The following is a 72089-nucleotide window of genomic DNA, read 5'->3' on the forward strand; positions in this document are numbered from 1 at the left end:
TACGCATACAGGGTTAAAAAATCCAAAGTATGTAAGAATAAATTACAGAAATAGACCGAGATTCAAACTAGTCCAAAAATTATACATAGAATATATGAGAATCCAAAACTTTTTAAAGGGAACAATTTAACAGGACACAATAACATCTACTGTCTAAGAACACATGGATTGATTTGAGTGTCTGACGTTAGAAAAATTATATACGTCACATAAATTTGATGTTCAATGTGCATACAAACAATTTTAAAAATTGTTCATAGGCAATGTACGCATACAGAGTTAAAAAATCAAAAGTATGTAAGAATAAATTACAGAAATAGACCGAGATTCAAACTAGTTCAAAAGTTATACATAGAATTTATGAGAATCCAAAAATTGTCAATTCCACTACGCCATTGATTGATTTTGACGTTTGTGGTTCAACGTATAAAGTAATTCATAATAGAAATATATCATAATGACATATTATAGACAAATATCATACTGACGGGATCTTTTAAAGTACAGAGTCACGTTATAAGCACAAAAGAAATACAAAGAGTCACATATACAAAACAAATCACCAAAAAATGAAAGCCAATACAAACACATTGACGAGATGTATAAGTACCGAGCCACGTCAAACGGATATCACATAAAACCATTCAACAGTAAAAGTAATCTTAATAATAGAACAAAAACAAATAAAAGAACAATAAAACATGTTGTTAAGATGATACACAACATCAGTACGCAGAATCTATACATCAAGACCATCGTGTATTATTTGAGAAGTTGATACGGAATATTTATCAACAAGGTCTTGGTACCTTCCGATGAACTTTTTTAGAAAAAAGGACGAGACGTTCTTTGACATACCCCTGGTTTATCAACTTTCTACTCAGACACTGATGACGTTTTACAAAGTCTGAGTAGGAGCTGCAAGCTCTTGAATATCGAATAAGTTGGGAAATATATATCCCATATGCAGGTGAAGTTGGTATATTGCTACTAAGGTGGGGGAAATTTATAATTTCGAAATTAAAATCGTCTCGTTTGTCATAGATTCTGGTACTGAGATGACTGTGTAAGTCAAATTCGAGAAATAAGTCTAAAAATGAGGCGGAGGAAGCCGTGTCTGTTGTTTCTTTAATCTCGAGTTCTGGGGGATATATTAATGGAACCCAATCAGAAAAGTTCGGATTGTTTAAGGAAAGAACATCATCAATATATCTGAAAGTGAAATTAAATAATCTGGCTTCTTTGATCCTCTTGTTTTTGACAAGTGTCTGGAGGAACTCCGATTCATATGAAAATAAGAAGAGGTCGACAAGAAGAGGCGCACAGTTTGTTCCCATAGGAATGCCGACAATTTGTTGGAAAAGTCTACCTCCAAACTCAACAAATATGTTGTCGATAAGAAACTCCAGCATACTGACTACTTGTTCTTCTGTGTAGCATGATTTACCTTTTTGTTTGTCACTATTAACGAAATATGCTTTATGAAATCCCAAAGTAATAAATTTATAGCGTATGCTACCATTTTTATGTTGAAAGGCATTGTGGATAATTTCTTTTAGGCGATTTTTCAATTTTACATGGGGAATGGTGGTTTACAGGGTTGAAAAATCAAAAGTTTTGATGGAACTTATTTCAGAAAGAGACCGAGATTTGAAATTGTCTAGAAGTTCTTTAGAATTTTTAAGAATCCACATATGGTTAATACCACTACTCGAGTAAACAGTTTCACAGTATTTATGAAGACCCTCTTTCACTGCGGACAGAATTTTAGTCAATCTAATAGACAATTCTTTAGTGGAACATGAAGATGAGCCAGCAATATACCGTTGTTTGTACGGAATTTTATGAAGCTTTGGTATCCAATACAAACAAGGTAAGTCCTCCGATTTGGTGTTCAATGTAATGTTTATTGAAGCCATGAAGGACTTATGATTTGGTAAAATCTCATCCTTGTCAAATGATATGTCTTTGTATGTGGGATTACCTCAGTGCTCCGTTATATCCAATTCTTTTACAAGACATTCGTAGTAATACGATTTACATACAAAGACAATATTATTTGAAGCTTTGTCCGCAGGAACAACAACATACTTATCATGAAGAGTTGATAGACATTTCATGACCTCTTTGTCTCTGAAAACGGACTTTGGTCGATCGTTCACACAGTTTTTCAACTTGTGAATGCGACGTTTTATCAGAGACCTGATAGTTTTAACTCATTCTGACAAAGTGTCCAGTTCAACTTCTTCTCGCTTAGCCCATGCTCTGGCGTAGTCCTCAATAGAATCCATAATTATTTTGAAGTTATGGTTCCAATTGATGTGTTGGGGTTCTCTAAACTTAGGACCATGAGAAATCACCTTTCGGAGATTTTCATGTTGAATTATATTTAGATCCCCAGTTATAACATGACCAGAGGGGCTGTAATTATAAGGCGAGTGGGAACAGTCACATGTCTGAGGGTTTTTAAGGTATTGTTCTAAGTCAAGGTCCTGCAATGCCTGTTTATAGTTAAATATTTTAGGTGCAATGGTTTTGGTGTAACTGTAGGATACAATAGGAACAGACTGATTTTGAAAATAAATAGGAATTTTAGATGTTACCTCCTTGTGATGTAGAACGTTGCAGATATTGATTGCATCGATTCCTCTATTGGCAAAATCAACAGGAAGGAATCTCCTCTTTTCTTCATGTAAAGGTTCAGATCTTACTGGTTTGAAAAGACGGAAATGAGCTACATCACAAATAATACTGACTAGTCTGTATATTGCAGAAAATGTATTGGTGCCTCCTTTGTCAAGTGCATAATCTCTCAAACGTTTAAGAAAATTAACTGGCAGTGAAAAGAGAATAGTTCTTATGTAATGTAACCCTAGTGGATGATGAAGATGTGAAAGAAGGTCATCAAAGCTCCCAGATGGTGATCTAGATTTGGAAGACTTTTTTACATTAGGCCGATGGTAATGTTTTTGCCCATGACTACGTTGTTGTCGTAAGGTAGTATTAAATAAACCCATTACATTAACATCACTGCAGGCAGGACTTGACAAATTTCCTACTCCTTTAATATTGTCATTGCAACCATATGGCATTGCAGTCCCTAACTCCCTTATCCAATAATTTTCTCTATCTTTGCGGAAGGGAGTACTTAGTACAGGGCTATTTGTGTGGTGATAAATTTTCTCAATGATGCGTACTTTCATAGATAAAGAAGGATCATGGTCCGGTTGATTAAAATGGTTATAAAGAACCCTAAATTGAGGATCTTTATTATCAGACCGGTGTTGATTCATTCTTTTACGCAAAGTTTGACGAGTTTCACCAACATAAAGAAGTCCACACAAAGTACATTCGATTCCGTACACGACATTGTCCGTGGAACAGTCCAGAGGCTCGAAAGATTTAGTATAATATGTTTTAGATGTTAAATTACTAGTAAAATCAGGAGTCGTGATTAACATATCACAAGTCTTACACGTACTCCTTTTTCCTTTTTTATGTTTACAAGAAGAAATGATAGGTGTTGATTCACTTGTAGCAGGTGTATTTAAACAGTCGACATTGACGCAGCATGGCTTTAATTTATGAAATGAATGCATAACAACTGAACGAATGCATAACAACTGTGACATTCCTGACTGTAGTTGTTGCATGGTAAATAACCAAGAATATATCATTTCAAAGATTGGCTTTGGATCTTAAAATCATGCATGTTTCAGGGTTCGTTCTCGCAGATTATTAATCTCGTTAGCTATAGACATAGGTTGGATTGAAATTAAAGGCAATAAGCTGCAAAAAGGTGTATTAAACAATCAGGAATATCATATATTATTACATATCTTAAGTTATCCAATATCACACTCTCAGTACCTCGATACTATGATGAATCATAGATAACTGAAATGTACTTCTGATTAATCCATGTTTTGTTTGAACTGTTATAAAAAATATAATATCTGCCTTCTCTCAAAATGTGTTGATTACATTTCATTAATATCGCGCGTTATTATTTATTACACAGGATGTAGTCGTTTCATACATTTGTATAAACAAAAACTATTGTTTTAAAAATATGGTCAGATGCTTTTCTCAAAAGTCATATTTCAAGGGATATTTGGCAATTTATTATGACTTTTTTTTACAATGTATTTTAAGGAAGATTGATGGTATACCGCCATCTCGGATTGTATTTACAAGTTCATGACAACTCGCAGATAGGCTATTGTTTACCTGATTAAATCAAATATGTTATAAAAAATATACCTTCATGTGCTACTTTTTGAGTCAAATGAGATAGACATTTTGTATATTTACTCAAAATTCAGATTTGTGGCCGTTATTTATTTTTCGAAAGAAAGACATATTTTTTTTGTTATAAAAGATAAACACAAATTGTTTTTTTGTTGAATAATCGGTAGTTTCTGTATTTTATAAATATCCTAAAAAATTATGCAATTTTTTATTCAGAAATAACTCATATTAATCAAATGTTCATGAATTGAGGAAAAAAACGTCAATTTTTACTGCATGTTCATCAAAATTAAAAAAAATCCTCTATTTACAGTTTTATAAAATTTGGGTCACATAATCTCCCTGCAAAATGAAAAAAATGCCGTTTTGAAAAAAAAGGGGTCCATGAACTCGTTTTCAAATTAAATCAGTTTGAATGATATGTCACAGTTTGACGTCGCGAAAATAACAAATAACGTTAGCAACGTCATAACCTTCTCTGTAACTGTATCGTATGCCCGTAATCTGCAAATTTGGAGAAAGATTTGCAATTCAATGGTCAGATTGATCGTCTTTATTAAGAAACTTTTTTAATTAATTGTTTTAAACAAAATATTTTAACAAATATCAATTTTTGGGGTTCTAAAATCAATCTTCTCACAATTTATTTTAATATTCTATCTCATAGAATTTTTGTTATGCACACTGATGTATTTTGTCGTGAACAAACTAACCAAATTTTGGCAATTTTCAACGACTCATAGCTTGAAAAATAGCACGGTGACCTATACCGTTTATTACATTTTTGAAAACAGCATAGTAAAATCTTCATTTTGGCAAATTAAAACAAAATCTGTCTCAGAAAATATATACTTGTGATCTACCGTAAGTGAGTTCATAGTAGTTCATTTATGAAAGGCGATGACGCTTGATCATTTATAATGAGTGCAAAATATTGCATGTGTAAATGGGAATGTTTTAAGATAACATATGCTGGTCTAATAGTTATGCATATGTAAATCGTCATGAAAAATGATTTTATTCGTATTATCATCCTTATACCAGATTTAATCTCCAGTGAATAGGCTTTTTCATATAACCGACTTTTGAACAATGTTACGGACACCATCACGAGTTGGTTGACCGTTATAATAACTGTTTCACAAATGATATCGGATATGTTCCTTGCGTCGTAACTACAATCCCCTTCCCTTTCATGAATTTGACCTACCGAATTAGACTATTTACCGGATTTGTAATCACATAAGCAACACGACGAGTGCCGCATGTGTAGCAGGATCTGCTTACCCGTCCGGAGCACATGAGATCACCCCTAGTTTTTGGTGGGGTTCGTGTTGTTTATTCTTTAGTTTTCTATGTTGTGTCATGTGTACTATTGTTTTTCGGTTTGTCATTTTTAGCAATGGCGTTGTCAGTTTATTTTAGATTTATGAGTTTGACTGTCCCTTTGGTATCTTTCGTCCCTCTTTGACTTTGGGTTATACAATTTGTGGACAGGATACTTCCTGTATGGTAGGATATCCTGGTACTCAGTAAAGGCAAACCAACCAAAATAGTTAAATCTAACATATGATCATGATGATTGACGTTATTCAGGGGGAAATTTTTTTATGATGTTGTCGTCTTTAAAAACATTAAAAAAACAAATTTCCCCAAAAACGTATTCTAAATGTTAGCTTGATTTTTAATTCATTCAGCTGCTATTACTCCAGCAAGTGCCAGAATGTCCTACACAGATTAAGTCAAGTGTCGAAAAAAGTATGAAGCCAAATGTCGTAAAAACACTCAGTGTATTAGAAAATAAATAAGTATTACAAATATATGTGTGCATGCAAAATATTTCAGATACTTTTGTAAGTTGAGGTTATATCGTAACGTGTTTTCTATTATATAAGCAATTCTAGCTGTTGTCAATTGCCACATTGTGTATATTCCGTCCCGTTCATCTACATGATTTATGTTAACGAAGAACCCGTTGACTTAGTTTTAATAGACGCATTCCATACAATAAGGGAATTGCAGTCACACGTTTAGCCTGCATATTTGTGGTGCTTTGGACTCAAGAAATATGTTTAAAAAACAAGCCTATCAAAAATGATCATCCACAAATTCACGTTTATTGCACAAGAACTGTGGATTTCTAATGGCCTATTAATCATCTGTTTATATTATCTGCACAGTAATTCTTTCAAAATAAATATAGAGCTTAACTCGGATAATAGGTGTGATGGTCGGCTAGCCTGATCCTGTATGGCTTAAAGATAAATAGGTTTACCGATTGATTGTATGGAATGAACGATGACTTATAGTTGTTAATTTTGTACAAGTTAAGTCATCGTTCAGCAATGGCGTTGTCAGTTTATTTTAGATTTATGAGTTTGACTGTCCCTTTGGTATCTTTCGTCCCTCTTTGACTTTGGGTTATACAATTTGTGGACAGGATACTTCCTGTATGGTAGGATATCCTGGTACTCAGTAAAGGCAGACCAACCAAAATAGTTAAATCTAACATATGATCATGATGATTGACGTTATTCAGGGGGAAATTTTTTTATGATGTTGTCGTCTTTAAAAACATTAAAAAAACAAATTTCCCCAAAAACGTATTCTAAATGTTAGCTTGATTTTTAATTCATTCAGCTGCTATTACTCCAGCAAGTGCCAGAATGTCCTACACAGATTAAGTCAAGTGTCGAAAAAAGTATGAAGCCAAATGTCGTAAAAACACTCAGTGTATTAGAAAATAAATAAGTATTACACATATATGTGTGCATGCAAAATATTTCAGATACTTTTGTAAGTTGAGGTTATATCGTAACGTGTTTTCTATTATATAAGCAATTCTAGCAGTTGTCAATTGCCACATTGTGTATATTCCGTCCCGTTCATCTACATGATTTATGTTAACGAAGAACCCGTTGACTTAGTTTTAATAGACGCATTCCATACAATAAGGGAATTGCAGTCACACGTTTAGCCTGCATATTTGTGGTGCTTTGGACTCAAGAAATATGTTTAAAAAACAAGCCTATCAAAAATGATCATCCACAAATTCACGTTTATTGCACAAGAACTGTGGATTTCTAATGGCCTATTAATCATCTGTTTATATTATCTGCACAGTAATTCTTTCAAAATAAATATAGAGCTTAACTCGGATAATAGGTGTGATGGTCGGCTAGACTGATCCTGTATGGCTTAAAGATAAATAGGTTTACCGATTGATTGTATGGAATGAACGATGACTTATAGTTGTTAATTTTGTACAAGTTAAGTCATCGTTCAGCAATATTTTGTACAGGTTATAACATGTATAAGATACTTTTGTACATGTTATAACCTGTACAAAATCGCAACTTGTACACGACATATATATAAACATTAACGGTTAATTAATAGGGACAATTTATACGATAGATGCTGCATGAACAAACCCGTCCCATTGGAATATACATGGTGTTTTGGAAGGGCAGTTTATCACTACTTCAAATGATTTACAATTTGTATTAGTTGCAGTCAAAACTAACTCACCTTCTTCCCAGTTGCCATACTTAAGACATGTTACAGAGCATACCATACGAATGTACTGTTTATATTCGTCTTTTTTTACGCCTGTACTATTCAGATATAATAAACAAAAAAAGTAACCAAAACATTCGCCCGTAGTAAATAGTGTTACGACACACATGCTCTTTATTGGTACACATGTTTCAAGTTTCACCTCTTGTAAAGTTGACCTCATGTATGGTGTTGCAATTGCCGTTCGTAATCGCTTGATTTGATCTTAACTTTTGCAAACATAAAATTGCACAGAGAAACGAAACACGTACACGTACTCAGTAACATTGTTCTAATAACATTGATGTACATTTGTTTTACAAATCAATCAAAGGAATGCCGGGGAGGAAATGATATGAAACACACAAACTACGAAATGTTTGTGACGGAAGAAGCATGATGCACAGGATATTGGGTAATTGGGTGAGATGCTCCAATTGTAGAGATTCTGTCTTTGCTTGAACAATTCTGTCTAAGGCTAAGTGATCATCAACTGTATCAAAGAGTTTACAAACTGCTTTATCTACTATAACATGTATAATGCATCGGAAATCCTAATTAAAAAAATACCATACTGAAACTGTGTGAAGCATATTGATGGGATTAACATTATAGAAAACTAAGTTTACAAATAGACAATTGTATCAGGATTTTGTAAACAATTTTCTTAACTGAAGTCTAAATTTGTTTGCGATAACGTTTCTGAATAATTACATTAACGTCAAAATAATTGGTGTAAATATATGGCACAATGGATAGGATAACGCCCGGACAGGATTTATTTGTATATCTATTGGACAATTATTTTTATTCAGTGTATACCTGTTCCAAATAATTGTTCTACTGATTTTCGTGTTGTTAAAAGTGACTATTGAAAATAGTTTTGCAACAGCACACCATAGAAGGTGCTGTCTTACTATAAGTTGCAAGACCAATCAATTATTTGACCCTATCTCATATTCGTTTCTATGATTGTTGATTTATCCTCGTCATCATTTTGTCTCTGGACGTTAAAAGACAACAACCACAACTAATGAATGTTAGAAAATGTAGCTATGTCTTATAATAACTTTGATTGAAAGATTATTGCGAGCACTATTATATGATGCCATTCAATAAACATAGAAACAGACTGTTTGAAAGCAACTGACATATCAAACCTTACACATGTGAATGACAAAAATGATAGTCTTAGAATAATAGTTATCTGAGAGCAGAGCGTGACATCAAAGTATAATGCTAGCTTTGTATATTCTTACTATGGAGTTCATGCATATGTTTACACATTTCACTGTTTATTGAACAACTCCCGACAGAGTTAATAAATTAAAATGTATAAAACCAACGCAAAAATTACCGCTGAATACAATAATCAATTTATAGTTGGCCTGAAAAGATCAAAACACGGCGATTTATACTGAGCTGACTTGTATTTCTCAAAGCAAAAGTGTTATCTCGCCTTTTTATCGTGGTTAAAACGAAAACAAGTGTCTGTATTCATTCAAATTGCCATGTGCTTTATCAGTATGTTATGTTAATAACTGCTGTATTTACTGTATTTTTATCTATTTAGTTATTGAAATAGGCCTTCATACTAAATGTATATTTCTACTTGACCAGCATGCATTACATTTATAATAATAGCAAATGTGTCAGCATCAACGTTAATGTTAGATTTTACCTGTTCGTTTGGGGATAATTTAATTGTTGGCCGGCTAGATAAACGATAACCACGATTAACCCGATTCACTTATGTATGATGTATTCTGAATAAACTTGATGTACTGTGTGTTATTCATTTAGTTTTTTTAAATAAACATCGTCTGATTATTTAAAAAAAAGGCTTGTAAGACATCGATTATTATTTATCACATTATTATGTCGACACGTCCTTTGTGGTATTATTTACTCTTTTGATTTTATTTACTAAGATATTATATATATTTCCAGTTTGAATGGGTGACCACGTTTTTTTTTCTGGAAAATAAAAACAATTAATAGTAATGTACAGATGTGAGAGTCACTCCATCCACTCAAGCAATACACAAAACGATAATTAACATTCTAGAAAACTGTCTAATTACCTTTATAGTTCAAAACATAACGTTGTTCTATTTTGCAACAATGAGTGAAAATTCGGTCAGTGACAAAATGGCACTTAAACACAACAACAACAATAATAAAGATGATGCAGAACAGGACGGTGAATTATTCAAGCCTGTGTTCATTTTAGAATCAAATATTTTTGGTAGCTCAAAACCTGATAAAAACAATTACCTCACGCAAACAGAATTATTCAAAAGCATTGATCTTACAATATCCTCCAACCACATGAACTTCAAAGATTCATTAGAGGTGTATGGCGTATATACACAGACAGTGAGGAAGACCTAGACACTCGGGTTAATTCCATCACAGTTATGAAAAAACGCATTGAGGTCTTACCAAAAAATCCAAAATATGAAGAAAAGAAAGCCTAACCGCAGTAAGAATACGAATAAAGTTGTTATCAAATGTACCAGAATTATAATTTAGTACGCCAGACGCGCGTTTCGTATAGATAAGACTCATCAGTGACGCTCATATCAAAAGATTGATAAAACCAAACAAAAACAAAGTTTAAGAGCATTGAGGATCCAAAATTCCAAAAAGTTGTGCCAAATACGGGTAATGTAATCTATGCCTGGGATAAGAAAATCCGTAGTTTTTCGAAAAGTCAAAGTTTTGTAAACAGGAAATTCATAAAAATGATAACATTATTCAAGAATACTCCATTATCCACTGATGATGGACAATTGGTAAGATAACTACAAAATTGGCACCTTGCAATTCTAAACTGCCACACAGAGAGATTATGAATTGATGGGTTTTTGAAAAACTGTCAAATAGGTGACCGTATTTTTCATTGCGAACCCTTTCTTATCACATTTTATAGAAATGTCAAAATAGGCAAATAACGTGGTCTCATTTTCTAAAAGGGTCAAATAAACCAAAACACAGAAATTGAATGTACAAAATGCCTGCAAGAAAGTCATAAAAGACAGACTGCAACAATGACTGGAAAGTCAAGACATTCGGTACAAATGGGCACATCTCTAATGATTGCACAGCTGAGTTTGATAAAAAAAAAACAGTCAAACTGACTGAAAAGGGCAGATTAATCAATTGAAGATGAATCTGAGAAAGGTGAGGAGATTATTTAAATACAATCTACCGAAAACCTGCCAGAACACCACATAATGATGAAACCAGTACAAATGCTGGATTTCCCAAAGATACAAAAAAACATACACTGTCAGGTACCAGACGAAAACGTCTCTGAATCGAACTCAGACAAACCAGCATATCCATCTCCTAAACAAAATTTGCCAAAAAAGGAAAAAAAATCACCAGAAACAACGCATGGTCCACTCGATAAATACCTAGAAAGTAGAAATCAGCAAAACGATCTGCCACCACACCAACTGACACACTGCATGACCGTGATACTGGCTTGACAAAACCAAGGACATCTGATCATAATACATAACGATCCGAAAACACATAATTGTCCAAATATAAAATACAACTATGAATCATTGTAAATACTGTATTATATTTTTTATTTGTTTGTCTATATATCTTTTTAGCAAAGAAAAAAACATTAAAAAAGTATGTCAGAGTGTGATATTACATGTAGTTCAGATTATATACACCTTGGAAATAGTATTACAATAAATATGAATGAAAATGTATATATAGATAAATGTAAAAAAGTGTGTATAATACTGTATATTTAAAAAAAGCTGAATTTTAAATGACCCCATTGCAGAATATCAAAAAATCGCTATTATAATATAAAAGTCTTTATTCTGAACGTGCTATTCAACAAATAAACGATAGGAACAAGTCAAGCTGTAACAAAAAAAATAAAAAATAACATATATATACGGAAAACTGTATTGATAATAATATTTATTATTTTACGCATATAAAGAATCATAATACAATGAACATAATAATTATACACATACTTGAACTGTTAAAAAAATACACTTGCAAGTGTAAATGAAGATAAAATGAATAAGAGATATCCAACAAAAAATAAAGTTTATATAGAAAATATCCTTGAAGAAAAACAATTACTTAATCCAAATAAGTTTTAAATTATTTTTTCCAATTTTATCTCCATAGTTAATAGCTATAAACTCTCCATGCTATAAAAGAGGGACGAAAGATACCAAAGGGACAGTCAAACTCATCAATCTAAAACAAACTGACAACGCCATGGCTAAAAATGAAAAAGAAAACTTGCTCAATAACACAATATTTATCAGTTTTAATTCACATAATTATTATAATTCATACTTTGCCCATTCCCATTTCACATTATAAAGATTTGATATCCTATCTAATCCACACATTAGGAATATTTCAAAGGTCCAATTTAACATGTTTAATCCACGTGGTCCGTCTAACCTCTGCAAGACCCGTAGTATTAGTCAATATGTTCCTCCATAGAAATACACAAGTACTGATTTTGCAAACTATAAACATTTCGATTGTTTCTAACTGTATCGTAATTTCCTACACCATGTACATTGACCAACAATTTCATATTTCTGTCAGAACATCATGTCTAAAAATAAATACCCATGCAATTAGAATGTGTGATATAAATCAAATATATCTGTGTGTTAAATGTATATATATATATATACTGTTGCAAAATATGTTAAAAAGGTAACAGCAACATCTATTATACATGAACAAATTAACAAAACTATGTGTTTCATTACATGTTCGCATGCTTATATTTGTGTTGATATATTTTATTTATGTTTATGTGCATTGTCAAGTTTGCTGTATTACCAATGTTTTTACATAGTAACCATCAAATAAAACGACTATTGAAAATATGTCGTGAATATGAGGTGAAACAATACTATCTTTTTGCATTGATGTCAACAACTCATTTACATTCTAGTTCAATGGGTGAAAATCTCAAGATCATATCACAAAACTGTCCAGGTTTAGGTTAAGAAGGGAAAGAGAATGATTACGATTCAGGATCAAAAATAAAAATAAATAACATTCTTTTTATGCTAGAGTTACATGATAAAAAAAATAATATCCCAAGAGTTTACTAACCAGTCAATAGTTTAATTTTTTTTTATTAAAAAACAATAATTTAACAGATCTATGGAGAGAACTTAATTAAAATACAAGTCAATCACATAGAGAAGGAAACAAGATACAAAATTAGCCAGTATAATTGACTTGTTTCGACCAGCAATGATCTCATATACTGATCACCAAGTCATTTCTCTACCAGTTAGACAAAATTCGGAAGAAAGAGGCAGGGGATTCTTTAAAATAAATAATAAAATTGAGAATGGAAATGGGGAATGTGTCAAAGAGCCAACAACCCGACCATAGAAAAAACAACAGCAGAAGGTCACCAACAGGTCTTCAACGAAGCAAGAAGTTCCCGCACCCGGAGGCGTCAGTAAGCTGGCCCCTAAATAATAGTATACTTAAAGAGCAAAATTATATTGACCTCATAAATAAATAAATCTAAAACTATTAAAAAAAAATACTCACCAAAAATTTGAAAACACTCTTTGATATGTTTAAATCAGAGGTAAGAACCGCAACCCTTACTTACTTAAAACAAAAGTCATCTGAAAATAAAAATTATATAAAAAATTTAGAAATAAAATTAAGAAAATGAAAAAACAAATGCAACCCCAATTATGGAAAAAGAAATTAAAACTATTGAAAATTAACGTGAACACCTAAATTCAAATAAAGTTGAAGGTGCACAAATAAGATCTCGAACACAATGGCTAGAAGAAGGAGAGAACAATACTAAATTAGTGCTGGGCCTTGAAAAATCTAGACAAACAAAAAAGAGTATAACATCGCTTAAAGATAAAGATGGGAAAACAGTTACAGAACACGCAGAAGTTCTAAACATAGAAAGATCGTACAATGAAAATCTATATAAAATTACCTTTTCAAATTTTAAATATATTAAATATAAATCATATAAATGAGACCAACATTGATCACAAACTATGTGGAGTAGAAAGTGATTCCTTGGGCGGCACTAACAGGAGAGGAATGCAATAAAGCAATATTTCAAATGAAATGAAATAAATCTCCAGCAATAGATGCTAAGTTTAAACTTAAAAGAATTTACTGTTTAAGTTCTAAATAAATGCTATGAAGAGGGAGAACTAACAACAATACAAAACATATGTATAATATCTTTAATTTTCTAAAAATAAAACCTTTTGTCACTGGATAACTTTTGATCAATTACACTTTTAAATGTAGATACAAAACTCATTGCACATGCAATAGCTCAACGCTTAAATACACTCATCATATATACTAGGACTAAATTTAGTATACGCCAGACGCGCGTTTCGTCTGCAAAAGACTCATCAGTGACTCTCGAATCCAAAATAGTTTGAAAGGAAAAATAAAGTACTAAGTTGAAGAGCATAAAACCAGTACTGTTGAACATAATTTATGGCGATCAAAATGGTTATATTAAAAAAAAGATATATTAGTTTTAATATACGCCAAATCCAAGACATTATAGATTATGCGCATGCTGAAACCTTTCATATTAATGGTGCGGTTTTTTTTTATTGACTTTGCAAAAGCTTTCATTCATTAAAATGAAACATTATGTATGCAACACTTACAAAATTTGGCCTTCCAAACTCATTTATTAAATAGATTCAAACGTTATATAAAAATATTAAAGGCTGTATGCTAAATAACGGTTGGATTTCAAAAACTTATAATGTATCTCGTCGGATACGACAATGGTGTCCATGCAGTTCTCTAATTTTCACAATAGCAGTAGAAATTATCGCTTGCATAATAAGGCAAAATACTGACCAGTATTAATGAGACTTAATCAACTAACTGAATAAATCGAAAAAAAAGCCAATGCTCCGTGATAATGGTCGTTCTTTGACCTATAATGGTCTACCGTTACAAAATGTGACTTGGATGGAAAGTTGTCTCATTGGCTCTAATGTCACATCTTCCTATATAAAGATTAAACATTATATACCGTTAAAAACGAATCTATATATGACAATCATATTCCTGACTTAAAACAAGTGACGAAGACTATGATTGCTGTTCAATCACAACACAAGACATAGAAACCGTGGGTATATGTACATGATGTAACTGATGACAATTATGAACAAACTTTTTAACTTAGACTACTATATTTATCCCTCAATACATGTTTAAAAAAAAAAACATGTTTAACCTTTGTAACTGCCTGTGTAAACTCTTTCGAGTGAGTCGATACTATACCTAAATGGAATTACATTGACTACTAAACCGATTGTTGAAGGGAAATGAAATTGCGAACGACTGGCAACGAGAAACACACCATCAAAGTTATCGACAATCACCGTACTATGAATAAATTTTACCAACCATAGAGAACGAGTTCTAGTATGTTAAATGTCATCTTGCTGCGTTTGGCTTTCTTTATCTACATACACACTGCTAGTGTCAAGGAGTGAAGTGTTCACGTTTTCATCTGGTGAGAGGAGAAACCCCGTATTCGATGTTTTCATTGTATCAAGTTCAAATTTAGGTTTGTGTCGATCATTTCTTTTCTCTCCATGTTTTTGTGAAGATTTCGGATACACACTGTTACATGTTTCTCCGGCTGTTGTTTTTCTATCTAGTTCTATTGCTGCTACGCATTTAAAAGCTTTAGCAAAACTTCTCCTGAAATTGTCACTTAGAAAGGCATACAATAACGGATTGAGCATGCTATTTGCAAATGTTAAAACTGTAAAAACATTAAACAAATATATTTCCCAGTCCTCTAGTCGTTGGTAAATAGGCAGAAATGTCAGATTTATCTGAAATACCCAATGCGGCAACCAGCAACAAACAAATGGGCACATCTCTAATGATTGCACAGCTGAGTTTGATAAAAAAAAACCCAGTCAAACTGACTGAAAAGGGCAGATTAATCAATTGAAGATGAATCTGAGAAAGGTGAGGAGATTATTTAAATACAATCTACCGAAAACCTGCCAGAACACCACATAATGATGAAACCAGTACAAATGCTGGATTTCCCAAAGATACAAAAAAACATACACTGTCAGGTACCAGACGAAAACGTCTCTGAATCGAACTCAGACAAACCAGCATATCCATCTCCTAAACAAAATTTGCCAAAAAAGAAAAAAAAATCACCAGAAACAACGCATGGTCCACTCGATAAATACCTAGAAAGTAGAAATCAGCAAAACGATCTGCCACCACACCAACTGACACACTGCATGACCGTGATATTGGCTTGACAAAACCAAGGACATCTGATCATAATACATAACGATCCGAAAACACATAATTGTCCAAATATAAAATACAACTATGAATCATTGTAAATACTGTATTATATTTTTTATTTGTTTGTCTATATATCTTTTTAGCAAAGAAAAAAACATTAAAAAAGTATGTCAGAGTGTGATATTACATGTAGTTCAGATTATATACACCTTGGAAATAGTATTACAATAAATATGAATGAAAATGTATATATAGATAAATGTAAAAAAGTGTGTATAATACTGTATATTTAAAAAAGCTGAATTTTAAATGACCCCATTGCAGAATATCAAAAAATCGCTATTATAATATAAAAGTCTTTATTCTGAACGTGCTATTCAACAAATAAACGATAGGAACAAGTCAAGCTGTAACAAAAAAAATAAAAAATAACATATATATACGGAAAACTGTATTGATAATAATATTTATTATTTTACGCATATAAAGAATCATAATACAATGAACATAATAATTATACACATACTTGAACTGTTAAAAAAATACACTTGCAAGTGTAAATGAAGATAAAATGAATAAGAGATATCCAACAAAAAATAAAGTTTATATAGAAAATATCCTTGAAGAAAAACAATTACTTAATCCAAATAAGTTTTAAATTATTTTTTCCAATTTTATCTCCATAGTTAATAGCTATAAACTCTCCATGCTATAAAAGAGGGACGAAAGATACCAAAGGGACAGTCAAACTCATCAATCTAAAACAAACTGACAACGCCATGGCTAAAAATGAAAAAGAAAACTTGCTCAATAACACAATATTTATCAGTTTTAATTCACATAATTATTATAATTCATACTTTGCCCATTCCCATTTCACATTATAAAGATTTGATATCCTATCTAATCCACACATTAGGAATATTTCAAAGGTCCAATTTAACATGTTTAATCCACGTGGTCCGTCTAACCTCTGCAAGACCCGTAGTATTAGTCAATATGTTCCTCCATAGAAATACACAAGTACTGATTTTGCAAACTATAAACATTTCGATTGTTTCTAACTGTATCGTAATTTCCTACACCATGTACATTGACCAACAATTTCATATTTCTGTCAGAACATCATGTCTAAAAATAAATACCCATGCAATTAGAATGTGTGATATAAATCAAATATATCTGTGTGTTAAATGTATATATATATATATACTGTTGCAAAATATGTTAAAAAAGTAACAGCAACATCTATTATACATGAACAAATTAACAAAACTATGTGTTTCATTACATGTTCGCATGCTTATATTTGTGTTGATATATTTTATTTATGTTTATGTGCATTGTCAAGTTTGCTGTATTACCAATGTTTTTACATAGTAACCATCAAATAAAACGACTATTGAAAATATGTCGTGAATATGAGGTGAAACAATACTATCTTTTTGCATTGATGTCAACAACTCATTTACATTCTAGTTCAATGGGTGAAAATCTCAAGATCATATCACAAAACTGTCCAGGTTTAGGTTAAGAAGGGAAAGAGAATGATTACGATTCAGGATCAAAAATAAAAATAAATAACATTCTTTTTATGCTAGAGTTACATGATAAAAAAAATAATATCCCAAGAGTTTACTAACCAGTCAATAGTTTAATTTTTTTTTATTAAAAAACAATAATTTAACAGATCTATGGAGAGAACTTAATTAAAATACAAGTCAATCACATAGAGAAGGAAACAAGATACAAAATTAGCCAGTATAATTGACTTGTTTCGACCAGCAATGATCTCATATACTGATCACCAAGTCATTTCTCTACCAGTTAGACAAAATTCGGAAGAAAGAGGCAGGGGATTCTTTAAAATAAATAATAAAATTGAGAATGGAAATGGGGAATGTGTCAAAGAGCCAACAACCCGACCATAGAAAAAACAACAGCAGAAGGTCACCAACAGGTCTTCAACGAAGCAAGAAGTTCCCGCACCCGGAGGCGTCAGTAAGCTGGCCCCTAAATAATAGTATACTTAAAGAGCAAAATTATATTGACCTCATAAATAAATAAATCTAAAACTATTAAAAAAAAATACTCACCAAAAATTTGAAAACACTCTTTGATATGTTTAAATCAGAGGTAAGAACCGCAACTCTTACTTACTTAAAACAAAAGTCATCTGAAAATAAAAATTATATAAAAAATTTAGAAATAAAATTAAGAAAATGAAAAAACAAATGCAACCCCAATTATGGAAAAAGAAATTAAAACTATTGAAAATTAACGTGAACACCTAAATTCAAATAAAGTTGAAGGTGCACAAATAAGATCTCGAACACAATGGCTAGAAGAAGGAGAGAACAATACTAAATTAGTGCTGGGCCTTGAAAAATCTAGACAAACAAAAAAGAGTATAACATCGCTTAAAGATAAAGATGGGAAAACAGTTACAGAACACGCAGAAGTTCTAAACATAGAAAGATCGTACAATGAAAATCTATATAAAATTACCTTTTCAAATTTTAAATATATTAAATATAAATCATATAAATGAGACCAACATTGATCACAAACTATGTGGAGTAGAAAGTGATTCCTTGGGGGGCACTAACAGGAGAGGAATGCAATAAAGCAATATTTCAAATAAAATGAAATAAATCTCCAGCAATAGATGCTAAGTTTAAACTTAAAAGAATTTACTGTTTAAGTTCTAAATAAATGCTATGAAGAGGGAGAACTAACAACAATACAAAACATATGTATAATATCTTTAATTTTCTAAAAATAAAACCTTTTGTCACTGGATAACTTTTGATCAATTACACTTTTAAATGTAGATACAAAACTCATTGCACATGCAATAGCTCAACGCTTAAATACACTCATCATATATACTAGGACTAAATTTAGTATACGCCAGACGCCCGTTTCGTCTGCAAAAGACTCATCAGTGACTCTCGAATCCAAAATAGTTTGAAAGGAAAAATAAAGTACTAAGTTGAAGAGCATAAAACCAGTACTGTTGAACATAATTTATGGCGATCAAAATGGTTATATTAAAAAAAAGATATATTAGTTTTAATATACGCCAAATCCAAGACATTATAGATTATGCGCATGCTGAAACCTTTCATATTAATGGTGCGTTTTTTTTTTATTGACTTTGCAAAAGCTTTCATTCATTAAAATGAAGCATTATGTATGCAACACTTACAAAATTTGGCCTTCCAAACTCATTTATTAAATAGATTCAAACGTTATATAAAAATATTAAAGGCTGTATGCTAAATAACGGTTGGATTTCAAAAACTTATAATGTATATCGTCGGATACGACAATGGTGTCCATGCAGTTCTCTAATTTTCACAATAGCAGTAGAAATTATCGCTTGCATAATAAGGCAAAATACTGACCAGTATTAATGAGACTTAATCAACTAACTGAATAAATCGAAAAAAAAGCCAATGCTCCGTGATAATGGTCGTTCTTTGACCTATAATGGTCTACCGTTACAAAATGTGACTTGGATGGAAAGTTGTCTCATTGGCTCTAATGTCACATCTTCCTATATAAAGATTAAACATTATATACCGTTAAAAACGAATCTATATATGACAATCATATTCCTGACTTAAAACAAGTGACGAAGACTATGATTGCTGTTCAATCACAACACAAGACATAGAAACCGTGGGTATATGTACATGATGTAACTGATGACAATTATGAACAAACTTTTTAACTTAGACTACTATATTTATCCCTCAATACATGTTTAAAAAAAAACATGTTTAACCTTTGTAACTGCCTGTGTAAACTCTTTCGAGTGAGTCGATACTATACCTATATGGAATTACATTGACTACTAAACCGATTGTTGAAGGGAAATGAAATTGCGAACGACTGGCAACGAGAAACACACCATCAAAGTTATCGACAATCACCGTACTATGAATAAATTTTACCAACCATAGAGAACGAGTTCTAGTATGTTAAATGTCATCTTGCTGCGTTTGGCTTTCTTTATCTACATACACACTGCTAGTGTCAAGGAGTGAAGTGTTCACGTTTTCATCTGGTGAGAGGAGAAACCCCGTATTCGATGTTTTCATTGTATCAAGTTCAAATTTAGGTTTGTGTCGATCATTTCTTTTCTCTCCATGTTTTTGTGAAGATTTCGGATACACACTGTTACATGTTTCTCCGGCTGTTGTTTTTCTATCTAGTTCTATTGCTGCTACGCATTTAAAAGCTTTAGCAAAACTTCTCCTGAAATTGTCACTTAGAAAGGCATACAATAACGGATTGAGCATGCTATTTGCAAATGTTAAAACTGTAAAAACATTAAACAAATATATTTCCCAGTCCTCTAGTCGTTGGTAAATAGGCAGAAATGTCAGATTTATCTGAAATACCCAATGCGGCAACCAGCAACAAACATACACTAAAATAACTGCAAGAACAAGCTTGGTCACTTTTCTATGCGATTTACGTTTTCCCTTCGATTTTATCATCTGACCAACACATGTAAGTCTAACAATAACCGAAGAGTAAAACATAGTTATCATTGACACAGGAATGGCAAAACCAAGAAGGAATGTATACCAGGTGAAGGCCTTTCCTTGCGGAAGTAGCTGGTTTGAAGGCCATTGAATTGTACATGTCTTTAGAGAAGGATCTTTGTAATTTGAAACAGTGGTGGAATATAAAATGATTGGCAACATCACCAGAAATGACAATGACCAGATAATTAAGCATATGAAATAAGCTATATTAAGGGTGCGATATTTTCCAGATCGTATCGGGTGGCAAACGGCAAGATATCTATCACCGCTTAACACTGTTAAAGTTAAAACACTTGTAACGAAATTGATCGAATACAGTACATTGTATATTTTACACATCGCTGTTCCGAATATCCAATGCTGCAAAAGTGTTGTCGTTATGATAAACGGAAGACTTATCAGAAACGATGCATCTGATATCGCTAAATTTAGTATATATAAATTCGTTACAGTTTTCATTTTTGCAAATCTCAGGACCACATAGATCACTAAAGAATTCCCCACGATACCAACAAAGAAAATTATAACGTATGAAGTGATGAGGAAAATGGTTATCGCCGCCTTATTGAATGTCAAACCAGCGGATGGTGTAGAATTAGACATCCCTTTAGAGTCTGTTAAGTTGTAATCGCAGTAGTCTAACATGTCTGTAACATTGCGTAATAACACAGTAAAATTAGAGACTATATCGGTAACAGCACTAGATATGTTTCCGGGTCCATTTAAATGTGTTACTGCTTCCATTTTGGCAATTCCACACTAGTATTTATGGCAAATTCCGTATTTCAATTGAATCCTGTAAGAAAAATAAGACAGTTTATCGGTTTTAGTTACATACTACCATTAATTAATAAGAACACAATTCTGCAGAAACATACATGTCTGATAAAAAATAAATTTATTTAAAAAAAGATTGGTCATTTATTTATTTTAAATAAGTCATGAGACATAAAAGACGAAGGTGTTCACTGTTATAACAAACCTTTTCTAGTAAGGTATCATGCTTTCCTACCTTGCTGCAAACCCTTAGATACGAGCGTGTAATCGTTGAATTGAATTTATTAGTCATTTATTTAATTAGTAAAATATAGGTTCATTCATTGCTGATCCAACCGAACTGCAGAAAATACATCAAACAATGTTCGAATACTACCTAATTTCTCAGATTATAATCTAAAATTTTATTGTGTTGACTTGTATTGATGTGCCACAAGCTGTGTTAACATCATACTCGATTTAACAATATTTCGCATGAATGGTTACTAAACTGACGAATCAGTTTTACAGAGCTCTTGGAAAATTAATAAATCGATTTCTAACATTCAAGAAAACCAAAAAAAATCATGACCTTTTCGTAGAATGCAGTAAACAAATTGTTTGTGGTCATGCATACTGCAATCAAGCTATTTGCGCAGTCGAATTGTATTACAGAAATATCACGCTTCATGATACACAGTCATTACTATGTGAACGTGAACAATACATTTGGGTAGTTATATCTTTGAAGTGAGAATAAGTTTTGAAATATATTTAATAAAATGAGAGGTGAACCGGGTGCCATCAACCTTACAAATAAAAACTAAAAATTTCCATATCATTCTTTTCAAAATATAATTATCTTTGAGTTATCTCGTTGACAATTTGGTTCGAACAAATACAAAGATTTGGTATTTGATAAATCAGTCCCAACAATAAAAAAAACCATATTATGTATTTTCATTTTATTACACTGTCGGAACCCTTTTTTGACAACCTGTTTTAAATTGTGCAGATTCAAGTAAATAAGTAGACCTATTGCTCACTACTTTTTTACAATTCAAGACGGCGGTATACAATGAATCTAATTTACAGGTACGTGGCGTCATATACCACATAGTAAGAAGAATAACAATAAGTATCGCATAATCCAATGTATATATTTTAACAAAAAAACAAGACTTGGCATACTCTTTAAATTATAATATTTGTTTGTCAGGGCAGACTTAAGCGTGTTATCACGTGTCATGGAAATCATAAGTATAAACTTATCGTGGTGCATGTCATCGAAAAATGCGTTAGTATTACTTTGATATTTAGCGTTACTGATCAGAGTAATCGGAGAAAACAATTGGAATGCAATTCGGTACATTTTGATTAATTGATGCAAATATAGCGTGTGGAATACTTTGTAGGTTTTAATAACAGAATTCCATTATAAAAAAAATCAGTTGAGGCTTTGCACTCTAAATATAAATGCTCAATTATTATAACAAATGCACAGCATAGATTGAAGTATTTAAGGCGAAAAATTTGAAATAAAACTTATACTATTCTATTACAAAATATGCATGCTTAATTTACATTTCATCCCACATAAAGCATAAATATGAGAAGATCTAGCTTTGGTGCCATTGAGACAACTCTCTTGTTTAGACAAAATGTATAAGTGTAAACAATAAAAAAAACCTTCAACAGTGAACCTTGACTCACATCGAAATTTAAAGCTATAATGGGTCACAAAATGTGTAGTATAAAACAATTCAATCAGGAAAACCAACGTCTAGTTTTATTTATAAAGGAAGCTCAGTAAAGATATAGAAAATATTTTATTGTTAAATGAAACCTACATGAATATTGTATACTATATTATATTACATGTGATCATGATTAAATATCAAGGTAAAATTTTTGTTTATTTCCTTACTGAACTTAAATCAATATGAAAGAATGAAGTGAAGTATATTTCAAATGAAAAGTGAAATAGCTATGAATAATAAAACGAAGTTTGATGAAAGGCACACAAGTTCTTTTTTTCGTACAGAATATATAGTTATTTTGAATATAACTGTCATCATTAAAGTACATATTGTAACTTCGATTTAAAATTCATTTGATATGAATTCATTATTCTATTTGAACACACTTTATTGAATGCTCGCCTCGTGTAAAGAGTGTGATGCTCTCTTTCAGTCTATGGAAGGTGCGATACGATAAAAACTTTTCTTATATCAATGAGCGATATTGTCTTATATCAACGAGTTACATTGTGGGAAATCTCAGACGAATGTTTACATTTTTATGAAGGAACGCAGATTTCTCGGTATAAAGTAATGATTCTTTTCTTAAAACTGGCTGACATTTAACAAGACATACGTCTGCTGTATAATTTCCATGAATTATTTTAAGTTATACCAAGCAAGGTGTATTTAAACGAGAAAATTTAATTATTGAATAAATGAGACATAAATGCACGATTTATCATTTTTAGATGTACAAATTCAATTAATGTCATGTAGCAAATTATGTGGAATGTAATTGAGATAAATTCAATTGTCGGATAAGCCAAAATCGCCTATAAGTCAAAGATACTGCTATATTTTAAAATATCAATGCGATGTTTGTCTTATATCATAGCGAATATCAAAATATTATCAGTGCGATACTTTTCTAAAATGACTGCTATAGTTTTCTAATATAAGATTAATACGATGACACGTCACAATGCATGTCAAAAGAACCGCAAACATAATTCACAAACTTAGTTCATGACCGGCTTAATGTTTGAGGATCAATATCACTAAAATTTCGTATCGGTAACAAAATTAACGCTTACTCGATCTTATCATTTTAAAAATGATGCTTGCCCCTTTTGATATTTGAAAGTGTTAAGTGTTAACAACCTGTTCAGTTTATTATTTTCAATCACATGGTTTAACCGACTAATTCTGTTTGAAGTGATGCTGCAATGGTGGAATTTAAATGTGGTTGTAAATAGACTACCAACCTATGAGATTCTAATACAGGTCCAGTGGCCGATCAATGCATTTAAATCGAGACTTATGGTTGGACCCCACCCCCTTATCCTAGGCTTGGAACCCCCTTTTGAAAACGGCTGGATCTGCCCTTGAGGTCACACTGCTTTAGCCTATCCACATGGGTAATATTGAAACAGACAAAAACTAGATATGTCAAAGCAACACGAATTGTCCCGTCTTAAAATGTTGAAAAATCTGCAATTTCAATAACGAATGTGGACACAAACATGATGACAGTCTCGCATGTGAAAAATCAGCTCAAAATCTAGAGGCGTATAGAAAAGAGTCAGTATAACTGTGATTTTCAACAATTTTCGAAGTTGTTAACCCTAAATTTTAGCCAAAATTAGCGGAGCAAAACAATTTTCAATTTCATCTGCAAATCATCATAGTTAGCTCACATACCAAAAAAAATCAGTTCAATATCTGAAAGCATTTAGAAAAAAGTCTGTATAACTGATATTTTCAACAATTTATCAAAGTCCATCGCCCATAATTTCGGCAAAAATTAGCCAAGCAGAACAAAACTTAAACATGATCTGTAACTCATCATGGTTAACTCACATAACAAAAATCAGCCCAATATATGAAGGCGTTTAAAAAAATAAATCCGTATAATGGTTTGCTACGGAAGGACGGAATTTCGAAAGTACGGAATTTCAGAATGACGGAATTTCGGAATTACGGAATTTCGAACAAGGGTAAAGCTATATGGCACCGATAACTTCGTTGCGGACCATACATATCATTACTTAAGAAGAATAAAAAACATTCTTTCAAACAGTCCAATCCAATACAGCTCCAAATGACAATAAATATTCAAATGGTAAAATAAATATTCCAAACAAATTTAAAAAAATGTACAAATGCTGATGACCCCAACATTGAAGATACCAACTGAGTAGCCTCAGACTATAAATTGAACAACTTCAGATGCAACGAAAATCTCGTCAAACAGAAAATGTATTTATTATTAACATAGAAAAAATATTTAGAAGGAAAACAGTTCTTTTTTTATATCAAAGACTTTCCCCGTTGGTAAATCGATATCACTATGAAGTCAACATAATCAGCTCGCCGCCTGGACGCTCTTGGACATCGCGATGACCGTGAGGGCAATTCCGTTGCTTTTTAGCCACAGAGATTTGACTTGCGTTTTTGACTAGTAATCGATCGTATAAATAACAATCCGTATCGCTTGTTATAAATTCATTTCTTCAATGAATACTAAAAAAAGGAAGGGAAAACAAATGAATAAGATGTAAATGTCTGTTGACGTTAGAAATGTGTATATATTAACAAAAGATTCAGCACCCATGCAAATGACGTTTTGAAGGACAGGAAAGCCGTTGTTTATAAGTGGTTTATTTGATATAAGATTTATAGATATATTAAGAAGATGGTGCATGAGTTTCGAATGAGAGAACTGTCCATCAAAGTAATAGTTTGTTTTAAGTAAACCATTATAGATCAAAGTAGGGCCTTTAACACGGAGCCTCGACTCTCAGCGAACACCACGCTATATAGGAACCAAACAATTACTATTGTCAAACCACTCAAACAGGAAAACCAACAGTCTTATTTGTATAAAAAAAAAGGAGATTCAAAAATGCACAGGCCAAATTTTGTCGAATCAATCTGAACGAGGACAGTATGATTCATCTTTGTCAAAAGTTAGTTTCATTGTTTTCAATAAAGAAAGTCTTCCATGCATGCGTTGCGAGCATATCTGATATATTTTATTTCGGTGCATTCCTTGTAAATTTGCTAAATGTTATATATTTGTGAACAATGATTTTGATACTTAGCTATTTGATAACGACATTGTTTATTAAACCCCATCGGTACTGGCATTTTCAAATTTTGAAAATGGTGGATTGAACCTGGTTATATTGCGCTAAACCTGTCATAAAATTCTGTCATATTTACAACGATGCAATAACAAAACAGACATAAAAGGTAAAATTGTCAAAATATGGATACAGCAGTCAAATATTAATACTAATAAGTACTAATATCGATATTACAAAAAACACCGCTATGATATTTTAAAAGTATTGCATTGATATTTTAAAAGTATCGCATTGATATTTTAAAAGCATCGCATTGTTTATTTATGTATATAAGAAAAACACAGCACTTCAAATTTCACACGGACATAAACTTTAGCTTCTAACTAACTTCTGAATGTATATTTAAACTCAATTGTTGTTTATATTTGAAAAATAAGTTTTATAGTTAGTATTTTCTTAATTTTTCGTTGCCGAAAACAACATTTTCCGCTTGGAATGTCTGCATATTTACAATTGATATTAGACAATATCGCTCATTGATATAAGAAAAGTTTTTATCGATACGCTTCTTCCATAGACTGTCTTTACATTAACAAAAAAATCCAACAATCCTCTAAGGGGTCAATATTGCTGAATATATTTCCTTATCCCATTTCAAATTTTTGCCTGGTTTTCCTGACCAACTTATTGCATTTACTGTTCATCGTATTGAAAATGCTTTAAATATTTGCCACTGGTAGTTATCCCAAGTTCAACGACAATCAATCAATCCACATGTTTTTTTATTTAATTAATTCCCTGATAAACGTTTTTTTTTATTTATTTTTACTATCATGAAAGTTTACGAGAGGACGTGGATTAATATACTCGACCTTTTGAGTGTTATATTTGGATTACTTGTATCCATGTTACCTAGTATTATAACGCAGCTGAATTATCCAGAAATCATGGTTTTTTAGAGTCGCAAGAAAAAAATATTTTACTTCTTCTTCATTGTTTGAAAAACTATTGTACACATATTTATAAGGTAAAAACAAAAGAAATATTATATATGGTATATCTACATGACGTGTATGGTTTTTAACCATTTCAGTAATAATGAGTATTACCTATCATTCCCGATTTTCCTATCCACATGAGAAAAAAATTGAAAATGATGATACACATGCTTCAGAAACTTTAAAAACGTAGATTCACCGTTTTCATACATACACGATATTATTTTACTTTCAAATTAAAAAAGATATGACATAATACATTAAAATTGATAAATGATGATTGTTACCTTATGCATGTTGTGTACACATCCTTTTGTTTTGAGATTAATTTATAGTCGTTGCATGTAAAACACAATGACATTTCTGCCTGTTGCAGACATGGTTTCGATTGAATAATAAATTGGCGACGTAACGTATTGATAGCAGTGGTTTTAACCTAGATTTGATATTTAATTGGATTGATAATATCGTGATGTTATCTGTCAAAGAATTATTGCCATAAGTATTTGCTTGTCAGTGAAGCATCAAACCCATTTAGGATACACGTAGTTAGATTATTAGTAATGATTATATACGGAGAAATATAACGCAAATAGCAAAATGTTACAACCATTTAATTACATTTATTGATAAGAGTCTCATAGGGGTACCAGTACTGTGATGATCAGACGTATGAACGCGTTAGACTATTACTAACTTACTATGAGCAGCAACAAGGCAGGTGTCACATATGCTGCATCATCTACTTTTTGTCATGGCGTTCGCAATGGAGTTTTGAATGACTCTTAATAGTTCTACAACACACAAAATATCAAAAGGAAGATGTGGTATGATAGCCAATGAGACAACTCTTCACAAGAAACCAACTGACACCAAAATTTTTACAACTATAGGTCACCGCACGGTCTTCAACAATTAGCGAAGCCCATACCGTATAGCCAGCTATAAAAGGCCTCGAAATGACAACGTAAGACAATTCAAACGAGAAAACCAACGGCATTATGTATGTTCCAAAAATGAAAGAAAAACAAAGATGTAACACATAAACAAACGACAACCATTGAATAACAGGCTCCTGACTTTAGGCAGGCACACACATGCCGCATGTGGCGGGGTTACACATGTTAGCGGGCCAGTGGTGTGTAACAGAACAACATAAAAACGAACTATAGAAATCAATCGAAAAAGGCTTAACTAATCAGATTGATACAAATAAGTCTATCATTGTCTTTTCTTTGTTAAATGAACATTAATTTTAAAACATACCTTATAAAGGGACAAAACTCACTTTAAATCATCAGCTGCTTGTTCAACAGAACGTGTGTCCACTCGCTTAGACAAAGTACATGTATTCTTACTCCGATCCCTCCTGAATTTCGTACTTAAAACCTGAACAACCCCTCGCAGATCAGAAGAACATATAAATTGTATGGGGTTTAGTCTGAATTTCATCACGAAGACAGTAACAATAGTTATCAAAAGTACCAGGATTATATTTGTATTATTTTTAGATTAGTTATGCACGACAATCAAAGATTTATATGGATTTGATATTAAATATTTAATTTAATTGATTTAATGACGTTCACAAGTATTCAAAAGTGCAAACATGTATTGATAACATTAATATAAAATTGTAATAAGGGTTGTATAAATTACTCTCCTGTGAAATTAAAGTTTATGAAATTTATGAACCACATAAATAATTGATAACCACTGAACATAAGATTTATTTTCCAAGGGATGCATGCACAAATTAAGATTCAAATCAGTCGTATTTAAATAAGTTCTGTCCTCTCTAGTTCGTCATTGTTGTTCATTTGTCTTTTATCCTATGTGTCGTGAAAAAAAAACAAGGAAAGGAACGAAAAAAGGAAAGAGAGCTGTAATTCTGTTTTTTAATTGATTGATTGCTTGCTTTCTGGAAAATGAATGCGATAGACAAAAAAAATAGATACATAGTATACATTATCGCTTGAAATGAGGAGATAAGCAATATATACCAACTAAAACCCCAATAATCAAGAGGATTTTCTCAAGTGTGTCGAAAAGGGTAACTATAGACCTTGCTCAAATTAAACCAAATGACATGTATTATTAAGTAACTTTCCTTTGCAAACGTGTGAAGCATTTCTAAATGTGTTTTTCTATGATTCTATGATTACTGAACATTGTAAATGAAAATATCCTATTTCATTAATTTCGTTGAGAAGCGAATATAGATTTATTATTTAAAAAAAAAGTAACATTTAGTGCTTGTATAACCCTATTTCTTTCACAACGAGGTTGTTTTTTGTAAAACAAATAATTTTTCACAAATTAACAGTATAACTGGTGTGTATGTACACTTAAAGGTTTACCTATTTACAATGATTTGTCGCATTTACGACTCTTTGATTAATTATTGCTTGCTTAACGTCCAGTGGCTAATGTTTCACATATATTTAGGACGTGTATGAATGTTACGAATAAAACAAATTACCAATATAAAAAGAAGATGTGGTATGATTGCCAATGAGACAACTATCCACAAAAGAACAAAATGACACAGACATTAACAACTGTATCTCAACGTACGGCCTACAACAATGAGCAAAGCCCATATTGCATAGTCAGCTATAAAAGGCCCCCATAAGACAATGTATAACAATTCAAACGAGAAAATTAACATCCTTATTTATATTTAGAAATAGCCAAAATTAAGATTTTTGAAAGTTATAGCAAATTTATTTTGGGGACATTCAGAAAAATAATATATCACAATCATGTGTACTTCGTGGACTTTTGGACATACATTGTAAATCGATTCATTCTTGTTCTCGACTGGGTTTTTTCATACACTTTTTAACATGCAAACTTCTAATAACATGACTAAAATTTCCTAAAAAAACAATGTATATAGCGCCAAAAAAACACTTTGATTTCATAAGTGCATGTTATATATCTGCTGATATAATTTATGATTGATATTTAATTTCAACTAACAATACTTAACTTTAACTACGTGAGTTGATCGACTTCAGAGGAAATCGGCCATATCTCTTTGTTATTTGCAAAATCATTAAAAAGCAACTATTGCATGCATATTTAGGAGAAGAAGTCAACAATGACGTAGATCACTTCAGGGCGAGAAATTGTAACAACCGCTGGAAAATTATTTAACCTTGCAACATGTCACCAGCTGACCCCTCAAGGAATTTTGCAAGGGTTTCGTAAACGTTTATAGAATAAGCTACTATCTATCTCTCACTTTCCACATTTGTTTAGTTCGACTGGTATCAGACATCCCATGGGGTTAAAGTCTTAAAACTTTGCTCAGTTCTAGCTAGGAGCACAAAAATCATGCTCGAAACATGAAATTCAACGTTTTGATTGGTTGAATTTGGAGTACGAGTACAAAAAACTGACTCGAAAGTTTTATAACTTCAAGGCCAGATGTTTCTGTGTGTTCATAAGGCTTGCAAAATCGAATGAACACTACTCTTGATGAAACTTTTAATGGAGTGAGAAGTAGCAAGGACGACCAAAATTGAAGTAAACTACAATCGGTTTTAGGCATGCTGTTTTTGATGGTCCTATATATATATAAAGCGACGAATATCTCAAATGGTAAAGTCATGTAAATATTACACTACCTTTCTGAATGCACCGAATACAGATAGAGTTAGCTACCGCTTTTACTCTCCAATAACATTTCAAAATCAATCATTCAGTTTTAGAATTACAGTGACAAAACTCCAGAGATGTGTTTAATCGTTGGAATTTAAAGATCAATCCAACTTGATCTATATTCAATTTAGTACCCAAAAATAATCAAAAAAATGAAAAGCGATACTATGCTTAACTATTTTTAAAAACACTCATTCAATATGAAAAGACACAAATAAAGACTTAAAAACACTTGTACTGGCTACATGATATCATATAAGAAATATCGTATACATGCTGATCCTTAAAGCAAAAAAACATCACTGAAACAGATTATTCGTTTAATATCAAAACAAATTATTATTATTAAATTTAACTGCATTTTCATTAAACATTTGATTAATTGTATTCCATTTTTAAGTTAGATAAGGGCTCTTTTTTATGGAATACAATTACATTTTAATTAATTATTTTAAATATGTTTTTTCTTACCTGTATTCGATTAATGACAAAACAAAAATGCATCCGCTAATGAATAAGATCCAACTGACACGGAGAAAATCATTGCGCACTGATATCAACACATTCTAATCTGAACGTCCTTCTGTAGGAAAATATATACGTCTCCGACTGACGTATCACAGAGAGTTTGCATTGAATCAAACCACACAATTATAAATATCTAATAAACGTTTAAATAGAAGTTGCTTTATAACGCCTTTGGACAATTCTGTAAAAATGTGGTTATTGATTCTTATAAAAGATCATTAGACTCCTGTGTCGAATTGGAGAACGGAGACAATTTAACGCTGAAATTAGGAATGTAAATCTGTTAAAATTGACCAGTAGCAAAATAATTTGATCAAACAGACTATAATTAATCCATGTACATTTGACGAGTTATAAACGACAAGAGAGAAAATAATTGTGTTTTTTAAATTGATTATTTAGAAATTGCTTAGAATGATACTACTGGCATTATTTATATTATTTCATATCTATTAGTTTTTGTTCTTTAGTAAACAACACAACAAGACATGATTTAGCCCTAACAATGAGATAAATTTTATAAACAGCTTTTTACTATCGGAATATTAAAGCAATCAACAGAATTAATCAATTCATAAACAAAGATGAAAATAGCAATATAAATTTCGGCAATTCTCGCGAGAGTTTGCAAGTCATCAATCGCAATATCAACTGTTACTAATTGACAAAAAATATCATTGTACAAAAATGGTATTTTCTTACGCATAGATCGTGTTATCTGTCAACGCTATAACTATATCAAAATGAACTGTTCTGTCACATATCCTTTCATCATTGACGCTCAGAGGACCAGAGAACAGTGCAGATGTGTCAGTACTCGGCTTAAAAACATGCAAAGGCGTCGGGATATATCATCGTGTTCTCAAATTAATATGGGAAGGCCACCATTAAAGATTTATAGTATTCAATTTTGTTTTATGTCATTGCTTTTCATGTGTAGTTTGAATTTTTTCATTGTATTCACAATTGCTAAAATTCAATATGTAATTCTCCAGCATGTTTTTTTCATAGGTTAACTGGGTTTTTTAGCATTTGTTTTATTCCATGTTCTCCACACATTTGAAAAATCTAAAAAAATTGCTAACTGGTAAAACGGAGAAATTGCTTATTTTTTTACGCATTGTGACTTTAGATGGAGATTTGCCACAATGCCACTTTAACCACATTTTCATAATGCTATCAACTTTTTGCACTAAACTAGACTATTATCAATGTTTTAATGTAGAGACCATTCTAATAAAACCGTAATCCAAATTACTAAATCGGAAAATGAAGAGAACAATAAGACTTATAAATACTTGCCTTTAACAGTCACGCGAACACAAATACAAATTCAAAAGCTGCATCATATATTTATAGTAAAACTATATATGTATATATGTATTATATGTATAAACATTTAAGGTCAAACTTGTTTCGTCAATGCGTCTAAAGTAATTGTGTGAAACAGGACTACAATAATACGTGATAAGTAGAAAAGTAGAATACATGCATAAGTACAATGTACATGCAAGTACTGACCACCATAAACTAGCTATGAGTTCGAAAAGTAACGTTAGACACAAATCAATCAATCAATCCTTTGTAGTGAACTATTTTAAGAGCCTCAGATTGTGTCGAGTGGCTGCAATTTAAGGAATAACAGAGTGATTGTTGAAGGGTTGCCACCGTCAATAAGCGATTTGACGGTTTTACGTTTAACGAAAGCAAGTTTGTGTTTATAAAAATATGGCCGTTATTTTTTTCGTTTGAATTGTTTTACATTGTCATTTCGGGGCCTTGTATAGCTGACTATGCGGTACGGCTTAGCTCATTGCTGAAGGCCGTTCGGTAACCTATTGTTGTTAATTTCTGTGTCATTTTGGTCTCTTGTTGAGAGTTGTCTCTTTGACAATCATACCGCATCTTATTTATACCGCATTGTCAGCTATAAAAGGCCCCGAAATGACAATGTACAACAATTCAAACGAAATACCTAACGACCTTATTAATGTACAAAAAATTAACGGAAAACAAATATGTAACACAACAACAAACGACAACCCCTGAATTACAGCTCCTGACTTGGGACAGGAAAACACATACAGAATTTGGCGAGGTAATATGTTAGCGAGATCCCAAAAGACTTTTATACACCGATAGTTTATAAATTGAAGTGTTTGTACGTGTATCCTTTTTCTTGAGATATTCATTATGAAATTTCTCATGCAAAACAATTAAAAATTAACAGAGATTTTCAAAGATTTTCAAAAATGGCTTTTAAAACAATGTAAACAATTTCTAATAAAATTAATGCTTTTTCGTACATCGCTTTGGTTTTGTGTATGAGCAAAACATAAAATTGATGAATTAGTCAAACAAAGTAGCATGAAAAACGCTCAAAGAAAACATAGAAATCTCAACGAAAAGCAGTTTATTTAAGGGAAAACGGTACTATTACATTTTCCTAGCATTAGGTTGGCCTTTTATAATTACTTTTAACATGCGCGTAGTTGCTAGCCAGAGGTGTTTTATTTAATTCATATATAATTGTTTTTTTTGGTTCCAAAATTGAGTGCCAAAATTTATTTTTTCTGGCGAGACGGTGCATATACATGAAATCGGAACATTTTGTAGGATTTTTGGGCTCCGGATCACCGGATTTGCTAATTCGTATTCACTTCCGGCCGCTTGTTTACACCAGGGAGACTTTGATATGTTATCTGGTATTGTATACATTTTTGTATATCAGAGACTAGTCTCTATACAACAGCTTTACACTTTTAAAACCAGTGTTTAAACCCCTGACAAGAAAATGTGAAAATCGACCGTGTGCATATGTCACCATATGGCAAAATGGGATAATTTGCTCATTTGCAAAGCGGTCATTTTTCTTATCATGACCGCAGCCATTACAAGAGGATTATATAAGTCCCTTAAATAAAAATGCCAATATGCCAATACCTATGTCATGTATGTTGAAAGAACAATTTGTTCACATATAGGTGAATTGTACATGTTTGTAGGCTTCTGTCCGTGTACACATGGACATTGTCTACGCTGAAATATGTTGGCCTTTTAGTTTAAAAATCGGAAAGCGAGACCATTGTATAATTGCTATTATAAGATCATATAAAATGACGGAAAATCGTTATAAAAGCAAGATTCTAAACATAAATACGTATGCAAGAAAATATTGTTTATGATTTGTTCGTATACATATAGGGAAACACTTTGTAGGTTGAATTTTAAAGTTAAATAACTTTTAACTTACCTGCTTTCTAAAGTTTTCGGCCAAATTCTTTAAAAAACATGATGTGTTCAACCTTCCTATTTCATAAAAAGTCAAATTTTAAGCATTTTCCCTTAGATTTATACCGCACCATTTTGTAAATGTTCACCAAAGTAAGTTTTCAAAATTACATTAGTTTTATATACATGACGGAAAAAGACTGAATAATCCGCAAATCAAAAATAAATTATATTCTCAATTTAAAGGTAAGGGAAGTCATTTGATCAAAAGGGACAAAGTCACGTGGTGCAAATCATTTGAATACAGTACCCTTGATTTTTCCATATGCAGTGTAGGAGGCTGTATCCACATACCATGTTATTTTATATTCCCGATGGAGTTTTGGCTGGCCTTTTTGTGAACAAAAATACTCTCAACGGACGGACTGGTCATATAATTTGACAACAAAAATGGGAAGTCTAGATATCTTTTGTTGGAAAAATGCAAAAAGGGAGAAGTTCGTCAGACCTAACAAAATCAAACACTCAACTAAATAAAAAAAAAACAACTGAAAAACAACGACTATGTTCCTCACTTAATACAGCTATTTTCAGAAGACAATTAATGGTGTGACAAAACATTGTTCTCTACATGTAGCAAGCTTAATCCCCCATGTGTACAACAGTTATTTATAGTTCCGTTATATTTACAAAATTGGTTGATCAACTAAAACAAACATAATTTGTTAATGTGACAATAATTGGAACATTGTAGACATCTTGTTAATGAAAACGACAAAAAAAGACCAAAACACGCAACACCAAAAAAATATAATATATTATCAAACGTGATGCTTAATCTTTATTTTCCTTTGTAACAATTGACTGCTACATTTTGCAATCGGCTTGTTAGATTTTAAAGGAACTGACTTTTCATATATATCTTCGACTTTGTATCCTTCTGTTGTCTCTCCTTTTATCCTCGTTTTTAACATATATGAACTATTTTAAAATCAGGAATACTCAAGTCAAATTGTCAGACATAAAAATGTAAAGTACGGTATTTGACCTAAATAAAATCCAATGACGTTATTAGGTAACGAGAACTTTCCACAAACATGCACTTTAAAGTAATCTGCACGTTTTATCTGTGAATCATTAATTATTCTGATAATTATTTTTTAATATTTTTTTGATAATTTCTGGAATATATACTAATAAGTTTTATTAAAAGATGACAATTAACGATTTGTCTAAGTATGTGTCAATAATTTATATTTATAGGTTTGTATCTTGACAAATATGTCCTATTACATATAAATAATATCAATACTAAGTAATAATTTTATATCGTTACGTCCATCATATTAATGAAAAATCTGAGTTAGATTTTAGAACCGAAATAGAGGATGTGTTAAAGAGACTAAGAGCAGAAAACAGCACAATGCCACTATGCAATGGGTCTTCAACGCAGCGAATGAAAATTCTCACAACTGGCCCTTAACCGAATATATATACCTATAGTTCAGTAAAAAATGACTTACAAGAGCTGATTATTTATATTGCTTGTATATGTATACTAACATTACTCCCTCAGCATCACATCACAATAGATGCACAAGACAATTTCCAAAAGCAACAATTGTCAAAATAAGAGTTACTCCTCGTGAAACAGTTGGAACTTGAACACGTATCAAGGATGCTATTCAAAACCAAAATCAAAATGACGACATAACGATAAAAACAATAGAAGGACAAACTACATCTCAAAAAACTAAAGGCGGAGTAACTTGGTCTTTACCAGAAACAGTGAAATCAGATCCTCTAAAAACAATAAATTCCTGCAAGACGTTGTTGCTCCAGTACTTACACCATGTTGTTTAACAATTTAAATAAAACAATAACATTACCAAAAAAAAAAAATACAAGTCATCATGTTGAAAAACACGTGCACTACCGAAATCCAGGTGTGATCTCAGATGGCATGTCCTGGAAGAGTGCAAGGCTTTTGTGTTTGAACAATTTGTTTGATATGTGAAAACTATTTGTTAGTTTAGTTTTTCACAGTTTCGAATAGCTTGACGTGTGTTTATGAGAAAAGGATATGACAGTCTTATTGTCAATGAGACAACTCTTCATCAGATGACACAGAAATTAATTACTATAGGTAACAATACGGCCTTCAACAAAGAGCAAAGATTATACGTCGTAGTCAGCTATAAAAAGCCCAGAAATGTGTGTTCATTTGATTTAATATCGGCTTTAAAGTTTAGTACCAGATAATTCAGAAAACTTCATACTCGTATATAAATATATTACGATCATGATAGCTGGTGAAAATCTTTAAAAAGAAACAGTCTTATATCTCAATTCAGGACTATGATATAACATTCAGAAAAAAAAAAACTATTTTGGCTGATATATTATAACAAAGGGAATCAAAAGATGATAATTGTAACCTAGAAAAAAAAATCATACAGAAACTGTTATTTGTTGTTCCACAGTCCCACGTCAAGGCAAGCCAAGCTGAAATTGGGGCTTAACCTTTAAGATTTGTAGATGTCAATGTCTTAGTATAGCAAGCCAGCGTTAGTGCTAAAGTTTTTATGTTGTAGAAGATTAAGAATCAGCATCATTTGGTCAAAAGACTAATGACCAAGAGGTGAAGATCAAAAGGGAAGGGAATGTCTTTAACGTACATGCAGGAAAGACTACATGTGCAGTTGATTGATGCAGTGACATAATTGTTGTATCAATGAAAATTATAACGACGATGCCACTTCATCTTAAATACACTAAGGTTTGCTTTCAGAGAGGTACATAGAGACTTATCTAGTTAAGAATTATTTTGGGCACTAATTTATGAAACTTTCAAACCTTCGATTTAATGATAAAAATAAAAATATCACATGGTAACCAATATAATCCATTTCCTTTCCATAATACAAAAGTATACGAATCCTTCAACGAAATGATCTTTTACAGAAAATTATTTACTTGCACTTTGAAAAAAATAACTATTTAAATCCGGATTTGAAATGCTGTTTTTTATTTACAATTCTTTGTGAGAGACTACAATTATCCCTTTTGGGCATTAACAGTTCAATATGATAATGCTGGAACCCATGGGATCGTGCCCTGTTACATGGAATTTTAATATATTCCCTTTTTTCTAAATGTAAAAGCAAACTATATTTGATAATAACAACAACACAAGATCATTTTTTTTTGTATAACGGAATTAAAAAAATGTGCAAGCTTTTATTTAAAACTACGCACACATCCACGGTACATTTAGCGCAAAAGTGAAGTAGAAGCGCTGTGTTATAGAATCTCTCAACTCAATATTCCGCGAGTCGAGAATAACAGGGCAATGGAATAGGGCAAGTAATTAGAATATTTTGATTTTCGAACATTTAGCGACCTTTACTGTGTTCCCATAGCTCTTAAGTCTTAATGTCACACTAACAAAATTACTGAGCAACATATTAGGGCGATACCTTTCAAAACTTCTAAAGGTTTTTATTCAGCGATACGAGAATACTAGCATAAAGATTAGTCTCATAGAATTTTAAGGTATAATGTTTTTGGTCAACATTTAAAAATACACACCAAGAGCCGATCTGTTGTAAGTTTAAGTGCAAAATCAGATTGATGGACATACTGTATCAATTGATTATAAAATAAAGAAACGATTAGCACAGTCGTATATGAAGCTTATACATTATCAACGACGGGAAATCGTATGCGATTACCTAAACCTACAGTATGTCAATAAAATTAATTTGTAGAAATTGTTTCTTGAGAAAACATAATTACATATACCTGTACTCTAATCATTTGCAACAGATGGGATATACCTTTTGTTTGTTGTGTTTATTTATTCTATAAATATATAATTCTGAGTTCACCAATTGTTTATTTGTATTGCAAATATTTTAGCTTTTGGAACATCGATGGTTAAGAACATTATTCTGAGCACGTCGGAAGATGCAAATAGCGGATCATTAAGATGGACAATCGTCATTAACGTTTCTTATCTTATAAATTTCTTTCTTTTAATAGAATCTGAATTTTGATTTGTTTATGAACAGCGTCTCTAGCATTGATGAATTGTTTTTCCCGATTATTCTGTAACACATACGCATGTTGGTTTTGTTTTGATTGCTATAGGAAACTAGTTACTGGTGTAAATGAGTCAATATTAATGTTAGACAAACTATTGAAGGTTGTCTTGATATCAATCAATGCATTTTCACAATTTCTTCAAACAACCAAATGGCCAACTTGGCGTTGGAACATAATTGCTAGACAACGAAAACCACTTCGAAACAATTTTAAATGAAACCCCATCCCATTTTTTTTTTTTATTTAGAAATTAAATACATGTGGGAGGTATTACACATATTTCGGATCGCTTGAGTTTATAATTTTAGCCTGGCGATATAAATATTTTACCTACGAAATATACAACAATCTTGCTGAACTAATATACATACATTATTGCTTAGGTGCCAAATGGAAGCCCAGTGCATTTTTTTTCGCTGCGTTTAAGACCCATTGTACCAATGTGCTGTTAAATGTCTTGAAATGGGCTGTTAGACATTATTTGTTTCCGTTTTCAATTTCTACCATGAGACATGATAAAACTATGATTATGTTCGAATAAACTACGTATATATCACTGAGACAGCGATAAATCAGCAAGAATGTACTTGAAATGTCTAACAGGTAGTAAGTTACAAATCCTTCAGATAATTTATATGTGAATTCTGCAGGTGCGCTCATCATTAACTTTCCTTAATTCCAGAGCTGTTTAAATAAGTATGAGCTATTAGAATCTAAATCATTTCAATAATGTGACAGGAGTATCAGAGTATCAACAACATGTATACTACAGTTTAAGTATTTTTAAAAAATACTGAAAAGTATTGATGCAGGGTGAAATATTTTGGTATTAAGATTTTTTAAACCCCTTTTATTCTAAAGCAGTCGGTTAAGCCTATCGCTTTGTTTTACTAGCGATCACATTGCTTACGTATTGTTAAAAGGTTCAACGTCTGTTTCCCAGAGGTCAAATTGCTTGCCTATGGGTCACAAGTTCAACTACTGTTAAATAGAGGTCACATTATTGACTAGAGTTTAAGAATCTTAGGTCTGTTTAACAGAGATCAAAATGGTAACCTATGGTTAATAAGTCCAATGTTTGTTTACGAGAGGTAACATTGCTTGACTATGATTTAAAATGTAACGTCCGTCAACTTGAGGTAATATTGTTTCAGTTTGCTTGTTTATAAGGGAATGACCATTTAACTTCACATGAAAAGATAAAGGGGGGTTATTGTTAAAAAATATTCTTATCCCCAACTTGACGAAAAAAAAATTATTATGGTAAACATGATGACAAAAATTTTTCTAAAATCAGAATTTCTATAAACCTTATAGTGGTCAATTATGAAAATTGTTTATTTGATTGGTACATGTATCGTCAAAAAACTAAAACAAAAAATCTGACTAACTCAAAGACTAAAAATCATAAACCCCTCCCCCTGTGAAGTTGAATAGTTGCTTACTTTCCTAATTAATGCAAATCTAAATTATGTTTTCAAGAGGCCACATTGATCGTCTTTCATATGTTTTCCAGAGGTACCAAAGCTCACCTACAGGGTTAAATGTCTGTTTAGTTATCATGGTTCCACAGCAAATCCACCTATTTCATTTTCTGTTGCATGAATGATGAAACAAAATCAGAAGTAAAGAAACGAATAACTTTTTATGTCAACATAATACATAATTAACGAATGAAATTGATTTGAAATCATCCAAAAGAAACAAATAAAATGTGGAAATTAATCAATTTGTTGCACGTATTTCTTAAAAACAAGTAAAAAGGACTCCCTTTTTAATGGATAGCGACAGATGCAATTTGCATTATATTGTTCATGAAAGAAATTAATATTTTATTTTATTATGCTTAATTATAGGTACACACAAAGGCGAAGCAATTATTTTTTTTTTTGACAAAAGTCGTCGTCATTATTTTAAAAAGCTTTCAAATAATATTTCCCAATATTTTGACCTCACGCATCATCTACGAGACTTTGCTTGTCGAAATGTGTATCAGGTGCAGAATAAAAAGATCGAAATAAACTTCCTACTTTCTTAAAAAAAATCTCATCAAAACAATTGTTGGGCCCTTGAGCAAGAGAGGTCAATGATTTATTCCGGTAAAAACAAATATCCATGAACGCCAAAAAAAAAAACCACGTCTTTTTTAAGAAAAAGTGATTACAAAAACAAATATGTGTGTGATACATTAAGCTAGTAATAAAGTAATTATATTTTATTTTAATTTAACGCAAGACTATCAGTTAAATATGTCTGAGAAATTCCAATGTTGATATCAGCATTGACAACGTAATGCTACAGCAATTTATATCAAATCTTCAGGAGTGACAAACGAGAAACTCTTGCACCCGGAGACGGTCATCAGCTGGCTCTTCGATAAAAATGTGTCCTAGTTCAGGGAAAATGAACTTCATACTAAACTTCAAAACATAAAACTAGACTAAAATTAAAAAGGACTAACTACTGTAACATGAATCAACTTGTTATATTATCCGACAAATAATTTCGTTGGAAATCATGGAAATAGAATTAACATAATCATAAGACTCTTACAACAGCTAATTTCTCTTTGGTTACTTGCTGATGTAATTTTTTTAAAGAGCGTCATTACAAAAGATAAGATCATGATTTTAGCAATTTCATTGTATCTATTGCAACATTTAATCAACTCTTTCAATGTTTTCAGGTGTTTCTGCTAAACAAAGAGATTTGCAAAAATGTCTTTAATCACCTCACTTTCAAGATGCATCGTTTTTCATTATTTTAAAGAAAACCTGCATCGTCTTAAACTACAGCAAATGTTTGATAATGCAAGGATAACAGCTGTTTCTTGTGTTTTAAGAAAAATAGGTATTTAAATAAATTTATACTAATTTAAAATAAATACGTTGATGACATAAAAGAGGGTCTTAATGGTTTTACAGAATAGAGAATAATGGACAAACATACTTTGACATTACATTCTGTTGATCCTTGAAGATAATATATGGGTATTGGTGGGGTTTAAATAATAGCGGTCAATAGTCAAAAAGTGAAGAATCAAGTGCAAAAAAATTAAGGAAAAAGGACAAATATGTCCCAAAAGAAAAGAATTGAGAAGAAATTCATCTGAAATTGATGTAAGTGAAATATGCCTGTGAATAGGGGGTTAAATATAAAAAGTTTTAAGACAATGGGAAAAAAAGAATTATTAGAGAATTAAACAAGACTAGTAACTAAAAACACTAAAACATTTTGCTGGTTTCTTTATGCATTGCAGCTTGCTGTTCAGTGTAGGTCAAGGCTCCGTGTTGAAGACCATGCTCTGACCTATAATGGTTTACTTTTACAAATTCTGACTTGGTTGGAGAGTTGTTGCATGGACACTCAAACCACATATTCTTAAATCTAAGCACAAAGAATTTTGCACCCCCCCCCCAAAAAAAAACCAATCATGACCCTCATAATATTGGTGGAAATGTTAAAAGCCACTGTCTGTTAATTGTTTTTCCTTTACATCAACATCAATATAACATTATCATCTAAAAACATAGATTTTATTTGAAGATTTGTTTTAAATATTCTGACGTAGTTAAACATCTATCAAAATTCAAGTAAATTAAAATAAATGACATAAATGACATTTCAAAACAAGCAAATAACATAATTTAAACTACATGTGTAAAGGTTTTGTGTTTTATTGAGAAACAAACATAAAGAATAGAAATAGAGTACGTGGAAAATACCGATTTCCTACAATGTCAAGCCACATCAAAATTGCTGAAGAAATAATAATGACAAGTATATATTTTGTCAGACTGAAATACTATTGAAACTTAGAGAATTTTGTGATACTAAAATGGTTTCAGAAATGACTTAGCCTGGAATCCTGGCTAACAGGTCGACAGTTCGTACAAACTTAAAAAGGGGATTTGGATATTTAGCGCACGATTTGTAATACAGAAGCTTAGTTATAACATGTTCCTGTTCAGGGCTACTGAGTTTACCACAAGATTTTGGTGGAATTCATGCTGCTCAATCTGTAGATCTATGTTATTTTTTTGTGATTGTTGTAATTGTTGTCGTCGTCGTTTATACTTTTCCATGGTGCTTTCTAATTGTTGATTGCCGATGGCATTCACTCACTGTTTTTGTGGCATAGTGTTGTCTTACTTTGGAATAAAACTTATGACATCAAGGAAGATACACAAAATAAGGTTTATACTATCTTATAATCGGAACGTTCGTAAATAGTTTACCGTTTGGAAAAATTGCAGAGCGTTTATTCTCACCTTTGTAGATCAAAGGTGAGAAAATATCTGAGATGAACAGTTGAGTAGTATCAAGTACAATATTTAACATTCAATAATGTTGGTTGATCAAAAAGAATAATTAAAACTTATTATAACGAAGAATTCTCTCTTAGTCCTTATTCCACATACCAACCATGCAATCAGTAAAGATAATGTCAATTTGTGTTAGACAAACTTAAACGTAGACACAAATTTGCATACCCGACTACTCAATTAATAAGGCAAATGATTGATCGATTGTTGTTTACCTAACATCTAGCCAGTTTCATTTGAGTTTATAAAGTGAACCAATTACATATAATCGTTGATGTGATTATACAGGCTCCGAAAATTGTAAGGACCAACAGAAGCCATGTTGAGTTGTGAGTAAATATTTCGGTTTTCAAATGAACACACGTGACCGAAATTTCAAAATGTGATGAGCTTAAAAACTTGCATGTATATCATTACGAATCGTGAGTTTTATACCACAATATTCTGACCGAACATACAATAAATGTATTATCAAAGTGCCGTATTACTTGAATTAGAGTTTCCACAGTAAGCCGAACACCCCTTTACATTTGACCTGCCCAATATTTACCAATCATATATCGCATTCTACTGTCTTATTTTTTTCTTAACGATAAACAATTACATAATTATAAGAATAAGGCTTCTATAGAACTGTTACTATGAAAACTATCTACCACAATATACAAAATTGTCACAATCATATCTATCGTGTTAGTTTTTCGTAAATTGTTTGACCTTTTGTAAAATATTCTGTTTGTTTTCTATAACGTATGGCTTGAAGGTATGCCGATTGCCTAAAACTGCTTCCTTTTTTTTTCTTTTGAAATGTGGTCAATATTTGTCTCATTGATCACAATTGTCCCTTGCACAGTCAAACAAACTACCCTCGACAAAGATCTCACTATCAGTCGTGCAATCAGTTCAGAAAATCCACCCTTTAATATAGCAGCATTTATCGCGTTAATCCTGGTAACTATGATGTGTTTATATATATAAACCACCTACCAAGTCTACTATATAAAAACATACTGATGTTGCATGTTTGCCAACGAGACAACTTTACGAGAGACATAATTGTATGTACAAGACAATTGTTAATTCATGTACAAAATAATAAATAATTAAACACTAAACATGTTAATTTCTGTGTGATTATTGTTTCATCATTTCAATTATACCACATCTTCTTTTTTTATACGTTTAACTTATGCGTTATACATCTCTACCTAAGGAGCTAAATTGAAGGTCATACAAATACGAATGCAATGAGGTCGAATTATTCACTTGTAATTGAAATATTCATCATCAATGATTCTTAGCCTATTACCATACTGGCTATATACTGGAAGCAAAGTATTTTTTTAATAGATCTCGTACCTAGTGTCCCAGTAATTCATATGGAAAAGAACCAAGTTTTTCAATTAAGAAAACACTTATTATTTTATCCTTCGGGTTTCTTTGATATAACATAAAGATAGGAAGATATAGCTATCATGATCCTGCTGTCCGCCTCGTATTTTCGCTAAGTGATTTAAATCAGAAAATTCAAGGAAAGCGAACTTCGTAAAAGCATTGAGCAATATTGTTCTCAATAAAATATTTTATTGAACAAAGAATAATAAAAGTATTAAATTTACTAAATCAATTTTGTCACATTTATGTAACCTTTGATTGATGTAGTACAAGGACAAATGAAAAATCGGACACATTCATTTCTACTTATTGGAATTCGCAGGTGTAAATCTAAAGAAATAATTCCTATCTTGGTTAGAGGGAATAGTTTCTAGTATCTATTGAAAAAGTGACTCTAATCAGGTCAACACAACGTCGCAAAAACGACTATCAAAAACATAGACCGAACGTGCCAGGATATTTATGAATTCCTAACAACAATATAAAAACACGAGTTCAGATCTGCAAGTATTCGCAGTTACTAAAATCTTGTTTAATTGTTTTTTCACTGCTTCGTACTATTATGAACCTTAACATTATTTCCGTTCTTTTATACTGTATATACAGCACACTTCTGCCACCTGTACATCATTGTACACGAAGAACACGAAGCTTCATCGAGTACCGAATTTAAAGTTTTATTGTTACTGTATTCATTCTTTAAATTGATTACCTTTGTATTTAAATTGTATCATAGATCAAATGTATTCTTCCAGTGTATATTTATTTGTGTAATTACGTCTTTTGATTGGGTAAAGTCATTCTTATTGATACTTTATAGTGTGTCTTTCTATGTTGTGATGTTACACTTTTGTTTCAGCCAAGGGTGAAGGTTTGGCACCATTAACACGTTTAAACTCGCTGCAGTTGTTTGCACCTCTCCTAAGTAAGCTCATTTCTTTCTTTTTATTATATTGATTATACTTTTGGGTCTCTTGTTTGATACATTAGTAATGTTTTGGGGCCCTTTATAGCTGTTCTGTGTGAGGACTACGTGCTGAAGACCGTAACTTTACCTATAATGATTTACTTTTATAAAGCATGACTTGGCCTTCATGGAGAATTGTTTCATTGACACGCATACCACATCTTCCTATATCTATTAGTATGAAGATGTCATTTACTGTCAGAGAAAAACAAACCAACTTGAATATCCAAAAAATAAATAACTACCAAAGTATCTATAAATTGAAGTACCTTAAAAATTCATATGTGTATATCTATTAAAGGTTTTTCTCAATGACATACAAAACAATACTAAACATGTATATTTGTACATATGTAATTTGGGGACAAGAGAGATTGTATCATAGTTTTATGCGAGTAAATAAACCAAACAGTAAACGTTTGGTCGCAATTGAAACATGATAAATGCTATATAATTACCCGATAATGGTGACCATCACATATTTATATAATAATCTGTATTTGTCATATAAGTAACATTATACTTGTGACATAAACAAAAGTAACAACAACAATAAAATAACTGAGTTGAACACACACATAAATAAATAAAGAGTAAATGTCACATAAGAGACATGAGATCTCTAATTATGAGCCAATACACACGATATAAGTAATTGCACTGTCTTAGTTAAGTGTTTAGCACATTGACTTACAAAATGGAGAAACTATGGCATTTTGTTATCAGAAAACATATCCTACAGATATGAAATTGATGTATTTGGTGATATACTACTGTTATTTACTCGTTATTTATTTGGTTTTTTAAGATTGTAACATTTTTTTTTCTTTTACTAAATCTTCTTGTAATGAAAATTAGAACTGACGGTCTTTCTTTAGTTATCTTGATTTGCTTATTACTTAAGTGAAAGTATATCTCCTTTACATGACAGACGAACATAACTATACTTATTATTCTGAAATATTAGTTAATATTTAACGTTGTAGGTATTGAAAAATTGTTACGGAAAGTCGTTGTATTTGAATAGGAAGGAAATTATTACATTGAACATACAAATCAGACATGAACTTATCGATTACAAGAAACATCGGATTATTCTATAGTTAGTTTTATCAAATATAAGATGCTAATTTGAATTCTGGTCACAGCAAATCCATTTTTACGAAATTGGTCTAAATACATTGAGCTTCTTAACATCGCCAAGCTAAGTGAAAAGTTGTCTAGACAACGAATGATTATTACAGTTCTTTCTTCTTTTTTTTTGGTTTTAATTTTTTTTTTTTTTTTTTAATTTACCTCATCGCGTTGTCAGTTTGTCTCTGAGTTGTTAGTTTAAACATACTTTTGATATTTTCTATCATTTTATCGCCGAAGGTCTATATTCCATTCCAAAAGCAACACGAAGTGTAACATTTTGAGTAAGATTTGCTGTGGCAACCATAACTTCTCATATCACCATGAGATTGTCCTGGATTTGTCCGCTCGATAGTAAATCGTATCATATTTTGGGCATTAGTTATGCACCATCAACATGTCAAGGTACTCAATTATCATTAGAAAAGAAAACATATGTGGATTGTACGTCTATAACAATTTATTTTTAACAGCAACTCATTGCACCAAAACGGACATCTTAATAAATTAGATAAATATACAATCTGTTGCTTTTTGTTTTTGTTTAAAGACTTGCCATTTTTATTCTTTTTTTTAAGATTTATATGAGAAAACAATATATGGGCATGCAAAGTATTTGTTGAAATGTTATCTTCAATGTACAAATAACAAAGGATTAACATAATTATCAGAGTCTGCGGCCCCTTCAAAGGAAAAAATAACAAAGGATTAACATAATTATCAGAGACTGTGGCTCCTTCAAATGTAAAAATAACAAAGGATAAACATAATTATCAGAGACTGCGGCTCCTTTAAATGTAAAAATAACAAAGGATTTAAATAATAATAAGAGACTGTGGCTCCTTCAAATGTAAGAATAACAAAGGATTAAGATACTTATCAGAGACTGCGGCTCCTTCAAATGTAAAAATAACAAAGTATTAACATAATTATCAGAGACTGCGGCTTCTCCAAATGTAAAAATAACAAAGGATTAACATAATTATCAGAGACTGCGGCTCCTTCAAATGTAAAAATAACAAAGGATTAACATAATTATCAGACTGTGGCTCCTTCAAATGTAAAAATAACAAAGGATTAAGATACTTATCAGAGACTGCGCCTTTTCAAATGTAAAAATAACAAAGGATTAACATAATTATCAGAGACTGCGGCTTCTCCAAATGTAAAAATAACAAAGGATTAACATAATTATCAGAGACTGGCTCCTTCAAATGTAAAAATAACAAAGGATTAACATAAGTATAAGAGACTGAGGCTCCTTCAAATGTAAAAAAACAAAGGATTAACATAATTATCAGAGACTGCGGCTCCTTCAAATGTAAAAAAATAACAAAGGATTTACATAATTATCAGAGACTGCGGCTCAAGTACAAATCGGTTTTGCGGAGTCTATTCGTGGAGATTGCTACATACAAATCTAGTTTTGACATTTAAATTCATTTGAAAGAAATTTGATCACCATTTAAAGTATTACGTGAGCCTACAATGTGTATAAAATATGAATACAGATTGGTCATAAACAATTGATTCTTCACATAAACCACCTGAGTTCCTACTAATTGTCAATGGTAATGTTCTTTATCTCAACCTACAATAGCCGTAAGACAGTATCTGCTCCAAATAGAGTTTGATAGTATATCAAATTATAGTTTTTTTTCATTTAATTTAATTCAATTGTTCAATACCGCATTAAAGTTCAAGTGTCATATTTAAGTGTAGTTCTCTTTTTACGATTTTTTTTTATTGAATTGTAACAGTACCTTTAAAGGTTATCTGTGGACATTGATCGAGATAAAAGACTTGTACGATTGTTCAACTTAACTTTGACACAACAATAAACGGACTGAACAAATCAATACTTAGACAGTTTATTTTCACAACAGCCATATGGATTGACAAATTCAAACAATTGTTCTTTTCCAATGAAGTTGTTAGAGAATAACAATTGATTATCCTTTGAAACATGTATGTTTTTCACACGAATATACACAGTAAAAGCATTCATTTGGTTATATAATGTATTCAGATACTCGTACACAAAAAAATATTTTCTGAATTATGGGTTAAACTTTTATTTTTTTTATTTATACGTCTCAGAAATGCTGACAAAGAAAGTTGCTTGTAATATACATCATTTCTTAAATGTGTTTATTTTCGTTAGATAGCAAGGTGTTGAACTTACAAAAACACTAAAGGCAGCATATGTGTCTGTAAATAATTATATAATATCTTACGTAAACTTCATTTTTTTATGCGCACTTGTTTTTGTCATACCTGATAAATGAACATCGAATATTTATAATTGATTCTTTTTATGTGCAATTGTTTATGTCATACCAGGTAATATTTTCAATAATGATGCAATTAACTAATTGCACAAGCTATCTTCAAATACAATTATACATATCTACATCTTTTATATTTGTTTGTTCAATGTTCTTTTTCTTCGTAATGCCAGATAAATGTATCTGTTTAAAGACGGACGACAGATACCTAAGGTAGCATATTAATCTATTGCAATAAAAATTCATAATTTCAAATAAAATTTGTAGATTTAGCTAACTAAGTCCTTATATTTGTATAAAACAACATTCGTTTATAGTGGAACATTGTTTTAACAATGAATTAGCTGCAATCTAAATTTGCTTGCTAGTCCCTCATTGTGATCACAAATAGATAACTCTGGCTCATTTCCCAATCTTTTTTTTTCATTAAGCTCATTTCCCAATCAATCTATCATGAAGGGAGGTAATTTCATGCAATTTTTATTCATAGTCTATTTCAAAAATGATAAAAAGTTCTTTATATTGGTATGTAAAAATTTTAAACGTTTCAAATTCATGAAATTATATTCGTACATCAATTGTTCTGATACATCAATAACAAAAACTGAAATATATTGCATTGATTCATTTTGTAATTATTCAAAATTATATCAGAAACCTAAACATAATTATAAAAAAATGAACCTGTTAAGGGGAGACAATTCTCGTATAACTTTTTCGAATTGGCACATAATACCACGGAATGTCACTCATCATACAAATGGCACATCCATATAATTAATTAACTGCGCAGTCGCGCTCCACCTTCAATGATGATTCTGAATTATAAATATAACCAAAAGTTGTTAATCTATAGATAGTGAAGACTAATGAAAGCTAACCCACTGTAAAAATATTTTTTTGCACTTTTTTAAAACTTCCTCAGGAAAAGTTCTCTAGCCACTTGACTTTCATAGCTCAAAATTAACGTTTTACAGAATATTTGAATAAAGTAGTTACAGATTATTCGCTTCTCAAAGTGTAAGACGCAATAAAAATCGTATGCTTGCACAATCTTACCGAAATACGGATTTAATTAAGTCCTAAACATTTTGACATTTCTTCGTATAATTTTATCGAAAACCGGTTTAAACAAATCACACGTACGTGTTAAGATCCGACTAAATACCTTTTTCCCGATATGGTCAGGTAAAATTGCTACCTAAGGGACAGTCAAACTCGTAAATCTAAAATAAACTGACAACACCATGGCTAAAAATGAAAAAGACAAACAGAAAAACAATAGTACACATGACAGAACATAGAAAACTAAAGAATAAACAACACGAACCCCACCAACAAACTAGGGGTGATATCAGGTGCTCCGGAAGGGTAAGCAGATCCTGCTCCACATGCGGCACCCGTCATGTTGCTTATGTGATTACAAATCCGGTAAATAGTCAAATTCGGTACGTCAAATTCATGAAAGGGGAGGGGATTGTAGTTACGACGTCAGGAACATATCCGATATCATTTGTAAAACGGTTATTCCATAACGGTCAACCAACTCGTGTTGGCGTCCGTAAAATTTACGAAGGGATGATTTCAACTTCACCATTTGGAACTCTTGGTTTAATAGCTTCCTTGTGACCTGTGACCCTCTATCAAGAAAATCATGATAAGAAATGCAAGCACGGGAATATCGTATCAATTGGGGGATATGTACCCCGTATGCAGGTGCTGCTGGAATGTTGCTACTCAGAAATGGAAAGTTCACAATTGGAAAGCTGAAATCATCTCTTTTGTCGTAAAGTTTTTTCTTCAACCGATCCTTATTGTCAATTTCTTGATGTAAGTCAAGATATGAAGCCGACTTAACTGTATATGTAGTATCCTTTATCTCCAATTCGAGGGGATAGATACGATCCACATAGTCACCAAATTTTGAATTGTTTAGTGATAGAACGTTATCTATATAGCGGAAAGTATAGTTAAGGATATTGCTAACTTCTTATATTTCTTCCTAAGAAGTTCCTGTATGAAGTCAGCCTCATAATAATAAAGAAACAAGTCAGCAAGTAGAGGGGCACAGTTTGTTCCCATTGGGACGCCGACAGTCTGTTGAAAAAAACACGTCCTCCGAACGTAACAAATATGTTGTCAATCATGAAATCAAGCATCTTGATAATATCGGTTTCAGAGAATTTTTTGTTTGAATCAGAATGATTCTTTACCAAGTAGGATTTATCCCTCCCTAAAACAAGATACTTGTATCTACGTTGGCCATTCTTTTTTATGAAACAAAGTAATACCAACTCTTTTAATTTGTCTTTTAGTTTGGAATTTTGAATACTTGTGTAAAGAGTAGAAAAGTCAAATGTTTTAATACTGTTACAAGATGAAAGAGAGTTAGATTGTATGTACTCTAAAAGATCTTTGGATTTTTTATGTATCCACATCTGATTCACGCCACCTCTAGAATAGGCAGTTTCACAATAACTTTGAAGCCCGTCTTTGTTAAATGTTAATAATTTAGAAAGGGGTTTCGTGGAGCACTTGGAAGAACCAGCAATATACCGTTGTTTGTAAGGACACGTATGTAGTTTAGGTATCCAATACAGTGATGGAAGATCCAGTTCTACATCTTTGGTTGAAATACCAAAGGAACAAAGAACAGACCTATGATTATCCAGGATTTCCTCTTTGGTAAGTGTCGCGAGGGTATATGTTGGGTTTCCAAGTGAATTGTCTATATCTAATTTGTTTATCAAGCAATTAATGTAATGACTTTTACAGACAAAAACGATGTTATTTGGGGCTTTGTCTGCGGGGACTACAACATATTTATCATGGAGGTCAGATAGGTGTTTAGCAACATTTGGATCTTTAAATATTGACGTAGCTAGCTTGGGCATTGATGGACCCATTCAGTTTCTTAATTCTGATTTCTATTAACGACCTCACTGCCTTCATCCATTCGGATAGAGTGTCTACGTTTAATCTTCAAACGGGATATCAAAGCTTACAGAATGAACTGATATTGCAAACAAGGAATCAATACAAAAACCAAAGACATGCGCTTCTGATAAAACAATAAGGTTGTCAAGGGCTTATGTTACTTCATGTAGTAAACTTTCAACTTCCATTCGTGTCCTACGTCACAAAGGGCGCGAACGGAATTCCTGTTTCCTGTTGAACTCTACGTCAAGTCGAGTAGTCTATAGTTCCATGGATTTATTCCTAGACTGTGACTTATCCAACTCAATCACCAAGTTTTAATAGTGTTGGTGATAATGTTCATATTGACTCGTTGCACTTACTTTGTATTAAACATTGAAGCTGGACAAAATATCCTGGTGATTCTTTGCAAGTGTCTTTATTAGATAGAATCAACTACTGCGACTTCCAGTTTATTGGACAATTGTCGTTTCATTTATATTTGTTTTCAAGCCAAAACGTGTTTTGGTTGTTTCATGATTTTTATTCATTTGGACATATTCGATTATTGAAAGTTTAAGGCTTCAATACTTTACTTCAATGAACTTAATTCTTTACTGAGTAATACATGTAATACCAATTAAAGAATTTGGATATGTACAACTTCATCCAAGAAAATAAAACTTATTAAATTGTCAATAATATGTTACTGGTATTTGTTTTAATGAATATTGCTTTCGACTCCATATATAGTTTGATTTGACTATAGATGAGATAACATAGTGTAAATTGTTTATCAAATGTTAAAATATGTCAATTAGTTTTGAAAAAATCCCTTATCGTAGTTACATTAAATCGGTATCTATAATATTATATTCATACGTCAGTTATAATTGACTTTTAGCATGTTTAGCTGACGGTTTCTATCATATTCAAATTTGTTAAATGAAAATTATTTTGCAAATTTAATGGTGTCATCAACATTTATTGACTTTAATTTGAAAATCGTAAAGAAAAATAATCTAAGTCAATATGTCAGTCCTTTTTTGTAAAACTTGAAAAACATTTCACATTCTATTAATTTGTTACTATTACTGTATTGTAGAGACGTGTTAATGTTTTATTATATACTCTTCAACTGCTAAATTGTAAAATACAATGACATAAATGTATGTATCAAAAACTAGAACACATCTAAAAGTATTGAACATTGAAGAACGAGAGCAAAAACGTTAAATGTTAAGGCAAAACGAGTAGAAAACATAATTCCAATTGACCCTGTTGTATCGATATCAGGAAGATATACTTACAAATTTTCAAACTCCAACACTTCCCAAAATTGATGTCTTGCCAGTAGGGGCATGATCCCATTGGTAGTGTAACGTTCGGTTGCATATACAATTTGCATATTACATATATAAAGATTAAAATAAGTTGATCAGATAATAATGTATAGTTTTTTACTATAAATGATAAAATACAATATGAGGAAAACTATTTTTGGCGTCAATAGGTAACGGTTTTTAAACCTGATTTATTTTCAAATCTAACCCTTTTTGGGTGAAATATATCATGCATGTAAGTGAAAAAAGTAAATTACACCGATAGAAGATATAAATAAGTGGTACATTTGTACAAGCCTGTTGCTTTAGTGATCATTTTGTCAAACACCAAGGTCACTGCCAAAACAAAAAACGTTTTTCTAGAAATGATTTCCGGATGACAACTTAATTTCTTTTCTCGGTTTAAAAATTCCACTTTATAAATATGATGTATAAGAGAGCCATTCTATTTGGCAGTGTTATATGGCAAGTGCCCACAGATCTGTCCGGTAAGCGGGGATTCAGTTGTATTGCCTGTTTCAATTATTAGGGTGTTTTATTGTTTTAATTTGCTTAGTAATATGATAATGGTCAAATATAACACTCTTTCTTTTTGTTACCGTCTTACACGATATATTAAAATATGAAAGGAAGTGCAGCGTCTAGGCAATAATGAGATGTATAGTCATAAAACTTTAGATGTTTTCTCTCTAGATTTAGAGGAATGCTATTACCAAAATATTTTAGTTTGTGGATACAGTTTTAGTAATATTTGATCACAGTACTTGTAATATTATGTCTTTCATATATTTCGTATCGCTTTCGCTTTAAACAACGATAATCCAATTCACAAGTATTGCGAACCTAATGTGGTTGAATATTAAAACGAATGTACTATACTAATCATAACCGGCACTGGAAACCAATAATAACATTCAGCAGTCGTTGATTATAATAAGTATGAGTGCTCCTGTAATAAACAGCTGTTCGATAACCTTCATAATAAAATCGGGGCACATATAACGTCATACAAGCTTAATTAATTAACAGGATGTTATGTTGTGTAATACAGACTTCACAATGTACTTTAAAAAAATAGTGTCAATTATTCCAAATAATACTGCAAATGTACATATGTACTTTAACAATGACCAATAGTCAAATCTAAACAATAAAAAGTATTGACAGACTAGACCCAAAAATGTAGCACTCCTTTTGTAATCAAACAAACGAATTAATAATAAAGATATTAAAAAGACAATGTACGAAATAAGATAAATTCAATGGTCGCAAAGTTCATGTTTTGCTTGTGTATATTAAAATAGAAAATGGTATTGGAATCTCAAACTTATAAGTCTGTCCGGTAGTTTGATAACATAACTTTTGATTTTTTTACATTTTCTGACGTCAAATACGCGAAGCAATGAATGTGTTTTTTTAATTTGATAAGAAGCTTGTATGTTAAATGTGTGTTTGTTTTGAAATTGCGACGCAGTGATGACTGCTGTACTGATATTTTGGCTATTTAACTATAATAAAATTGAGAAAGGAAATGGTGAATATGTCAAAGCGACAAACACCCGACCATAGAGCAGATAACAGCCGAAGGCAACCACTGGGTCTTCAATGTAGCGAGAATTCCCGCACCCGTAGGTGTCCTTCAGCTGGCCCCTAAAAATATGCATAATAGTACAGTGTTAATGAACTTCATACTAAACTCCAAATTATACACAAGAAACTAAAATTTAAAACCATACAAGACTAACAAAGGCCAGAGGCTCCTGACTTGGGACAGGCGCAAAATTGCGGCGGGGTTGAACATTTTTATGAGATCTCAACCCTCCCCCTATACCTCTAGCCAATGTAGAAAAGTAAAAGAATAATAATAAATATAATGTCTGTTTTGTTCACACACTGTTGTAAATATAACGAAAGTTGATGAGACTGTCATACAAGTGAGGGACTTAGCGCTATAAAACAAGGTTCAATCCACCATTTTCTACATTTGAAAATGCCTGTACCAAGTCAGGAATATCACAGTTGATGTGTTTGATTTTGCTATTTGATATAGAACTTTCCGTTTTGAATTTTCCTCGTCATTTTTGCGATTTTATGAACATATTTTTGTGCAATAGTCTTATGTTTTCAAAAGCATTTTTGTTTTAGTTTCTTCAGACTCTTCAAATTCTATTGAATTTTCGCTATAACGAAGGATACAAAAGAAGTTATTTGACAACGTCATCCCCTTCCGCCCACTATCTCAAATCCTGGAAATTCATGACAGTCCTGAATTGGTATGTTTGGCTATGAAACGAAGCAGATGCAATATTAAACGTAGTTTATTAGCATATGGGCACTAACACGTTGACAGATTACTCAAAATGAAACAATGGTATTACAAAAAAAACAGTAATTAAATGCAGGACTTTGATTGAATAACTTGATTTCTCCCTTCTATTTCAGTCACAAAAACATAAAGCTGCACAATTAATAACAAATGGAAATTGCACTTTTTTGTCGTATAACGGGTTTGGTGCATGTATTACTTCTATCGAAACAAACCAGTGCATATGATTGCCTAGCACCAACTATAGTATTGGAAGTGAAAGGAATAATTAATGTAATTATGACAAAAAGAATGATGATAACAACAAGGTTGACAATTATCCATGGTAACAGAATAACAGAAATTCGCAAGGCGCACGTGGTTGGGTCATCATGCACATGCCAAATGTTCTAACCGTGATTCTATGAAAGCATATGCACTTCTAGATTTCAAATTGAACGATATTTTCATTAATGAAATTTTCTTCAAAAAACAATTGATGAAACATGATATTCAAGTAATTATATTGGTTGGTGAATAATTCTTTTTCTTTTATATAAATTGAAACAATACGCTTTTAATCAGATACAAATTTAGAGAAAGGAGATGCTAGTGTTTGAAAAGATGTTTACTGTATGTTTGTGAATAGATAAAAACAAACTCTATAAAAATATGTAAGAAAGAAAGAAAGAAAGAAAATGATCTCCAATAAATTGAAATAACTGTGTGTATTATAAATGCAATCATTCATGCAATTACACAGAGTGACGATATTTCTGATTAAAACAACACCGTTACATGGATCATAAGGCTTGAAGTTAATATGATATTGCAAGTGTAAGTGAGTTTTCAGGGTTGTTTTTATATGTAAGATAAATATGATAGAGGATCTTCTAAAAATTAGGCTATCAAACAAAGGTTAGTTAAAATCATCTATTCGCAAGTTGAGTTTACGGACCACATCAAGATATGAACCCCCGAGTGAGCAATCCAAGTTCATGTTGAACATCTAGTCTAAATTACCACTTTAAAACACATGAAGTTAACACCAGACTTGGTGAAGTACGTCAAGCTCGATCTTCAGTAAACTGGATCCCTGTTGTGTTTATAGCTACACTCAACTTCAGTGAGAATGAAAGGCGGACCAGTTTAGATCTTTAGTTGTCTGAGTAGTATTTCGTGGATTGTTGTTTCACTGCTCGTTATTACAGCGGATGACCTGGAGTCATTACGGTGTTCTGTTTCTTCTCACGTGACATGTGTTTTTGACTGATAAACGAATATAATTCGTATATAACACATGTTTTATCGGGTTCAAAATTACAATTATTATCGCTTGTCTATATAAATCACAAAAATAATGAACTTAGAGGGAAATCAATTCGGAAAGTCCATAATCACATGGCAAAATAAAATAACAAAACACATAAAAAAGAATGGACAAGAACTGTCATAATCCTGACTTGAAACAGGCATTTTCAAATGTAGAAAATGGTGGATTAAACCTGGTTCTGTAGCGCTAACCTTCTCACTTTAATGACAGTCTCGTCAAATTCCGTTATGTTTACATTGATGCATTAAATATACAGACACAATAAATAAAATAGTCAAAATATGGGTACACCAGTAATCATCGTATAACAATTCTAAAATGAACAATTTAACAGAACACAAAAACATCTACTTTCTACAAACACATTGATTGATTTGAGTGTCTGATGTCAAAAAATGTTTTCTACGTCACATACATTTGTCATTCAATGTGCATACAAACAATTTTAAATTTTACATAGGCATTGTTAGCATACGGGGTTTAAAAATCGAAAGTACAATGTATGTAAGATTAAAATTCAGAAATAGACCGAGATTTAAACTAGCCCAAAAGTGTTATATAGAAGAATCCAAAAATATTTAATTCCACTACTCGATTGAATGATTTTGACGTTTGTGGTTCAATGTATATATTAATTCATAATAGAGATATATCATAATGACATATAATAGAACAATATCATACTGACGGGATCTCTTAAAGTATAGAGTCACGTTATAAGAACCAAAGACATACAAAAAGTCGCATATACAAAGCAAACCACCAAAAATGAAAGCCAATACAAACACATTGACGAGATGTATAAGTACCGAGCCACGTTCAACAGATATCACATAAAACTATTCAACAGATATCACATAAAACTATTCAACAGTAAAGGGAGTATCAATAATAGAACAAAGACAAATGAAAAAAAACAATAAAACACGTTGTTAAGAAGATAAACAGCATCAGTACGCAGAATCTATACATCAAGAGCCTTGTGTATTATTTGAGAAGTTGATACGGAATATTTATCAACAAGGTCTTGGTTCCTTCCGATGAACTTTTTTTTAGAAAAAGGACGAGACGTTAAATAAACGATATGAAAAGATTTTGTCGTTAGAAATATATATACATATATATATATATATATCAATAACAAATCATAAATATCGGACTTGTGTTAACGAATGCAGAAGAATATCTCATGAACGTTTAGCAACAAAACCGGGAAAAATTTACCTGTAGAGTTTGTTAAAATAATCTGCTATTCATATGACCACTATGATATAGAGTCTACGATATGATTTTGTTACTGAGGCAAGAACTTCTAATCCACCAACACTTGCGGTCATCCGATCTTCAGTTCTTCATTACTTTTTTGTTTGTTTTCTAAATGGTAATGTTTTTATGTTCTGGTTTTTAGTTTTCTACATGGAGTGTTTCTCAGTTATTGATTTTGTTTTACTAACTGAATGGTGTTGTTTTGCTGTATGTCTTTTTATTTGTTATTTGGCAATGTTTGTTTTTTTCGTCTTCAATATAAACGTGTTTGTTTTTGTCTGTTTATCTCTTTCGTAATCTATGCGTTGGAATTTGTCTGTTTATCTTTCTCAGGTTTTAGATGTTGGTATTTGTCTACTCGTGTTTTTCATTTTCGACGTGGTGGTATTTGTCTATTTAACTTTCTCGTTTTTTTTACTTGTTGGTATTTGTCTGTTTTTCATATTTTACGTGGTGGTACTTTTCTGTTTGTCTCTCTCTGTTTTTAACGTATCTCTCTCTGTTTTTAACGTATTGGCATTTGTATGTTTTTGTTTTTTGTTTATACATGTTATACATGTTGATGAATTCCTGTTTACGTGTTAGTATTTTTCTGCTGTGTATTTTTTAAGTGTTTGCTACATTTGTATTTGTCTGTTCGTCTTTCTCCTTTTGTACGTGTTGATATTGGCATATTAGTCTGTCTTGTTTTTTACGTGGTTGTGTTCGTCTCATTTTGGCTTCTACATGGTAATGTTTGTCAGTTTGTCTTTTATTCTTTCTACATGATCGTTCTTGTCTGTTTGTCTTATCTATTAATGTTGTTTTCTTTTGCATTTTATTGATGGTGTTGTTGTGTTTTTTTTTTTATTGTTGTTCTCTCACTTCTGGAAGTTGTTTTTTTGTTCCTGTTTTTCGGTGTCTTAGACTTTTGGTACTTACTTCCAAGCTTTTTCAGTTTTACACGGTAAACACAACTGTTTGTTCCTTTTTTTAATGGTATTGTTCCTTTCAACTTATTTTTCGGATCATTTTGTGCTAAAATTTGAATTAAGATTTTATCATGATATAACTCATCAGTTTATGTTTTACTTTTTAGATTTTAAAAATGCCTAACATGTCTAATACTAAATCGAATTCTTGTATAACTGATATATATAATTGTGGTTATGTTAGATTTAAAAGTTCAAAAGTTAATTTCTTCATCAATGTGTCAAATAAAGACAGCTTAGTTTTAAAAGAAGATAATTTGATTTTAGTCCTCACGTGAAAAATTATCAATTCCGAAGCAATACAGCGTAATTTCCATCTTGGTATTAGAACATCATGACAAGTAACTGACATTCCATTCGGTTAGAATATCTTTCAACTCATGCGTGCTTTGAATCTAATAAACTAATAGCAATTTCATTGTTAAAAATATCAGAGCAACTTCGTCCTTCTATTTGATTTCCGGTATCAAATACATTTCAAAACAAGATCATAGTGTTTCCTGTTTGTTTAATGAATATGCACGGGTATAAAATTAAATGGTAATATTATTTTGTAAAAATAAGTGTTTTTTTTTTTAAATTAGTACAGCAATCATTTGGGAGTAATTGTTGAGTGTATTGTCCTTAAGGGCATACGATACAGTTACAGGGGAGGTAATGACGTTGCTAACGTAATTTGTTATTTTCGCGACGGCAAACTGTGACATATCGGGAATAGATGCATTTTTCGCCTGATTTGTATCATTAAAACTGATTTAATTTGAAAACGAGTTCATGGACCCCTATTTTTCAAAACGGCATTTTGTTTCATTTTGCAGGGAGATTTTGTGACCCAAATTTTATAAAACTGTAAATAGAGGATTTTTTTTTAATTTTGATAAACATGCAGTAAAAAATGACGTTTTTTCCTCAAGTCATGAACATTTGATAAATATGAGTTATTTCTGAATAAAAACTTGTATATTTTTTTTTAAATATTTATAAAATACAGAGATAACTGATTATTTAACAAAAAACAATTTCTGTTTATCTTTTATAACAAAAAAGTTATGTCTATCTTTCGAAAGAGAAATTACGGCCACAATTCTGAATTTTGAGCAAATATACAAAATTTCGACCTCATTTTACTTAAAAAAGTAGCACATGAAGGTATATTTTTTATAACATATTTGATTTAATCAGATAAAAAAGAGCCTATATGCAAATTTTCATGAACTTGTAAATACAGGATCAAAACTGTATCGTATGCCCTTAACATCGTCCAACTAAAACATTAATTATCGAATTGGAAACTAAATAAAAAACATTCCATCTACTAGTTAGTGCTGTCTTAATTTTTACTTTATCTTCAAATTATCTATGGACCATAACTACTATTTGATTTGGAACTAGATAAATTCAATCTCTCCAAGGCCAAATGAAATCATTGAATTTGAACCGACTATTCACAATACAAAATGTAACATGTATATTTTACATCACTTACACCCTGACTTCTGAGTGGACGTTACCCTCGAAGAGTGACAGTCAATAAAAGCAGCATCGCCAACAGTGCTGTAGTATAAACAAATTAGCATGTTTATTTCAAACTACCCTGCTATTACATCTGAGATCAACCCAGTGATTTGTAATAATAACCAATGATCATACATGTATTTCGACAACTAACGTCTCCCCAGTGTTGTTTGAGGACAAATTAATAGAGAACTTGAATATTCAAAATCTAAAACAAATATTGAGGATGATACTAAAAAGCTTTTTATGAAGGAGATACATTCCTTTATTTAAAATAAAATGTAACAGAAAGTATTAATCAAATATCTTAATCTTTGAAGCTTGTGATTCTCATTTTCAATCCTCAGTTTTCTTTGTTGTGTATTGTAGACTGCTGTTTACCGCTTTGCCACAGGACATTGTCAGTTCGTTTTTGATTAACGAGTTTCAATTTCTCTCTTCAATCTCTTTGATACGAGTGTACAAGGTTTTGCGATTTAACAATATCAACCCAATCAAAATCTCTTTTTGACTAATTCAAAACACTAGCAAACTCTCGAGAAATCGAAAGATCACATTTTCAAATATTTGCTGACAACACAAGATACGTTAAAAGCAATTCAGCATTACTCCTATTTTTGACATTTTTACTCTTTGGGTATGTTTGTTTGGTTTATTCAACGTTGACAATATATAATGTAATGAAATTTGATGCGACTGTTTAACTAGCTATAAAACCAGGTCCAATCTACTATTTTCAACATTAGAAAATGCCGGTACCAAGTCAGGAATATGACAGTTGTTATCCATTCGTTTGATGTGTTTGAACTTTTGATTTTTGATTTTCCTTTTTGAATTTTCCTCGGATTTTGTATTTTTGTGTTTTTACTTTTTCTCCATGATCATGTAACTTTTATACGGTATGTTTTTGTATTATACAGAGAATATTTTACAGAAATAAGAGATGAAGAATGAGTGTCAATGAGACAATTCTCATTCAAGTAAAAATGAGAAAAAAGCAAACAATCATAAGTCAAAGTAGGGCTTTCAACAACAAAAAAACGAAAAGCAAGAACCACTTATCAACCACATATTAGACCGTTGGTTTTCCCGTTTGAATGGGTTAACAGTTGTTATTTTTTGGCCCTTTATAGCTTGTTGTTCGATGTGAGCCAAGACTACGTGTTGAAGGCCGTACCTTGATCTATAATGGATTACTTTTATAAATTGTTTTTTGGAAAAAGAGTTGTCTCATTTGCGCTCATACCACATATTCCTATACCCACACAGCAACCCACGACAAATCCTGAACAACAGGTTTTTCATATATTAAATCAGATAGTCTCCTTGTACTCTTCCGTCCTTTCGACATGAATGTAGAATTATAATCTGATAGAAAATGGAATGAGGTAAGATTAATAAATGTTTCATTAAGTAACTTTTTGGTCATTAAGTTCATTTGTAGTTTTAAACTATATTCTGCCTACGAGTTCAGAATATTAAATATAGCGTTATTTTATATGTTGCTTCAATTATTAGAAACAATAATGGAATTTCTAAGAAATAAAAGGGCAAGTGCTGATCTTAGCATAACAAACGGATATTATTTAATATAATTTGGAAAAAGTTTGATTTAAGACGGTAAAAGATAAGCCGCAGGATCAAAAGAAAGAAGAAAACAAATTACTTAACAACTCTGTAATTCTCGGAAGCCAACTGTAAATAACATGACAGTTACATATGTCAAAGTTTGTGATGAAACAACGCAGGTGGCTCATTATATATGATGATGGAAACAGAAAAAAACAAATCGGGCAAATATATAGCTAAAGATATAACTAATAGTCCAGGAGTGTCAAATAAATTCAATTTCTTGGAAAACGTCTGATTTAAGTAAATTGGTAGAAATGAATCGGTTAATTTTAAACTGTATGACGATACACGTTATCCCATATGATTAAGACCCAGATTGATAGTCGAATGACATCATATAACTGTATTCCTCTCTTGTTAAAAATTATAAATTCAAATGGTCATAAGGGGAATGTACATGTACACTATAATTGTATGGTAATATTTCAAGACATTGATCTCGATTTATATTAATTACGGCAAATATTAACAAAGCCCGAGGTCGCCCGGATGCAAATATGTCCAACTCAATACAAAACATTTCAAGCTATTAGTAGTCTCTTATAAAAAAAAGTTGAGCATGACCCATAGGGTGTGGAACACCTGTTTGACGTGAGTAGACGAAAAAATAAGGTCATACATGACATTGTATTACAATAATTACATACATTTGATTTAAAGATGCTACCAAAAGTGATTCAGTGATGCTCAGACTGTTTGCAAAGACCATGACACCTTTCCGATTTCTTATTCATGTATATGAGTTAAAACAAAGATTCATTTGAGAAGAATAATGACCTAATTTATAACAAATCAACCGATGCAATATTACCACACGTAGTTCAAAGAATATCACGAGCACATGTAACTACTACCGGTCGACTCATTTTACAGTTTCATGTATTGTAAAAGTTGACAATTCATGAACTATTTGCCACTGGGCGTTAAGTATGCACTATTTGTAAGTGAGAAATCCGTGGCACAAGCCTAAAAAGATTTGATTTGGTTTGAAATTTATAACTAAAGAGAAATACAATGATAATGAAAACAAATATATAAAACAATTCCGGAGAAAAACATGTTGCATGCTTCACTGTATACTTTGATGCATACATAAAGTACCTTAACGTGAAATAATTGTTTGCTGTTTTATCAAGATAAGGTCATTCTTTATGCAATGACTACGGATTTAGTAGTACTTTCTCTCGTTAGAAGTACATTCGATTATCGAAACAGATTACATCTTTAGCGATTTTTTTCTGTTCTTTGTCACGATTTGCATTACGTATATCACTATTTTGCATGTTATATCAAAGTTCAAGAAGATATCGAAGGAATTATATTGCACATGCACTTGTAATGTGAGAATTGCATGCATAAGCTCTTTCAGAAGTATACTAGTACCCTTATTGAAGTCGGTACTTTGGTTCTTTCAACATTTTGTTGAATGCCAAGTACCGATGTAGTAAGCATATCCGCTTTCCGTAGATATTAATAGTTCTCATAATTAACTAGCGACTTTTATAATAGCTTACTATATGTTTTGTGTCTTGATATTGGTGAAGGCCTTGTGGTCGTACCCGAATATTATGTCATTTTACTTTGGAATATGGTATCAATCATAAATCACCATACACTATTTATTTGTTTTATTGTTATGTCTGACTAGCATGAAGAGGATCTCGTAACAAAGCCTAACAAATAATGATCAGTTTTAGGTAACACAATCTTTTCAGAGCGACTAACCTAGCTGTTTAATTGGCTTGTCTTGACAAGCAACTTCTCTCGAACATAACCTTTAAACAAAATCTTACCTACCCCGTGTACCCTACCTATCTTCTGTCAGTACGATAACCTAACATGTTATTATTTCTGGACCCAATCTGTCTCATAGCAGACAACATTGTTTAAAAGAAGTATATTCTATCACTTATCATAGCTAAAATAGATAAATTGTTATGAACTAATTGATAATTCTTATTATTAGTAGGACAGGGACGTGTAATTTAAAGTCATTGATCGAAGAAGGTAAAAGTCACACTTTAATCAAACACGCGAGCAAATATGTCGGCTGCAAAACAGAAAAAAAATATCTTTAGATAGCATCCATTAATGTCAGTTTGTTTCAAAACGGACATAGCTGAGACTTGATAGTTTGGGTGGGTATGACTGTAATTACATGTTGGTATAATTGAACATGTTTCATATACATCCATCACTTGTATAGAAAATGTACTTTTAACTATTTGATAGTAATTAATTTGAAATGTCATGTTAATGAAATCAAAGTACTGACACACGCCATGTTAAATATATTATTCACTTTAAAATGAAACATTTTAAGCCGCATGCTTTATTTTTAAAACTTTGATGAAATAGTCAATAGGCGTTCTTATACATTTTTATGTTTTAGAAATAAACTAAAATTGACAAGCTATTTGAGTTTGATACTTTTAAATGATTGACCTTTTGGTAAAAAGTGCAAACTTAAATGCTTGTGAACAGCTTCCTGGTATTACCAATCCTATTTCATTTTATACTTCTGAATGCATACATTTTCTTAAATATTTTTCCTGGCTGATTTTGAGAGAAAATAAGGAACATGTTATGAACAAATTAACATTTCATTTACCTCAGTCTCAAACAAAGAATCTAAAAACATGTAGATGTATCTTGCATTCGACATTTTATTCAAATTTTTAAATATTTTATTTTTGAATTAAATATCTTGACAGGAATTGGTATTCCACACTTACATAATAAATTTGAAGGTTATAAAAAAAAAGGGAGAAGATTGTTTGATTGATTGTTAGTTGCTTTTCGTCCAGTATCAAATGTTCTAGGCATGTATTTAGGAAATCTTCAGACAATTGAAGAAAAAACAATTTACTTAGTTATTACATTGCGTTTTTTTCTTCATCCCCGGACCCTCCGCACTGTTGTTATTGCGCGATGACATATATATTTATATAACGTAAGACAAATACAAACCAATCAATAATATCCGGTTGAAAACCCCATGTCACTCTTTGTATTTCATTCGAATTCATATTTCTATATCCGACGCGTGTTGGCGTTGTTGCGACTTTCTTTGATTACCATACAATTGAATGTCATATGATAGGCCTTAGATTTAAAAACAAAATACGAAAAACTTCTTAAAAAAACCAAACAAGTAACATTTCAGCTTGTCTTGGTAATAAATAAATCTGTGTGTTTACTGTCTTATAATTGGTTAAAAAAATAAGCTTTATTTTTCATGTTATCACTTTTTATGGCGACACGCCTACTTTAACGTTGTGTATTTTTACGAAAACATCTGTGTACGTTGTTATTCGTATTAATATATGTCTTTGACTCTTCACATTTAACATAATCCGTTTCGCGGATGATTCAATGTGAAGAGTCAAAAAATAATTTGATGGTTCAATAAATTCAAATAAATAACAACCATTCGTTAAATAAAAATTCGTGCTTTTATATTTGAAAGAAGGATTGTTTCAGTTGCTTTAATATGGTTGTACGTGATGCAAAGCAATTATTTGTATGTTATTCTACCATATATTACATAATGCCCTTTTTATAGACTGCCACTTACTAAATGTTACTATTTCGATATGGAGTAATTTATTTCATTATCCAGACAATCTTAAGAGGCAGTAACAGCCCCATTTTCTAAAAAGATAAAATAAAAATGTGTTTTAGCAGTAATTAATCATTTGTTATAAAAATCATGTTTAATGGAAATTTAACTGCCATTATGTCGTATTTCTCACGGATTACTGTTTACATAAAATCCGAGACAAATATGGCTTATTGTCAGAAAGCGATTTTTTTATTCCTGTATAAGGTAATAAATGTCAATGCAAAATGGATATTCTCGTCTAAGAAATAGTTTTTATTCTTTGAATTGACTTTTTCCCTTTTTTATTTAATTATTCAATCAAGCAATAAATCGAACATGTCCATTTATGTTGTTACGACGGTAAAAAACATGCTTCGTTCAAATGCATCTCACATGGAAAAATGAATTGGAACAATAACAGTAACCTTTTAATCTATCATACTGGGAGACAAATCAGAAAATCCTGGTGCATTGTTTGACATAAATTAGGTTACATGTGAAAATAAAAATGTCCGATGGATGCATAAACGAAAACAAACACGTTTCTAACCATGATGAAAGATATTGGCACCAACTTGAATTATTTTGCCAATTAAGAATACTTTATTGCGTTTTGTTATGCGTTCACTTTTCTACATTGGCTAGAGGTATAGGAGAGGGTTGAGATCTCATAAACATGTTTAACACCGCCGCAATTTGGCGCCTGTCCCAAGCCAGGAGTCTCTGGTCTTTCTTAGTCTTGTATGATTTTTAATTTCAGTTTCTTGTGTATAATTGGAGTTTAGTATGACGTCCATTATCACTGAACTAGTGTACATGTTTTAAGAAACCAGCTGAAGGACGCCTCTGGGTGCGGGCATTTCTCGATGAACCATTTTAAAAGTCCACCACTGCTTGTGGACTGTAAAGCCACATTCGAGGTCCTTATCTTAATATTTGCTTCATTCTAAACTCGCCAAAATTGCGTTGGAATTTAAAGACAAAATAAATGTTTGAGCACCAATGTTTATTTGCAGGATGAAAACAGTTACATGTTATTATTTTTTTTTAAAACATATTAAATAGGTTTGATTAATTTATTTTTGATGATTCAGAAAAACATATATTTTTGTGAATATTAGATTTAATTATTAGTTTTGCCAAACCTATAGAAAATTTGTTATTTTTTGAACATTCAAAACCCATGAAATTTCTGTCCCAGATATTAAATCATTAGAAAATTATGTGATGTTCCGTGTTATAAACGCTATGATATCAGAAATTAAGCTTCTATTTGGATCAAAGATAACTTATTGTTTAAACATCTGTCAGATCTGTAGAGAGGTGATTGTTTGCTTATAGAGTCAATCAAACATTCATCACTCAATATAATTATATTTTAAGTTCCGGACATCTGTATTAACTATTTAGTTTATAAATCTTTCGTGACCTATATTGCAATTTAAGTCACATATTTTCTGGAGAAAAAAATGGAATTGGTTCGTTAGGTTGAGAACCTATTATATACACTGGTAGTCAGTTGATTGCTTACAAGACTTTACAAGGTTATAGGAAGATGTAGTTTGAGTGCCAATGAGACAACTCTCCATCAAAGTTACAATTTTTAAACTTTTAGGGTATATACACTTTTTAAAACGTGTGTTAAAAGTGTTCCCTTCGCTGTTATCTCAATGAAGGCTGTTCAGTACTTTTTGATAGGATGAATGTTGCTTTTTAACATCCAGTGGACACTAGTTGAAAATCACATGTATATCTTACGATTTAATTAAAATATTTTCACGAGATCAAATTGGACAATTTAGAGTTCCTGCAATTGTAATATTTATTAATCGTATACATTTAAAAAATATTTTTTTTAACTTCGCGTGACTATCAGACTCCGTAGTCACGCTTTAATTTTTTTTTTTTTATTTTCCATGCAGAGAGTTGCTGGACCGCTTAGTCTTATAAACAATTTAACGTATGAAATAAAATCCTACATAGGTTCGATTATTTAATTATTTTTTTACTTGTTGCTAGGCTGCCTTATCCTTTTCGCGCGGCCTAACCGTGCAAGTATTTAGTATTACTCTTATACAACGGTGTACACAGTTAAATGCTATACATTGTATATTGAACATTCTATTTCTAGATTATATTTTGTTGTCATTAACAAAGCAAGACTATTCATTTTAAAAAAGCTTCCCCTATTTTCAAATTACACTTGTCTGTCAATGTACAGTCTGTAGCCTCGAGGCACTTTAGCTAAAACTCGAATGTCCTTACATATATATAGAAATAAGACTGAAGATGTGGTATGATCGGCAGTTATAGATACACAAATGTAACGAAACCAACAACTATAATAATAGACCACCGTACGATCTGCAACAATGCAAAAGCACATGCCACATGATCACACAAAAACAAAAAGGCCCCGAAATATATGTTTGCATTGAGTTTGTATTGTCTTCTATTAAAAGCATTCTATTCATATTGCACTGGTTTTTATTGCGATTTATTTCGTTTGAATGAAATTTAAGTTTTCTATAAAGTGTTTCGTTGACTGTGTGCAAATTGATATTGAGCAAATTAACGGAATAAAACCCACACAAATAACAGAACTCCGAGGAAAATTCTAAATGGAAAGTCCCTAACTGAATGACAAAGACAAAGCTCAAGCACATCAAACAAACATATAACAACTGTCACATTCATGACTTGGAACAGCCATATACTTATGTGAAAAACGATGAATTAAACCTGGTTTTATTGCTAGCTGTTCCCACCACTTGTATGGCAGTTGCATAAAATTCCTTGATATTGACAATGATGTGTGAACAAAACAAACAAACATAAAAGAATAAAATGTAAAAATAGGTGTATGATAGTCAGCATTGTGTTATAATCTTAATCACATAAAAAACATATATCTTGTAAAGAAACACAAAAACATAAAACAGGCATATAGACTAAACACATCAGAAAAAGTGAAAGAAAATAAAACAAACGTTTACCATCAAACAAAAACACATTGACGGGATGTATAAGTACCGGACATAAATGAAATTAGAATGAATGAATTGATAGCATTATTTTTATTAATTTATGTCGAAATTCAAAATCCATATAAATCAACAAATACATAACTTGCCAACTTTTGAAATTTGTACTAAAGATTTGCTTTACAGCGACATCCCGGAGCTTGATCGTAAAGATAAGTATTTGTCCTTTTTTCTGTGGTTACATAACATTTTTCATAGTTATATTTGCTGATAGCTTAATTAAGTTACAGTAATGACAGTATATAGTTCCAGAATAATCAATGGATAATACTATTTCAATCACTCAACCCATTATTTTTCTTCCAAATGTCTTTTGTAGATTATGATACTGGTAAAAGGACGTTCGTGAAGATTCATTTGTCATTTAATTGATGAATACAATTATCTTATTAACTGTTAGGTTATTTATTTTTTCCTGTATATTTTGTTCTATTTTCATTTTTGTCAAATATATATCCACTGTCCAATATTTTGACTTTATTGTTGCATTCTGATAATTCTGTAATTTTCTAAAGATATTCCAAAATGTTAAAACAACATACGTTTCTCCTTTTGAAAATGGCCTTTTTCTTGCATTTACTTGTACTGATATAGTATGTCATATTTGAGTGTCACCATTGATTTAAGTTGTACAAAGTATTTTAATTGCTGTTAAAATTGTCAAGAAGAGTATTGGAGCTCAGACGGCCAGTCACTTGAAATTCTACGATTGTGAATAGTTGTTGAATCACAAATAGCATTTATACCATGTCTGAAGATTCATATGTTGAGCTATTACCGCTTTGAAACTATTAGCTACACTGTCCTTATATAACAACCACGAGTAGATTATCAAATAACTAAACGAGTCTTTTTTGTAATTATATTGGGGTGTACATGCGTTGACCGAAGCATGCACATATTGCATGTTAAAAGCGTAGAAGATTTGTATAATAAAAATATAAATATGTTCAACAACTAGCAAACCAATAAAGTATCAACATTTATATGCTATATACATAGAATATCAAGGTCAATCACGACTTTAGCTTGTTTTTGCATGCCTCGTTTTGATGTTGGGACGGAAAGCACATTGCACTCATACTAGATTGTGCACATTAAAATAAATCGGTCAATAAGAATTTGTGAAATGCATTAAACGAAATTGCATGTTATATAGTTATTAGTCTGTACTATTATCAGTACACCTACCATTTGCCTACTTCGTACTATCCTTTACTTTGTAGGTATCGAAGTCACACAGATTTATTCGATATCTATCTATTTATTCAACAATCGCTTCCGAATTTCTCTTTTAAAACTGTTACCGACATCTGATACGCTTTTATCATTTTGCATAAGGTAGAACAACGAATATTCATATGATAAAACACTTGCTCAGCGATAACGAGGAATGTTGAAAGAATTATTGAAAACCGAATTGAAACCCTTTAAAGTCTATTTCCGTGTGTATTTAACAGCTTTGCGGGCTTTTGTTAAAAGATACCATGTTTAACATGCATTATAACTATCCTGGTCATGCATGTTGCTTAGTGGTTAAGTCTGAGTAGGTTATGAGTTATAATTTAAGATAAAAAAAAATAAGCACTCTTCAAAATGGTTCTTTTTGCTTTACAAAGTTTGTGTATTGACGCACTGATATGCAGCATGAGAATATTGTCCAATAAGGGTGCTAAACATAAGCAAATGTCCATATATTTTTGACGATTCGCATTTATTATCTCAATAACCTAATTGGTATATATATTCAAACATTACACAAACTTAAGCACTAAAGATATGACTACGATTTCATGATACAAAATGTGTCAAAAACTTAAATCTCATACGAACACCTAATCCTTCTTTTATGTTTAGCGAGGCAAGTGCATCGAAAGAAACTTAATGTAAAAAATATGTTTATAAAAATGTGGTTAAATATATAGGCAACAAAACATAATTGTGTCCTCACTCCTACCGTGTTGCAGGCAGTAAACCGCATAATGTTGATATTATATATAGGCATGACGTAACATACCATGAGTCGTCTAATTAGTCAAGCCTCAATGAATTTTGATGTAAAAAGCTATGTTGTTTATATATCATTTTTATTAGATTAATATATGTTAGGAGGAAGAATTACTAAACATTTACCATTTAATTTTGGCCTCCTGTTGCATAAGAATGCATGTATTTTGGTGTTGCTCATGTCTTGATCCACTACCATGCTAGGTCCACTGAAGGATGTAGGATGTTCTTTTAAAAATCTAAAAATTAAAATTGATACTTTCAGTCAAAAGGGCATCAGTAAGGAACAAAATATGCATTTATTAAATATTTGAAAATTGGTTTTTTATCTGGCAATTATATTTACCGGCGTTGAAAACCTCTACGATCGTGAATACATGTTGAATCTCAAATATCATTTAAACCATAGCTGAATCATACAATTATGAGCTATTGTCGCGTATAAACTATTATCCTGTGCATACCTGTCAATTACCACAAATGTATAACTGAAGTACTTTTTTTTTAAATTGTTTTGGGTTGTAAAAACGTTGACCGGAGCACAAGCATTTTGAATGAAATGAGGAAATTTGTATTTCCTTAAATTGTTCACACATTCAACGCCTTTATTGAATTGCTTTCCCAAAAACGTATAATGTGTACATTTATAAGCTGAATACAGTAATAATAAAATGATTTCAATCAAAACTTTCGTGTTTTTTTTTTATAATGGCTTGTTTTAATGTTGTCATGGAAATAACAAGCCATCATATCTGTTTCATTTCAGAATATCTCGGCCAATCAAAATTTCTAAATTGTGTGAACTTAATTATATTTTATGCGGTCATTCAACTATACATACATATAGTCTATTAATTATTACACCTACTATCATACTTTGTAGTTGTCAATATCAATCAAATGTAGTCGATATCTTATTTAGTAAATCAACTATCGCTTTTCAAATTTCTCTTTTGAGAATGTTCCTAAAATGTTATTCGCTTTTATCGTACAAGATGGTTCTTGTCCATTCGTTTTTAATGTGTTTTGTCATTAGATTTTGTCATGATTAAGGACTTTTCGATTTGTTTTCCCTTTGAGTTCTGTATTTTTCTTCGATTTTTATCGTACAGGGTGGAACAACAAATATTTACATGACAAACCAGGAGTGTCGCGATAACGAAGAATAACTGGAAACACGACATAAACCCTTAAAAATGTATTACCGTGTAGATTTTAACAG

General features: G+C 31.5%; 1 protein-coding gene across 1 annotated transcript; it reads right to left on the minus strand.

Moving 5' to 3' along the window:
• Window positions 1-19904: 19904 nt before the first annotated feature.
• LOC134724586 (somatostatin receptor type 2-like) lies at window positions 19905-31583 on the minus strand. Its single transcript, XM_063587696.1, has 2 exons — window positions 31428-31583; window positions 19905-21498 (listed from the first exon to the last, which is right to left on the minus strand). Exon 2 carries the CDS (start codon window positions 21444-21446, stop codon window positions 20130-20132), a length of 1317 nt encoding a protein of 438 aa, XP_063443766.1. The 5' UTR covers window positions 21447-21498; window positions 31428-31583; the 3' UTR covers window positions 19905-20129.
• Window positions 31584-72089: the final 40506 nt, after the last annotated feature.

The sequence above is a fragment of the Mytilus trossulus genome, chromosome 7, assembly GCF_036588685.1.
Source record: "Mytilus trossulus isolate FHL-02 chromosome 7, PNRI_Mtr1.1.1.hap1, whole genome shotgun sequence".
NCBI classification, from domain to species: Eukaryota; Metazoa; Mollusca; class Bivalvia; order Mytilida; family Mytilidae; genus Mytilus; species Mytilus trossulus.

Excerpts from the sequence above, each read along its gene's own strand:
- LOC134724586 (XM_063587696.1), bottom strand. The coding sequence starts at position 21,446 with ATGGAAGCAGTAACACATTTAAATGGACCCGGAAACATATCTAGTGCT.